The sequence below is a fragment of the Nuphar pumila genome, chromosome 10 (assembly GCF_984573655.1).
Source record: "Nuphar pumila chromosome 10, dmNupPumi1.hap1.1, whole genome shotgun sequence".
Lineage (NCBI taxonomy): Eukaryota > Viridiplantae > Streptophyta > Magnoliopsida > Nymphaeales > Nymphaeaceae > Nuphar > Nuphar pumila.
This window is the reverse complement of record NC_143258.1, coordinates 100018767-100090855: the sequence shown is the minus strand read 5'-3', so window position 1 is coordinate 100090855 and position 72089 is coordinate 100018767. Positions and strand designations below refer to the sequence as shown.

Below are 72089 nucleotides of genomic sequence, written 5' to 3'. Positions count from 1 at the left end.
GGTGACTTGTGGATGTCACCAAGTTGAAAGGGATGTACCAACGGGGGCTCTGCTTGTCTGGTAGGAGCAGCTAGCGCACGTCACCTTGTGTTGTTGGAACGGCGAAAGTTCGAATCCCAATGGTATTGTTGTATAACTGGTAGGGGTCTGCCTAACCCCAACTTGCCTTTCAAACAACAAAAGTTGAGGGGATTTAAGGTTTTTTAGATTAATGATTTCGCGAGTGAGGTAATTGGCACTAGGGGTGACAATCGGGTCGGGTTGGCGTGTCAGCATACCTCAACCCGAACCCGACCCGTTTAATAAACGGGTAACCCAACACGACCTGCCAACCCATTTAATAAATGGGTTGGGTCGGGTAAACGGGTTTTCAGGTTGGCGGGTCGAGTTGGCGGGTTGACGGGTCGGGTTGATGGGTCGGGCAGACGGGTTGGCGGGTTGACCCACCCGCCTAACCCGTTTATTAAACGGGTCAGCCGGGTTGGCGGATTGGCATACCCCCAAACTGAACCCGACCTGTTTAATAAACGGGTTACGCGGGTCGACCCGTTTATTAAACGGATTGGCTTAAGCCCAACCCGAACCCGCCTAAGAGGCGGGTTGGCGAGTCGGGTTGGGGGGTCGTGTCAGAAATTGCCACCCCTAATTGGCACTTTAATTTATTTGAGTGAAATCGATTTTTTTAATTTACATAATTGTTTTCCTTTTGCAATTCATGTCGCCACATTTGACACTTTGTTTCTTTGTGCTTGTTTTGGGCATGAGAGAGAGAGAGAGAGCAATGTTGTCGATTCAGGTGTATCGGCCGATACCGATATTCAAGTGTATCGTTCTGAATCGGTCATAAATAATTAAACAATTTTTCATGTCAATAAAAAATGTGGCACCTGTTAAAACCTTTTAAATAATATTAAAAATTAATTTTAAGCTATTTTTTATATTTATTAAAAATAACCAATTCAGGTCAGTATCATATTGATTTTCTAGCAATATAATACATATCGGCCGATACACACCTATACTGACAACATTGAGAGAAGGGAATTTCAAGACTTGATGGTATTCCTGTTGTTTGCCCGGGGCCATTCCATTAAACTAGATGGTCCACTGTACTAGAGGCTGGAAAGGAACAACCCTTCTTTGTTAATTAAGGCAACAAAACGACCTCGCCCTGGTCATGTTGGATTTCTAATTTGATGTGGGACATGATAGGTTCGGGATGTAAACAGATCGAATATGGTTGGATATCCGATTCCAGTCAGACATATATATAGACCTTTTAAGATAGATCTGAATGTACATTCTGATCAGATTCGGATCTGTTCAATCACATTTACTTTCGGATTCGAATCAGCATTTTAAGTCAGGTCTAGAATTAATTCTATTCAAAATCTGACCCATTACATTTTTTTACATGTAAATAGTTTGTTTTTGTTTATCTTTTCTAGATCTAGTATTAGGACATATATTTTGGATTCGGATTAAGTGTCACCTAAGCACATGCCTATTTCATATCACATGATGTTCCATATAACCAAATGAAAAATACATGGGAAGGAAAACTTTGCTCAAGTTCATAACGTTATGAGGCTGGTCGAGATTTCATGGAAGGTGTTTTTAGCCTAGAGGAAGTTAAGATTGTGGTTTGGTCTCTACCTCAAGGCAAGACACCCGGTTTGGATGGGTTCCCTATCGAGTTTCTTAAGAAAATTGGGAGTGTGTTAAGGAAAAGTTAATTTCACTAATGAAGTAATTTTATGTGAATGTCAAGATTCATCCATTAAAGGAAGATCGACTCTCATTCTTATTCTTAAGAAAGACAATACATAGGACATTTCTCACTTTCGGCCCACATCATAGATTAACACATGCTTCAAAATTATTTCTAAGGAAAGGCAAGATAAGGACCTGAACTCAATCTTGTGCCTGTTATCGCAAGAGGGTCGTATCAATTTGGTAAAATTTAGTATATCTATCATGGTTCTTCACTTTATTCAGATCTTTAGAATGCCTAAAAAAGTGAAGAAGATATTGATTAAGATCTTTCAAAACTTCATTTAGAATGAAAAATTAGATGGCAACTCGAGAGCCTTGGTGGGTTGGGAGGTTATTTCAATGCCATTAGAATTTGATGGCTTAGGCATTCGGGATATTCACAAATTTAATTTGGCCCTAATTGCCAAATGGGTGTGACTTATTTGCAAAAAAAAAAAAGGTAATTTTTTCATCATCTTTGTGAAAAAATATGATTTAAAGAAATGACCTTAGAATTGGTTGGAGAGTTGTAAATGGAGAGGTGGTTCAGGAACATGGAAGGGGTGGATTTTGGTCATTCACTACAAGAAAAATGTTAATTAGCGACGGAAATTTGCGATGGATTTTTTCCGTTGCAAATTAACGACAGATTAGCTAGAGAAAACTTTCTTAATGAATTCGTCGCTAAGTAGCGACGGATTAGCGATGAAAGTTGTTTCATCGCTAATCCGTCGCTAATTAGCGACGAATTAATGACAACAATTATTTCGTCGCTAATTCTCAATACAAGAAAAACATTTTAGCGAGAGAATTTTTCCGTCGCTAATTAGCGACGGAAAAATTCTCACGCTAAATCACTCGCTAATTTTCGATTTAAACCGAGCGCGAAATTTTCCCTCTCTCCCCGTTCGAAATTTAAATCGATCGCGCTCGATTTAAACCGAGTGACGTCGGAGAGCGCGTTGGAGAGCATGTACATGAGAGTGGAGGACGGCGACGCCGGAGGACAGTCAGCGATCGTTGGAGGACGTCGGTGCCGGTTCACGGAGGACGACAACACCGATTCACGGAGGACGGCGACGTCGGAGGACAGCGATGCCGGAGGACGGTCGGCGATCGCTGGATGACGTCGGCGCCGGTTCACGGAGGACGACGACGCCGGTCCACGGAGGATGACGGCGACGCCAGTTCACGAAAGATGACGATGCCGGTTCATGGAGGACGGCGACGCCGGAGAGCACCGGTTCATGGAGAGGACGGTGACACCGGTTCACGGAGGACGACGACGCCGGTTCACGGAGGACGGCGATGCCGGAGAGCACCGGTTCATGGAGGAGGATACAAGTCCGGCGATGAGGCAGAGCGATCGTTCTGTGCATGCAATGCCTGTCGGGTGCGGTATAAGTCCGACTTAGTGCTGCCGGAATACCGCCCAACAGGGATCAATTTTTTTTTAAAAATTTAGTGACAGATTAGCGACGGATAATGTTCGTCGCTAATCTGTCGCAAATTAGCGACGGAATTAACGACAGATAAGTTTTTCCGCTAATTAGCGAGCAAAAATTCGCGATGGCCTCTATCCATCGCTAATCCGTCGCTAAGCCGTCACTAAACAGTTTAGCGACGGCTTAGCGACAGATTAGCGATGGATATAGGCCATCGCTAATCCACGGTTTTCTTGTAATGATTGAACTCTTTTGTCAATTTATCAAAATTTGAGTTGGTAATGGTTCTCATACTTTCTTTTTGCAAGATAAGTGGTAGGCTGATCTTTCGCTTTGAGAACAATGTTGCAAATTCAACAAAGTAAAAGATTTTCACACCCATACTTCGCTCAATTGAAATGTGGTATTAAGAAGAATACCCCTCAGAGGTGGAGCTCCAACAATGGTGTAAAATTATAACAGACCTCAATTCATTTTTATTGTCCAATCTTAAGGGTGATATTATATGGACTTTGTCTGGTCAATTTTTGGTTAGTTTCTTCTATACATTTATGGGTACTCCTTTCCCTATTTGGATGCCACGAAGATCTTTATAGAGAGAGGTGGATTATCTTTGCATGGTTCTTTGATAGCTTAGTTAATCTTGCATGGGAAGGTGTTTTTCGAAGAAAAGGTTGCAATGTTAGGAGTTTCATCTAGTCAGCAAAATCTCTTTTGTGATCAGGTCATATAGCTGGTGAGCAGCCACAAGAATCTCGTTTAGCTTAAATGAATCAAATTAACCCCATGACATGGTGTTCAGTTCAGTTTCGCTAGAGTGAGCTTGCATAGATAAAATATTTATATTTTAAATATAATATATAAAAAGAAGAATGCATTATATATATATATATATATTTATATATATACATATATTTGATAAGCAAGCTGGGTTAGGCAGACCCCCACCCGTAGAAAATAGTATCATTGGGTTTTGAACTTGTAATGTCTCCAACACAAGATGACGTGCACAAACTGCTCCTACTACACAAGTGGAGACCCATAAGTAATAATGCATTATATATATATATATATATATATATATATATATATATATATATATATATATATATATATATATATGTGTGTGTGTGCAAAATTGATACTTGGGTTTTTCTGTCTTTTCGATGTTTTTTTCGCAAGTCTGACCCCATAAATGTGTTGAGCATCATGGATTTATGAGGGATTCACACATGAATCATGTGTTTTCAATGAAAAAAAATGATATTTGGAGCCTAAAAATTTTACAAAGATTTTGGACTGATGATTTTTTAAACCTTATAAAAACCCGCCCATGTGTCGGAATCGAACACTTCAAGAGTTTATTCTTGTAAAATCAAGTACATAAATAACATTTGTGCAGTCAGAATTCAAAAATAAAATGAGAAAATCTGAAAAACTCATTTAACACGTATCATTTCACACCTCTCTCTCTCTCTCTCTATATATATATATATATATATATATATATAGAGAGAGAGAGAGAGAGAGAGAGAGAGAGGGAAGTAGGTGTCGACCGCAAGGGAACAAGGGTTTTCAGGGTGCTTTTCATAAATTTAACCCAGCAGATGCTTTTGGCATGATCCATTTGTTAAAAAGCAATACTTGGATCTTGTTTTTTTTATGAAAAATATAAAATTTTCAGCTTCAATATTTTATAAAAAATCATAAACCATTAATTTTAAACTTTATGAAAACCTAACTAAATATTAAAATAAAATGATTCTAGGGACGATTCCTATAAAAGCATGTAAAACACGTTTGTGCAGTCAGAATATATATAATTAATATCAGAATTTTTGGCATGAACTAGCTTGTAATCGGTTCATTACATTCATGGACAAGCCAAGCTCGAGTCGGTTCGGCTATACAAGACTACGAGCTCATTCCAATAGCAAACGAGCCAAACTGGAACATGTCCTTCTCAGTTCGTTAGGCTCTTCCAGCCCTAGCCAGAAAGCAGGTCGGTTTAGTGAATTTGAATCTTCTATCGGGTGAAAACGATCGTGGGCCTAACCCGTTTTAGCGACCACGGAATATTATCGTTAAAAGTGAGCAAACTGATGTAGAAAAAGTATACATTAACAATTAACCAACACAGCTAATCAACAGTCACACTGAAATAAAAAAGAAAATGAGAGAGAGAAAGAGAGATGGGAAGGCAGAGAAAAGCGTGTTTAGGGATGGCAGTGGAAGGGGGGACAAACGGGGCCCCGCCCCGCCCCGCCTCGCCTCATTTGAACCAGGAATAAAGAGCATGAAACGGGAATGGAGGCAGGGATGAAGGTTAAAATCTATCCCCGTCTGTGAAGATGGAGGCGGGGATGGACTTACGCTTTCCCCCACCCCGCCCCGCCCCGTCTCAATCCCCGCCTTGCCCCGTCCCCAATCCTTTAAGGGATGTCTATAGACCAAGGGAAAATGGGGTCCCGCCTCGCTCTCGTTTGGACCGGGGATGGAGGACATGAAACGGGTATAGAGGGGGGGTGGAGGTTAAAATCCATCCCCCTGTGGGGATGGAGGTTTGGATTTTGAAACGGAGTGGGGGTGGAGACCTTGTCCCCTGCCCCGGTCCACTGCCATCCCTAAGCATGTGGTGGGGGAGGAAAAAGAAGAAAGGGATACGGGTTGGACTTTGGTCGGGTTTAGACATTACCAAGTCCGATTTAATCGGGTATGGGCTAATCGGGTTTTGGGTTCAGATGAAATTAGATAAAATCAAACCCGAAACCGACTAGCATAAAACTCAACGTTAAAACTTAAACAGGTTTTGGGTTTGAGTCCTAATGCAAAACTCACTACCAAACCCGAATCTGATTATTAATCGGTTCTACAGTTTCCTACCAAACCCGAGTAAACGGGTTCACTTTGGTTGGGTACCAGAACCAAAACCGTTCGGTTTACATCCCTAGGTGGGGTAAGCCACGATAGGCTTGAAGTGTGGGCTGATTTGCAGAAAGGTATGGCGTCAACGCGCCGATACTGGACCAGGTCCAGTCCAATTCTGTGGGCTCCACCGCAGCCGTTAACATCGGAAAGTAGCCGTTACTTTCCAATCTTATCCTCAAAGATCTTTTTTAAAGTCTGAATAATAAATAAACCTCCTAATTATTGTTTTTTATTGCTGCAAATTAAAAGTAAAATGTCGATTATAGCCTCGCCTGCATAGAATTTTGACTATGGATGTAAACAGTTAGGTATTAGGATTAAGGTTGGACGTTCCCCTGAATCTGAATCCATTTAGTCGGATTTGGTAGCGAAATTAATAGTCGCATTAGTATTCAGTATCAAGTTTAGCAAGGAAAATCTAAATCTGAATACATGTAATTATCGGATTTTAAGCAAGTCGGAGTTGGATTCGTTTTTGGCTGGTTCTTATCTGACTCCGAAGTCTAAATCCGAATCTAATTACGCTAGATTTCGATTAACTTGGACTGGATAATGCTTAGGTCCAAACCGAATTCGAGGTTTACATCTTTAATTTTGTTTGTTCATCTTTAGAACGGTTCCAAGGACAAGAATGCCATCATGTCTTTATGTGTATGAGTTCCAACTTATTTGGTTTTTTCTGATTTTTGTTCATACATAACAAAAGTTTGATTCCTAGTGGGAACAGGAGACTTTGCAAGATCTAAAGGTGTGGCATTTGAAGAACCCATCAATTGGTGGTTACATCAGTCTCCACATTTGACAAGTACTCTATGGTTAAGTGGGACATCCTCATAACCACCACCACCACCACCACCACCACCACCCTCCTTTTTTTTTCTCTTGGGTCTTTTTCTTCGACAGAGAAAGCTGGGTTAGGCAGATCCCTACCAGTTACACAACCATACCATTGGGATTCGAACTTGCAACTTCCCAACATAAGGTGGTGTGCACTAACTGCTCCTGTCCGACAAGTGGAGCCCCGTGGGTCTTTTTCTGTGGATAGTTTATCCGGGTCTAGGCGGACTCTTGTGGGTTCATTAATAAAAGAAAACCCAATTTATAGAATTTTTTTATAAAGAAACTAATTCAAAAAACACAAGACAATTCTTAAGAGAGCTCTCCAAAAACAAAAATCCAAAACCCAAACCAGAAAAATTGTTGGAATTCAAAGATTGAACTGGTTTTTGCACTTGTATTTTCTTGGACTTCTTGCTCAACACTAAGCACCATCAATCCACATAAATTAGCATCTATTGATCAGATTCATAAATTCATGCATTACAAAGATAATGCTAAAATTGATGAACAATATTGATATTACTGTTGGTAACCTGTTTGAGGGAGAACTCAAGTTTGGTTTCGAATCCCCGACTTTAGTTATGGCCGGCTTTGGATCGGTAGCTGGGATGGGAGTTTATGCATTTGAGGAAGTGGTGCAGCTACCACATCCAGTAGGTGTTAGCTGCCAAATCCATCCTTTAACTTAAATACAAAGGAGAAATGACCTCACTTCCCATCCCAAATGCACAAACGCCCATCCTAAAGACAAGATTCCAAACAGAGCCACCATGGGCATTTGACCAAGATTTTGCCTCAGAAACACCAAATGCATAAACGCCCATCCCAGCGCAGAGATTCCAAACAGGCCCTTAGTGATCTTTGTATTGATATATCTCTAACTAAAGATACCTGTTTTTGTGGTGGGATTTTTCTGGTTCAAAACCCAGTGGTATATTGAATAATAACTTGTGGGGTCGGACTAACATCAGCTTGCCTTTAAAAAAAAAAATGTCTCTAACCAAAGACGAGGACTCGAACTCAAACTAGAGTTTTCCTTCAAACACATATTACCAAGAGTAATATCAATATTGTCCAATCAATTTAGCATCAATCAAGGACCATCAAAATCCTTGCATGTGAAATAAGATGAAGAAATAAAAAAAAATATAACCATGATTGGTTTGGTAGGAAAAAGGAAAAACAAAATTTATTGCCTTAGGGACGGGGAACGAATAGACCCAACTCAACCACTGCAAAGAAGGGTAACTTCAGGGTGAGGTTTGGTAAACCCTAATTGGGGTTAAAATTTAGAGAGAGAGAGTTGCTTCTGTGCGTGTGCGTATGTGGGGAGCGGCATAAAAGTAAATAAAGAACCGGTCGTCTCCACCATCTCTGGCGTGTGGACTCTCATTTATGTCGAACGGATGTTGAATGGATATTCGTTGTTTTGCTGCTAGATAGGAGAGAGAGAGAGAGAGAGAGAGAGAGAGAGAGAGAGAGAGATTTCTTTGCTTCCCTGTGAAAAAACTCGGAGGCTTCTTCTTCTTGTTTTTTTTTCTTTTTGCTTTTGTGGGGTGTCTTTGAGAAAGGAGTTTTGGAGAGGAATCGATCGGCGGGAGAGGCGGAGAATCAGGAAGAGGGGTTGGGGGGATGGTGGTGAAGATGATGAAATGGCGGCCATGGCCGCCTCTCATCACGAAGAAATACCAGGCGAGGCTGGTGGTGAGGAAGATCCAGGGGCTGGTTGTGCCGGAGGCGGCGGAAGGCGGGGAAGGGGCGCGGTTCATGGTGGAGATCAAGTGGAAGGGTCAGAAGCCGGCGCTCACTTCCCTCGGGAGGAAGATCGTCAGGAATTTCACGGCGGAGCGCGCGGCTTCAGCAACGAAGGACGGTGGCGGCAACGACGACGGCGGAAGCGGAGGGGTGGCGGTGGAATGGGAGGAGGAGTTCTTAAATCTGTGCAGTTTTTCGGCTTACAAGGAGAACTGCTTGCATCCGTGGGAGGTTGCCTTCACCGTTTTGAATGTGAGATGATTTCCCCCTTCCTCTTTTTCTTCTTTCATCGCCATTTCTTTTTTTCTGTCCGAACAAATGCGATGGTTGTTCCTCCTCTCCTTTTCTCTTTGTAGGTCTCGTGTTTTTTTTTCTGGGATCTGTTTTCTTAGATTTTAATTCCAACGAGAGTTTGAGCTTTTGATTTATTGTGGGTGAATGATTTTCTTCTCCTCCGTTTTTTTCCAATTTTTTGGGCATTTGGCGTGAACAGTTGCTTCTTATGGGAAGGTATTATGAAATATGATAGTGTTTTGAGATGGGTTTTAGATAGAGATTGAGAATCGCTTTGTTGTGGATTAAAGGATTATGGTGTTTCAATATACTGTATTTATCATTTGCTTCTGCCGGGAAAAAATTGACGACCTTTTCTGTTTCTTTTTTTTTTTCCTTTTCCTCCTTTTGAGGTATGTTTTAGATGGTTTTTTGGATTTTGTATTGGATTTGTGAATTTGATGAATTGGGATTTTGTGGGTATAGCTAGGGTGTTGGTATGAAGACTACTAATTCCTTTATCCTTTTATTTTTAAGCAAATTTTGTGCGTTTTTTGGATATTTGATAGCATGCGTTGTGAGAGATCATGGACAAACTTGTTTGGACTTCATTGGTTTACCCATCAATTAGGTTTCGTTCATACAGGTTTTGTATCCTGTCCCTGATTATTGGTTTTCCATTCCTTCAGAAAAGTATATGTATTTTTTCCGGTTTTGGTGTGTCATGTCCTTCTCCATGCACACAGGAGCAGTATTCCATCCATTTCTGCGGAGGGGAAGATATCCAATCTATGAAGCTGATTGGGCATCATGACATTTGACATGCACACGGGAGCGGCATTTATTTGTTTCGGTCGGGGGCAAAAAAAATCCAATTTATAAAACGTATGTTTTCAATAATATCTTGAACATCAGACATCCAGGTTTTTCTTTTCAATAGAGGAGTGATCCTTCCAAAATCCAACTTGTGCATGTTGTCCTACCCCGTATGACAATATTATGGTAATTGAGGCTAACACAATAGGCTCGCTAGGCTTTTCGCATGAGTGAACCTTTTGAGCTTTGGTGATATTCACTTTTATGACTTTATGTTAAGATTTTACAGTTGTTGAAGCTGGATTCCTTTCTTGATGAAGGATTGATTGCCTAGTTTAGGATTTCCTGGTAGGACGCTGCTTGAAGGGTTTTGAGCTTCTACCAAAAGTCTCTTCTGCAGGAAGCCACAGCTGGAATGCTGGCTAAGAATGAAATGTTACACTTTTAGGGAGATTCCGCCAAAAAGACTTGGATAAGACTTGTACATTAGATCATCACAGTTTGAGTTTCTTGAATTGATTTTTCATTTTTAGGACGGAATGTATTGTAGCTTACTAATACTGCTTTACAGAGACAATACGTAATCTTTTGATATATCGCATACGTATTTTTACTGGATGTTGTAATTACTTTGCCTTCTTATTCTGGAGGCTTGCTGCTCAGGCTTTAAGATTTTGTGTGGCTTTCTAAGAATAGGTCTATAGGGTGTGATTTTCTTTTAGAGGTGTATCTCTGCAATACATATTTTTCCCGAAGCTTGTGTTTTCCATATGGAGAAAACTAAAATCTCGTTAGCTCATCTCATGACATTACGATGTAGGTCTCAAACCAAGGAGCAAAAAACAAGATGGCTGTTATTGGGATTGCAACAGTGAACTTGGCAGACTTTGCATCCGCAGCGGAACAGAAGGAAGTTGAATCAACTATTCCTATTTCTTTGTCTGGCAGTGCTGCCCAACCTCAACCAACACTGACTGTAAGCGTCATTTACTTCCTCGTATGAATGTGTTTGATTTCTATCCTTACCATCTATGAAACTTTACTACATCGATACACCCCAAGTAAAAACAAATGAACAGGGAAACTTTTGTTGTGAGAAAGATCATCCTGCATCTATGCATATGCATCTCATGGTTTGATGCATTTGCGAGCTGATTTATGAGTCTAGTCCTTTGGCTTATTATGTTTTCTTTTGTTTACCTGGTTCAGTTTTCTCTTAGCTTATTGGAACTGAGGAATGCTCAAGAATCTTCTGATACTGTTCCAAGATTAGCGGCACCTCTGTCCCCTCAAAATGAAGAAGCTTCAGTTGCTGAGAAGGAAGAGCTTTCAGCCCTTAAAGCTAGCCTGAGGAAAGTCAAAATACTAACTGATTATATGTCTGCTCGACGAACAAAGAAGTCCTGTAGGGAGGATGAGGGCAGCGATGGAAGGTATTCTGGCCCTAGTGATGATGCTGAATGTACATATTCATTTTATACAGACTCCCCTCAGGATGTGGATGGAGGAGTTGATGATGACAAAGAAGATTCTAGCTTTAGGAAATCATTCAGTTATGGGACATTGGCATCAACCAACTACATTGGTGGACCGCATTACTCCGGGATGGGAATTGATGGCGGTGATGAGGATTGGGTTTATTACAGCAACCGCAGATCTGATGTGGGTAGCTTGCCTTCTGAGGAGCCAACATCAGCTTATATAGAACAATCCTTGCAGGCATCAAAGCTAAGCATTCTGTCTTGGAGGAAAAGGAAACTGAGTTTCAGATCACCAAGGTCAAAGGGGGAGACACTCCTAAAGAAAGCGTATGCAGAAGATGGTGGTGATGACATTGATTTTGATCGCCGTCAGCTTAGTTCATCGGATGAGTCATTTGTTCCAGGGGTATGAATTCTCTTTTCTTTAGAGTAGAATTTTACGATGTGTACTTTAAGAAGGCTGATATGATACCCCTCCTGTTTCTGAATCAAGACAAGTAACCTTGTCTTTCTGAAAAGAACGTTTCAAGGCTGATTTCTGCATCTTCCTGTTCAACCATACTTTTAATAGTTTTGCTTCCTCTGTTCAACAAACATTAACTGTAACCTGTGTGCTCTGGCAGTGGCATAAAGGAGAGGAGGGCACAGTTGCAACTCCATCTTCTGTGTCCGATTTTGGAGATGATAGTTTTGCTGTAGGCTTCTGGGAGAGGAAGGAAATAATTAGCCGGGATGGGCACATGAAGCTATGTGCAGATGTTTTCTTTGCTTCCATTGACCAGCGTAGTGAACGAGCAGCTGGTGAGAGTGCTTGCACTGCTCTTGTTGCTGTTATTTCAGATTGGTTGCAGAACAACAGAGACACGATGCCCATCAAGTCACAGTTTGATAGCCTGATCAGAGAAGGCTCACTAGAGTGGAGGAATTTATGCGAGAATGAGCTCTACATGGAACGTTTTCCTGACAAACATTTTGATCTTGAAACAGTTCTTGCGGCAAAGATCCGGCAACTTTCTGTAATACCGGGGAAGTCTTTTGTGGGCTTCTTCCAGCCTGAGGGAATGGATGATGGTTTTGAATTCTTACAAGGTGCAATGTCATTTGACAGCATCTGGGAAGAGATCAGCAATGCTATATTAAATTGCTCAGCTTCTGAGCCTCATGTTTACATTGTAAGCTGGAATGATCACTTTTTCATCCTCAAGGCTGAACCTGATGCATACTACATTGTTGACACACTTGGAGAGAGACTTTTTGAAGGATGCAATCAGGCCTACATACTGAGGTTTAGAAAAGATACCTCGATTTTCAGATTACAAGATGAAACCAATTCAGAGAGCAAGCAAGATAAGCTGGCCATTGATTCCCAGTCAGCAGACGTGGAATCGAAAAACCAACAGCCTGAGGAGAGCACCAGTGAAACTGTGAAGACAGAAGCAACAGAAAATGGTGTAAGCAAGGATGAGCTGGTATGCAGTGGTAAGGAGTCATGCAAGGAGTACATCAAGAGCTTTTTAGCAGCCATTCCTTTGAGGGAATTGCAGGTTGATATCAAGAAGGGCTTGATGGCGACGACTCCTCTGCATCATCGGCTTCAGATCGAGTTCCACTACACCGCACCACCCTCAACTGAATTAGCTGTCGTACAAAGCCCCAAGGATCTGGCCAATGCACAAAGCCCGATGCAGTTGGCTATTGTATAAAGCCCATTTGGAGTCTAAGATTCCAATGCTCACTTTTGCTGGAAGAGGATTTAGCTGCTTCTAACAGTTTTTATGACACAACCTTCCGAGTGTTAACTCCCCCCCCACCCTTTCAACATTCTTGTACATGACTGTCTTAACCCGTGTTCTCTGTTCTTTTTGTGGTTTCCCTGCATGTCACCCTTCAGTTGGGTTCTCTGTTCTCTCCTCTCATATTGGTTAAGGTTATCGTGTGTTTAATATGAAGAAAAATTGGATTTCTTCTGCTTCATGAAAATCTGCACTGCACACTTTTTCTTAAATCATTTTTACTTTCAAAGTCTGTTTCCTTGGTATTGTTCTTCCTAGACAGCACTGAATGTTGCTGCCGAGAGCAGTCTTGTAACTTCTGTTTTGAGATAGATTTTGGTGGTTGGGGGTGGGGGACAGTTCATGGTTGTCATGGCTAACTTTAGTAACAGTCGATTAAGATGCACCCCCAAACCATTCTTCATCTGGTAAGTGGGTCCCATGCAGTGGGAACGCCACCCACCACAAGATCTCCAAGTGTTAATTACTGTTATTATTTTGCACATGGTGATCTCAAACAAATGGGTTTGGTGTCTGCATATACCATCAAAAGTCCTGTGGTGTTGTGTACAGGCTAATAGCAATATACAGCTGGTAGGCTGCTGCTTGGAAATGTCCTCTCAATCTTCTTCATTAGTTAAAAAGGAAGTTGGTTCCAACCCTATATTACACCAGGGCAGCGAAAGGGCATCTTTAGCACAAGGTGTCTCAGAAACAGAGGGCTGACAGGGTTAAGGTATTGCTTGCAACTTCCAAAATGGGGTGTGGCCCTCAAAAGAATGAATGCTCACACGTGCCGTTGTTCTAGGTGGTCTGGCTTGTAAGATGGAGGGAATCATGGTTTTGCACATGCCCCTGCGTGTGGTCCATAGATTTGCTATTTTTGGGGGTCTCTGAGCAAGTGAGCATCTCCTCCCTACTTATCCTTCTTGGCTTGTGGAGTGTGCCAGCCAGCCTATTCTCTCAAGGCAACCTTGGGTGGGAGGGGTTTTAGTTTTCCCAACCCATGGTAGTCTGTTTGTTTTGGAGTCAACCAACGTGATCAAAGGGTGCATGCATCATGTGGGGCTAGGACATGCATACATGTACGCATGCAAGGCATTGAACGTGTGTGATCAATCAATGCCCCCTTGCCCTTGAAGATGACATGGTCAAACCATGGAAAGTCTGAATGTGATGGCGTGCGTTTGTGGGTTAGTGCTTTTGTGTGGGCCAATGGATAGGGGAAGATGTCAACGACTTTTTTTTTTTTGCACCTTTTACTATTTGAAAGCGTAATAACAGGGGAGGAGGTTGCAGAATTTTCAACCAAATGAATAGCTTGCTCAATAATTCCACGTCCCCACCATTGATCTACGTAAGATCAAGCGTGCTCTCTCTCTCTCTCTCTCTCTCTCTCTCTCTCGTGAGATTGGGGACAGCAGCAATGCTGCCTCAGTAACTATTCCAGTTAAAGGATGATGATATCATTAAGTTGGCTTGGTTTTGGCTTAATGGGTGCTGAGTTACATCTTTGGCTCCTCTTCTGCATCCTTCATTGACAAGATCCTTTTGTTTAGCTTGGCAATCATTGTTGAGCATTAGCGCACGGTAGCCCTGCTTCCATCATATAACGCCTTTGTATGGGGGAGAATAATGGTTGTTGAGTTTAGACCACGCCACTTAAAAACATATATAGGCTAGAAAATCAACATCAACAACCATTAGATCATGTGAGATTTGAATCCATGCATAGCAGCTGGTTAACACCACAGACTGTCATAACTCACTTTTCATGTATGAGCTGGGCATAGAACCGAGTTTTATATATTTACACATTAGAAAGTGGAGTAGGGTTTAGCTGCCTACTGCCAAGATTTCGTAATCCAGAGCATATGGAGGAGAAACTTGTTTTCTATTAGCACGGATTCATTCACCAGAAAGAAACTCCACTACCAACATTGTGAAGTTTAATGCCGTCTTTTCTTTGTTGTATTTCCATGTCTAACCATCTTAATAAAATTTAAATTCTCGTTAATGCATAATCTTTTTTAGAAATCTAAAATCCCTTTGCTTCTTTCTCCATTTTCTTACATTTTTATTGTTCTAAACTCATTTCCCTCGTAATTTTGCTGCAACATTAATTTGCCATGCCACATAATTATGCCTTTGATACAATAATAGATGCTCGCCTGTGAAGGGCTATGGGGCCAGTTGCATACCAATCAAAGTGGCATGTTGGAACGCTTTGAATAGACATTCATTCAGCCAAAATATCAGAAAACCAGAGAGAGAGAGAGAGAGAGACCCCAAAGATATGTCAGATTGTGTACATATGTAGTGATAAACTTCTGAAAAAGAGGACACGCCTTTTCCAGGAAAAGATAAAAAGAGAGACATTCATTTAACAGCATCCACTCACGTAAGGGAAAGGACACGCAAATTTGGATAATTCCAATAGAATGTTGCTACTTATGTTATGCATGTATGACTATTTGCAATGGAAAATAAAAGACTGAACAAAGTACACCATAGCAGTTAACTGAGAAATAAATGGGTCAGCTTGGTACCCAACCAAGTTAACACCCATTGAGACAAGTTGAAGTAAACATCTTGACGCCAATGAAAAAGGGTGGAAGAAGGCCAAAAAGTCGCATTCGAAGAGACAAAAATGTAGGTGAACTAAGTAATATGCCTATCAAGTTTGACATCTGGTTTCGGAGATGAATCAAAGCACAAGGGAAATAGGAAAGAAAGTATCATCCAAACCAAGGCCATCAGAATCAAGCTTTTTTACCACCATTAAAAGGGGGCATCCCTTTCAAAGCAATTCATCCTCTTACCAGGAAATGCACAACTCAAACCCCAAAATATCTTCTAGCTCAGAACACTTGCCATACATTTTAAAACAAAATAGAAAGAATATAAATAAGAATTTGAGAAGAACAATAGATTAATCAGTTATCAAAATAAAAGACAAAGTACTGCTAAATAGATATAATTTGAAAAAACACAATGGATCTAGATGTGCCTCAATGACTTCTGTGCGAAATTTCTTGAACACAAAATACAAAAAACTTGTGTTTGCTCTCTCCTAATCTTGATTTTCATTGTGCTTAGCTGAAGAAAGTTCAGTTACAAAATCAACCACTCCCCACATAGAGGCATCATTCTGCATCACAAAATTCCATGAGCAAATAAATCATAAATCAATTAATTTATTAAATAATTCCATGATAAAATACTATGAATATGATGAATTTGGTAGCTGGCATACCAAAAGAACAATGTCAAATGCTTGCCTGTAACCTTCAATTGACTTTTCAACATTGTCATTACTGCAGAAATAATGAATAAGAATGGAAAAACAAACTGAAATTGTAACGATCAAGAAAGGAGGAAATAAACCATAACAAACGAAAATCAGAAGACAGTATTAAACTACACTGTTAGGAATGTCAAAAATAATTGGCATATAGAATGAAGTAGATTCAAGCCAGATATTGAAGCAACAAACCTATACAACTAGATGAAAGACATAGTTGAAACAGTTCATCAACACCCTTGCATACACAAACACTTGAGAGCAAATACTTTATAGGAGACGGGATCAGTAAGCTGTCACTCATACCCTCCTGCCTCCGGGCAACCAGCCACAAAGAATCCCCAGCAAAAGATTTCCTTCCATTTTTCCAGGATAGAAGGGGTCAAAGGTGTTCTTCCTTTATCAACACCATATCATATATAAATTTTACCTTTTCCATTTTCTCACTGTCAATTTTGTCCAGAAGGTTAGGGTTCTGGAGAGAAAGTTAGGGCTTCACACAAAATAAGCTGAGCAGTAAAGCACTAACATGGACATTTTGTTGAATTTTACTTTTACAATGGCTAAAATGTGCAGGGTTCGAATGAGACAGCTGGATGATTAGGTTGAGAGATCATAACTGAGGGTCTTGGGTTCAAAACCCATGGGGGTTATCCCCAGCTTGCCGATCCACAAAGGAAAAGGAGCTAAAATGTGTAAAAAACAAAGAAAATAGATACTCAGGAACTTTATAAGATTACCTGCAGATAACCTACTGGAATTATTGTTATGAGGGCCTTCGTTACAAAGAATGCAAGGGGAATATTTGACAGCTGAAAAAGGAGGAGACTGGGTGGTCAAGGATTAGGCCAAAAGATGTCTTTGCAGTTGGTAAAACCCTTGAAGTCCCTCCTGCCCACTCGGGAGTATGCTCAGCTTCAACCTTAAAGCAAAGGACAACCCCATAGGTTTCAAACCATGGTCATCCCGTGTAACATGACAAACCATGGCCACCCCTAGTCAAGAAGACAGCACTTGTGGGCTTAACTTACTCTCAATTGCAATTAAGAATCATCAAGAATTAATTCCAGATTTTGAGACAAAGAATAGGGGGTTCTATGCCATATCAAGCCTGAACTCCCGAGCAAAGTGGGTGAATGGAGTAATGATGGTATGATGTTGCCAAAGTTGTATTTCTTAAATAACTTTTAACTGAAGGAAAAAGTCCAGGTGAAAAAATAAAACTCCTTAGTCCGGACTTTTGTTTTTTTATAGGTAGCCCAGACTATGTTTATGCAGTTATGACCATCGACTTCTATGACTAAACATAACATAAAAGATACTGATTTTGTTCTAATAATTACACACCACCAGGATTTGGTCCACAAAATCTTACTGCACTTGTAGATGTGAACAATATCATAAAACCATCAACTCATTATACTACAAACCTCAGCTTCTGCTATTTCAACAAGGAGTAATACAAAATTCCATCGCTAAAAAATTGCAAAGCTCGTGTCTGGGGATAGAAACATAACAAAAAAGTGATACGAAAAGAAGATTCGTTCCATGTGAAGTAGGATGATAGGAACGACTGAGAAGCATTTTAGAATCAAAACAGGAACCTTCTTAGATGTTAGAACTAAGAAGAATTAAAATTTCATAGTATTTCATACACAAATAGCATCTAATCCGAGACTAAGTAGTGGAGCGACTACTTAACCCATTTCTGATGGTAAGTATCAAAATAATTGAAAGCGGAACAACAAAGGAATAAATAAAACAACAAGTGACAAATATAACAAATAAACTAATGTACAAAGGACTCATAAATCAAAAAGCCCACCAAGCCCTAGGGATAAATAGGCCAGTCAAGGTAACAAGTTCGTACATGGTTTTAGATGCAAAAAAGAACCTCATTCTCATATTTGAAGTTTTCAGCAGGGTCTGATCAGCTTAATTGACAGCCATGACAGAGGCTGAGTAAGACTACAAGTTATTAGTTAAGCAGTTCTGTGCATGATTTATAAATGATTCATCAGACATGCAAGAAACTATTAGTTATGCATTTGATCATAAGAAACAATATTTCATCAGATGGTAACAATCAATATGAAACTATAGGGTAGTACAAGCATAAAATGCGGTTAGAAGCCAAATACACAGTACATGGAGTTGAGTACGTGAAGAAGTCAACTTACAGGAATCCAACAGATATCCGATTCTCATATTTCAGACCATCTGACATTCCCAAGTCTCCAATATGATCTCCCAGAAGTAACACATTTGTTCTGCACTTTAATGAAGAACAATCATCCTCAACTAAACTTCCTCCTAATTGGTCATGAAGTGGTGCAGCCATGTCAAGTGCATGTTCGTTCTTGTTAAGAACATGGATTGTCTTTCCTGTAAGCAAAATCACTGTGTCCTATCAAGTCCTTCAACATATGAGAATACCTAATTATTCAAAATCAGTGAGCATAACTATTTGTATGTATAATTTATAACCTTGAATTTTTTTAGGATAAACAAGAACTGCAATTGCAACAAAATAACATTACACAGAAAAGTGATAAAAATCCAGAAATATCAGTCACCATTTTGGTTCTCCACATAAATAGCAAAATAGAATGATTATTCTTTTTCTTTACAATCTATAGGTCAGAAGATGCATGTAAGAGTTACAAGAGAAGGCTAGATAAACAGACCTTTGAAGGCTACAAGACGGCCATTATCATCAAATATCATGCGGTTAGATACAATACTGACATTTTTGAAAGATCTGCGAAGTTTCTGCCCCAAAACCTGACCAAGTAACAAAGCAAGACAGAAATGAGCCCAAAAATTATTAGTGAGATTGAAATATACAATTTCTTAATAGAAACAAACTTCATATAGAAATCAACCTCCTCTATAATGTCTGCAAGGCCAGCAGAAAATATTAGAACAGGCACACCTTTTTCCTGTCAATAAAGAAAATTTCAAAATAAAATATGTTCATTTTGCATGGCCCCATTGTAGAAGTTCAAATAGAAAGAGTCAATAGACCAAGATTAATTGGCAAACAAGTGTGTGTGTGCATGTGCATCATCGGTCATCAATTTTTAATATATAGAGGACTAATTCATCACAAGTCCAAGAATGAGAGTTTTGGTCCGAAGTCAGCAACCAATAGCTACACCCCCATTTTCTGATGTAAGTCTAACTTAATCCCATTGATAAACAAGATGTAGCTTGAGGAAAGAAAGATAGAGAGGAGAAGATGGAGCAGCAAGAGGATCATCAAAGTTATCGTTATAATAAGACTTCCTTCAATATTGTGTGCCTCATTTATTATATGATAAATGCATTACAGTTCCCATAGATGCTTCAACCTGAATAGAAATACAATACCATGGACAATTTTTGCTTAAGAAAACCAACTGGAGGGTCACTAGTGCTTTGCTAAAGATATCATCAACTAAAACTATTATTTGGCTTTCAAATTACTTAGTTGCCCTAATTACTTGACCTTCAATTAAAGTAATTGCTTAGTACCATAATAAGATCATGGTATAACTTGATTTTTGTGTGTCTGACATATATATATATATATATATATATATATATATATTGAAAGAGATGGCAGCAGTTCTATCAAACATCCTGTATCATTATTTAAAACAGTATCTTGGATACTACGACTACTGTATATAATTATGTACAAGAAGGGAGATCAACAGTAAGAAAAGAATGACACCAGCCTAAACCAGCTACGATATGCTGCTGCTTTCCAAGATAACAAAGTTTTGGCAAGAGAGTCCAACATATTATTCACTAAAGTATCTCTCATTTTCTAGCAAAGATGCCAAGCAGGACAGAAAGGTCAGATGAATGGACAAATAAAAACTTGGACTCACAAATTTAAGTAAACAGGATAAGTAAAGACCAACCTCCAAGAGCTCAAACAACTCAACTACCCCATCTCTAAACTCTATCACAGAATTAGACACGGACTTCTTTATAGCATCATATGTGAGGCCTCCTTCAACAAGAAGTGCATGGGTCTTCCCCCACCTGAAATTTTGTAAAAGTCAAAGCAGCATTTAATCTCTGTAGCTCATGCTTAGATAACAGATAATTGGAACATGGCTTGTTTCTAAGATAGAGTAGTAGATCATGCCAATATGAAACATGCAGTTTTCAGGTGTAAATGAAGAAAACACAATATCAATTGCAGTAAGGTTCACAAATCAAAATGTGGTTGAAGAGATTAACTAAATAATTATTTTGCTCCGAGGACTTTATTATGCATTTTCCATATGTCAATGCCAAAAATAACATGCATGAACAAGTCACCTAATTTAAAGACTCAGTTCTTGTCAGACTCACTAAAGAACTATAATTCTAAATATTAAAAACTGTCATAAGCTGTTATTCCAGATTTCATCATAGCCAAACTGTCATACAAAACAGCTTTCAGACTTCTAAAATTTAAAAATTCCATATCGCTGTGCAAAATATTCATAAATATGAGACACATCATAATCAACTGTCATAGAAACCAGCTTTAAGAACTATGCTTCCAAGTTCTAAAAAACACAAATTGACATGATTGCACAAAATATCCATTCATTTGGTTGCGAGAAAGCAAGAAATCTTAAAAACCTTGCATCCTTGTTCATGTGTGTTCAAGATGACATGCAAACATTCTACCATCACCTAGTGGGCCACATGAGCTGAGCAAACTGGTGAATGCTGGATGAGCAGGCAATTAGATTATAAGAACAAGAAAATTGCTCTAATAGATCTACCTTTTCATCCGTTCTGAACCTTTTCACCGTCTAAGTCCCATGGAGCTGAAACCTTTTCATGCATATGCAATTTTTATTACTAAGAATAGTTTTCTTTGGACTTTATTTCAAAAGAACAAAGATGCAGAAGAACAGACACCAGGCAAAAACTTGTGGGATTCGAACTGTCAGGGAACACAGTTCAGAAAGTGCTAACCAATTAAGAAATTTTTGACACTGATTTGGTACTTGAAACTATTGTTTGATATTTGGCAGAATTCTTCTCAGATCGTTGGGACCGAAGTTTGGAGGCACGCAACAAAGGCACTGTCTTGAAAGCGACATTTTCCCCACCAGGACTTAGCCCGGGTGCAGTAGGTGTTAGATCTAGGTTTTCTGAGGTTCCTGCAGAAAGAAAGAAGAAAAGAAAAAGGTTTGGGCTGAACTCTCACAATTCCTAATATGGGAAAATCGTGCCTCATTGTAACTATTTGTATTCACTTTACACTAAAATACATCTTTGCTAAAACACCTTTATTAACACAAAATACAAGACTAATAAAGGGCATTTTAGGAACACAATATATAATGAAATACAATAGGAAACTAGGAGGCATGAACAATGACGTGATCAGTAACGTCATGAACGTGATCAGTAACGTCATGAACCATGATGCGAGTGATATGGATTTGGATCAAGATCCAAATCCGACCACCTCAATGAAATGAAGAGGGGCGGAAGCACCAATAACACAAGCCACTCCTTAAGAGTGATCACAAGAGCCAAGAACACAAACACTAAAAGTGTATACAAAAGAACACACTAAAGGAAATATGACATAAAGTCATAAGTTGGATATTAGTGAAGAAAAGAGAGAAGAGGGTAAAAAACCCAATGCAATTACAAGGGAAAGCCTCCTCTATTTATAGAGGAGGAGGCCTTAAGGAAGGGACCACAAGGGGGGCTCCCTTCTAGTCGTTGGGAGCCCCAACGGTCATAAATATGACCGTTGGGGCCCCAACGACAAGAAGGGTGGGCCCCTTGTGGTCTTACAAAAAGTAAAGAAAAAAGAAAAAAAGAAAAAAGAAAAAGTAAAAAGAAAAAGAAAAAGAAGATGGGGGAGATTACATGGGGATTTACCAAAATACCCCTATTAGGTATTTGGAGAAAAAAGAAGAAAAAGAAATATGTATATAATATATATATGTATATATATATACTTATATATACGTATGTATATATATAAGTATATGTATATATATATATTATATATATACATAATTTAACATGCCCCCTCAAACTTTACGGGGAGAAGACCGAAAGTTTGCTAAGAAAAAACATAAATCGTGGAGTTGGGAGCGCTTTGGTGAAGAAGTCAGCCAATTGGTATTCTGAAGTGACATATGGTAATGTGATAGTTCCTCTGAGGTATTCGTCTCGAACATAATGGCAATCCATTTCAATATGCTTGGTTCTCTCGTGAAAAGTATGATTGCTTGCAATGTATATCGCACTTTTGTTATCACAACAGAGTTTAGTTGGAGAGGAGATGAGGACGCCCATGTCACCATGTAGACTTCTGAGCCATACGATTTCCATAATTGTCATTGCCATGACCCGATATTCAGCTTCAGTGGATGATAGTGAGACCTTCTGCTGCTTCTTACATCTCCACAAAATGAGAGATTCACCTAAAAAAATACAAAGACCAGCAGTTGAGATACGATCATTGGGATTTTCTCCCTAGTCAGCATCAGTAAAAGCAGTTAATGTGAAAGTATCTTCAATAAGATACTAATATCAAGACCTTAATATTCTTGATATTAAACCCACCACGAAAGCACAATAAGAACACTTTAGAACACTTGTGCACAAAAAGCACAACCCACAAATAACTCACAAATGCACAAAGGCATAAAAACAATGGAATCGATTTATTGAGAACTTGGGCTTTGACTCAAAGCCATGAAAAATACAAGGGGGTGAAACCCCTATTTATAACAACACAAGAAGAGCCTTGGAGGGGCTCCACTCATAGACGTTGGAGCCCCTCCAACGGTCACAAATGTGACCGTTGGAGAGGGCCCAACGTCTATGCTAGTGGGCCCCCCAAGGTACCTTTTGGTACATTACAAAAAGAAAAAGAAAAATAAAAAAAAATAAAAATAAAAAACAAATTACAATCACATTCATAAAATGAATGTGCGTAAAATAGAGGAAAAGACTATTCTACCCCTACGGCTAAACAAAACAGAAATATATATTTTATATATATATATATATATATATATATATAATAAGTAGATACATATACATATATATTAATATATGTACATGTATTACCTTATATATATAAAATATATATATTACATTTGAATGATTAGGTATATAATTTAACACCCCCCCTCAAACTTAGGGCAGGATGACCGAGAGTTTGCTAAGAAGAAAGTTGAAGCGCGGAGCACACAAGGCTTTAGTGAAGAAGTCCGCCAATTGATATTCGGATGTGACATATGGTAGGTCAATGATTCCTTTAAGGTATGCCTCCCAAACGTAGTGACAATCCATCTCTATGTGTTTGGTCCGCTCATGAAAAGTATGATTTTTAGCAATATAAATTGCACTTTTGTTGTCACAGCAAAGCTTGGTAAGCCCTTCAATAGTGATCCCCATGTCTTCCAACAACTGATGAATCCAGACAATTTTCATGGTAGTAGTCACCATAGCACGATATTCCGCTTCAGTTGATGATAGAGACACCTTTTGCTGCTTCTTACATCTCCATGAGATTAATGAATCTCCTAAGAATACACAAAAATCAGTGGTGGAGTGACGGTTATGGGTCACCTCCCCAATCAGAGTCAGTATATGCAATCAATCTTAACTCAGAAGAAGAAGACAGAAAAACTCCCTTATTAATAGTGTGTTTTAGGTATCTTACGACACATAAGATAGCACCCATGGGAACAGAAGTTGGTGCATGCTGAAATTGACTTGCCGTATGCACCGCATGTGAGATATCTGGTCTGGTGATGCTTAGGTACATCAACGATCCTACTAGTTGCCTGTAGGGAGTAGGATCGGAGAGGGGAACACCATCATCAATCTTTATTTTAGCTCCTACTATAGCAGGAGTTTCACAAACTTTATCATCTGTAATACCTGACCTGTCAATAATCTCAGATGCAAGCTTAGTTTGAGATAGAAAATATCCTCTATGAGAGTAAGCTACCTCAATACCCAAAAAATAAGTTAAGAAGCCTAAGTCAGACATTTCAAACTTATCCTTTAAAATGGATTTTATGCTTTTAATCCCTTTAGAGTCGCTCCCAGTTATAAGCATGTCATCTACATAAAGTAGTAGAATGACAATCCCTGCATTAGATTTTCTAACAAACAAAGCAGTATCAGTAAAGCAGGATGAGAAATCATTTTCTAACATTATGGAGTTAAACCTATCATACCAAGCCTTGGGAGCTTGTTTTAAACCATAAAGTGCTTTCCAAAGACGAAGCACTTTTCCTTTAGGATACTCCATTCCAGGAGGAGCATCCATATATACTTCTTCGTTTAAATCTCCGTTTAAAAACATCGAACGGTGACCATTCGAGCAACGGGGGCAAAAGTCTCCTCATAATCAATCTCATATTTTTGACCATATCCTTTTGCAACTAAGCGGGCCTTATATCTCTCAAGAGACCCATCACTCTTAGTTTTGACTTTAAATACCCATCTACACCCTATTGCTTTCTTGTCTTTAAGAAGGTCTTGAAACTCCCAGGTCTTTGCTTTCTTTAGGGCTTCAAGTTCGTTATTCATAGCAACTATCCATTCCGGGCATTTTCGTGCTTCTTCGAAATCCCTAGGTTCTATGTATGAGTGAATGACGCTTAGACAGGCTCTATATTTTGGTGAAAAAGACTCATATGAGATGAACCTAGAAGGAGGTCTTCTTAATCTTTCGGTCCTATGAAGATTTCCTTCACTTGGAGGGGTAGACTCACTATCATATCTTTCGAGGGCACTTCTAAAAGTACTCCTATCTCTATGAGAGTAAGTTATAGGATCTCTATGTGGTTCTTCATTGATGTGTTGATCAGAATGAGTTTCATCATTTTGATTTGTTTCATCATCACTAGTATCATCATCTTCAGTTAATAAATCAAACAGAAAAGAATAGTCAATATTCTCGTCATTGGTTTCAAGTTTTTCGAAACCGCTAACATTTTTCAAGAAGCTTACATTTCTGGAAACATATAGTTTATCACTCTTAACATCATAACAGCGAAAACCTTTATGAGTTTCAGAATAACCAAGAAAGGCACAAGGAATGGCCTTAGGAGAGAGTTTGTCATTTTTATCAGTAAGGACAAAACATTTACATCCAAAAACCCTTAACCTGCTATAATCAGGTTCTTTTTCATATAATTTTTCAAATGGGGAAATCTTGTTCAAGTTTTTAGATGGAAGTCTATTTATGAGATAGCAGAAGTAAGAGCGGCCTCCGCCCAAAGTTTTTTCGGAATATTTTGGGAAATGAGCAAAGTTCGTGTGGTTTCAATAATATGCCTATGTTTTCGTTCAGCCAACCCATTTTGTTGGGGGGTTTTGGGACAAGACTTTTGATGGAGAATTCCATAGTTTTCAAGATAGCTTTTGAATTCATTGGAAAGGTATTCACCACCCGAATCGGTTCTAAAAATTTTTAAATTTCCATTGAATTGATTTAAAATCATCATATGAAATGTTTTAAATGTTGAAAAAACTTCATGTTTATGTTTAAGAAAATATATCCAATTAAACCTAGTGAAATCGTCCACAAAGATAACATAGTAAGAGAAACCTCCCTTGGATATCACCGGAGCCGGACTCCATACATCGGAGTGAACAATTTCAAAAGGTTTTGTTGTAAACATAGATCTTTGAGGAAAAGGAAGACTTCTCATTTTTCCAAGAATACATTCATTACAAACAAAATTTTCATTACAAAGATGCTTAATAAAAGGCAAATAAGAGATTTTAACAATGTTGGGATGACCCAATCTCTTATGCCATACATGAATATCTTTGTTTTGAGCAACATTACAAAATTGATTCTTGGGAATTTTAAGAAAATCAACATAGTAGAGGTCTCCTCTCCTAGAGCCTTCCCCAATCAATTTCCCGGACTGGCGATTCTGTATCCAACACTTATTAGAAGAGAATTTTATATCGCAACCACAGTCCGAGAGTTGAGAAACGAAAAGTAAATTTAAGTTTAGTTTTGGTATAAGACGAATTTTTGGGATAAAGAAGTCTTGTTTTTCAAAATTGCCCATTCCTTTAATTTCAAGAGGGGTTCCATCCGCCGTTGAGACAAAAGATGGAAGACAATTTTTAGAATAATCAGAAAGAAAACAATGGCTTAGAGTCATATGAAACGAAGCACCGGAATCAAGTAACCAAGATGTCTTACCAAGAGAGGAAGAGGATGACATAGCGGCTCCAGAAATGCCTCCTTTGAGAAGAGGTTGAAGAGCATCAACAATTTGATGAAGCGAAAGAGGTTCATTTGAAGTTGAAGGCCGTTCCTCCGATTGGGATGCTAAAGCCGCGGCAAGAAATTTCTTCCATTTGGGACAATTGGGTTTGATATGTCCCGGTTCTTTACAAAAATGGCAAGTTAATTTGCTATAATCTCTCTTGCCATATCGATCATTTTGTCCTTGATTTTTGAAAAGGGGCGGTTTGTAGGTCTTCAAATTATTTCCGGGTCTAGACACGGCATTAACCACTTCATAGTCACTTTGAGAAGGTGTAGCAAGGATGCTTGGGTTATTTTTACTAATCCCCATACGTGTTTCCTCACCACTTAGCTTGGTGATGACATCTTCAATGGATGGGGAGGTGAAAGCCGATAGAAGAGAGGACCGAATTTGCTCAAATTCGGGTCTAAGACCATTTAGGAAGTTGAAAAATCGATCTTCCTCTAGTTGTTTGTGCCTTAATTCAATAGCTTCTCTGCTCCATTTTGGTTCGAGCATGGCAAGCTCGTCCCAAATAGATGACAATTCGGCAAAATATTCCTGAATAGATAAATCATTTTGTTGAAGAGTCAAGGCTTTCTTTTGGAGATAGTATTTGTGAGACAAGTCCCTTGAAGTATACATTTTTTCAAGGTACAAACAAGCTTCGGAGGCCCTTTTAAACTTAATGATGTTGGCATTGATCTTGGTTTCTACGGACGAAAAAATCCAAGACAATATTTTGAAGTTCTTCATTTCCCACTCATCATGCCTTTTGGAATATTCTTCTAAGGCCTTTTGTCTATCTTCTCCTTCAAGAATCTTAATTTCTCCTTTCTCTATAATAGAAAGCTTGGGTTCGGGTTCCGATATGGAGCCTTGAACGTAACCCCAAAGGCCTTTCCCTTTGATATGGGCTTCCATATTGCCGGCCCAAACATGGTAGTTCGAACCACTAAGTTTAAACCCAAGGGAGAAATGGGAGTCTTTTTCACCCATTAGAGAGAAGAAAAGATGGAAAATAATGCGTACCTTAACGGATTTTCAACCTTTTCTTGACAAAAGTTGCTTCTAAAATATTGCCCGAAGTAAATGCTTCACTCAAAAACTTCACTAGCTTGAGGGCACGTTTTTCAAGGTGCTTCACAAGAGACGAGATGCACGATCCTCTTTCTTCCAACGAGGCTCTGATACCATGTGAAAGTATCTTCAATAAGATACTAATATCAAGACCTTAATATTCTTGATACTAAACCCACCACGAAAGCACAATAAGAACACTTTAGAACACTTGTGCACAAAAAGCACAACCCACAAATAACTCACAAATGCACAAAGGCATAAAAACAATGGAATCGATTTATTGAGAACTTGGGCTTTGACTCAAAGCCATGAAAAATACAAGGGGGTGAAACCCCTATTTATAACAACACAAGAGGAGCCTTGGAGGGGCTCCACTCATAGACGTTGGAGCCCCTCCAACGGTCACAAATGTGACCGTTGGAGAGGGCCCAACGTCTATGCTAGTGGGCCCCCCAAGGTACCTTTTGGTACATTACAAAAAGAAAAATAAAAATAAAGAAAAAGAAAAATAAAAAATAAATTACAATCACATTCATAAAATGAATGTGCGTAAAATAGAGGAAAAGACTATTCTACCCCTACGGCTAAACAAAACAGAAATATATATTTTATATATATAATAAGTAGATACATATACATATATATTAATATATGTATATGTATTACCTTATATATATAAAATATATATATTACATTTGAATGATTAGGTATATAATTTAACAGTTAATTCAAGAGATGAGGAAGAGGATAAGAAGAGTCTCTTGGAAATGGTATTTTTGATGTATCGCACAATTCTCATTACGGCCGCCATATGAACTGTAGTAGGTGCATGCTGAAACTGGCTTGCAGCATGAACTGCATGAGCTATATCTGGACGGGTGATGGATAAATAGGTGAGAGATCCAATTAATTGACGGTAGGGAGTTGGATCCTCAAGAAGAACACCATCCTCAAGTCTTAGTTTTGCATTGATAACTTCAGGAGTCTCAACTTTCTTTTCATCGGATATTCCTGACTTGGTACAAATGTCTGCAGCTAATTTCATTTGAGATAGGATGTATCCTCGCGAGGAGTAAGCCACTTCAATTCCTAAAAAATATCTCAAAAATCCAAGGCCAGACATATCAAAAGTCTCTTTTAACATAGACTTCACATCATTTACCCCCTTTTTGTCACTCCCAGTAATGATCATATCATCAACATATAACAGAAGAATAACGATGAAGTCACCTGTCTTCTTAACAAAAAGAGCAGTGTCAGTATAGCAAGAAGTAAATCCCAAATTGATCAAAACATTACTAAACTTATCATACTAAGCTTTAGGAGCTTTCTTAAGTCCATATAAGGCCTTTTTTAATTTTAAAATTTTACCATTTAAATTCATACCCGAAGGTGGTTCCATATAGACTTCTTCATTTAAGTTTCCATTTAAAAAGGCATTTTTGACATCAAGTTGAAAAATTGGTCATTTTTTAATAGAGACTATAGCAATAAAAGCTCGAACACTAGTCATTCGAGCGACTAGGGCAAACGTTTCATCATAATCTACACCATACTCTTGGGCATACCCTTTGGCCACAAGTCGAGCCTTATATTTTTCCAATGAGCTATCACTCTTAGTTTTAACTTTGAAAACCCATCTACATCCAATGGGTTTCTTGCCATTGGGTGGATCAATGATCTCCCAAGTTTGTGCCTTTTTAAGTGCATTAAGTTCTAGTTTCATTGCTTCATTCCAATGAGCATATTGTTTAACATCATTAAAATGAGATGGTTCATGAAATGAGTGAAGAGCTAGAAGACATGCCCGAAAATTTGGAGAAAAAGAATCATAAGATACAAATCTATTTGGTATTTTAAAAATACGGTTTGATCTTCTTAGGGAGGATTCTTCAATTGACTCATTTTGAGAAAATCTTTCAACAAGGTGGATTACTTTCATTCCTTCTAGAATAGACTTGTGTTTGTCTTGGTACATTTTCCTCTAAACTTTGGTCATCATTTGAAGGTTCAAAATGTTCCTCTATGAGAGATTCACTAGATTCAACATGACTATCTATGATGTTTTCTTGAGGTAACAAGTCAAATAAAAAGGAATAATCAATATCTTCATTTGAATTATGCGAAAAACCACTTTCTTCTTCTAAGAATGTGACATCTTTTGAGATATAAAGTTTGTTTTTTAGAATGTCAAAACATCGATAACCCTTTTGTTTTTCGCCATATCCTAAGAAAATATATTCAATTGCCCTAGGAGATAGTTTATCATTTTTGTGAGTTAGAACAAAGCATTTACATCCGAAAATTCTTAGTCTTTTATAATCGGGAGACATATTGTAAAGTTTTTCAAATGGAGAAAGATTTCTCAAAGAAGATAAAGGGATTCTATTGATAAGATATGTGGAGGTTAGAACCGCTTCGGCCCAAAAGGATTTTGAAATATTTTTTGAAATTAATAAAGTTCTTGTGGTTTCTATTATATGTCTATGCTTTCTTTCCGCAAGCCCATTTTGTTGCAGAGTGTTTGGGCAAGAACGTTGATGGCAAATTCCATTTTCTTTCAAATAGGTTTGAAATCATTGGACATGTATTCGCCTCCCGAGTCAGATCTAAGAATTGATAGATTTCCTAAAAATTGATTTTTAACCATTGCATAGAATTCTTTAAAGAAGGAGAAAACTTCGGATTTGCGACTTAAGAAGTAAACCCATGTAAATCGAGTGAAGTCATCAATAAAGACCACATAATACGAAAATCCTCCTTTGGATAAAATAGGGGAAGGTCCCCATACATCGGAATGCACAAGTTCAAAGGGTCGAGTGGTAAAATAATTTCTTTGAGGAAATGGAATAGCTTTAGATTTCCCAAAAATGCAATCTTTACAAGTCATGTGTTGATCTTTACAAGTATTGCTCAAAAAAGGAAAAAGAGACATCTTTACAAAATTTGGATGACCAAGTCTCTCATGCCAAATTCCAATACTTTTGTCCTTTATAAGATTGCAAAATGACTTTGATGGAAGAGTCAAAAAGTCCATGAAATAAAGATCACCCCTTCTATGGCCTTGCCCAATCAGCTTCCCTAACTGGAGATCCTGCACGGTGCAATCTTTAGGTGAGAAGGAGACTTGGCATACATGATCGGTGATTTGGGAAACGGAAAAAAGATTTAGATTGATTTTTGGAACGACTCTTACTTTAGGAACGAAAAAGTTTTGAGAATTTTTAAAATCAAGTGTTCCAATGCTTTCAATTTTTAAAGATGTCACATCGGCCGTAGAAACATAAGAAGATATGGGTTCGGAAAAAACATTAGAAAGAGAGGTTTTATGAGATGTCATATGAAAAGAAGCACCGGAGTCTAGTATCCACATACCTGGAGGTGGTGAAGAGTAGGCGATCGCAGCTCCGGATGTTGAGGAAGAAGAAGACTTGAGAAGATGTTGGAGAACTTCGGAAATATGATTGAGAGTTTCTTTGATATCTCCTTCTTTGGCACTTTCTTCTTCCTTCTTTGAAGAATGTTCTCCAACCGCGGCTACTTTTCCCTTAAGCTTTAAGCAAACCGGTCTAATGTGTCCCGGTTCATTACAATAGTGACAAATTACTCCCTTTCTATTATTTTTGTTGAAGTGGAGAGGTCTATATGCTTTTACATTTGATCCGGGCCTAGTAACGGCCAAAACATCATCACTCTTAATACTTAGGCCAAGTCGAGTTTCTTCTTGGCAAACTTCGGCAAGGGCATCCTCAATGGGTAAGACTTTACTTCTATGGAGAAGGGATGCCCTAACTTGTTCAAATTCCGGTCGAAGACCATGGAGAAATTGGAAGAAATGATCCTTTTCAAATTGTTCTCTTCTTAACTCAATATCTTCCGGAGCCACCCATTTGGGCTCAAGAAGAACAAGCTCATCCCAAAGAGGAGTTAAGGAGCTAAAATAGTCACAGACACTCATATCCGCTTGTCTAGAGGAACGGATTTTTTCTTGACAAAAAAATTGTCTAGCAAGATCCTTTTGGGTATACATACCCTTAAGAAAGAACCATGCCTCATTGGCTCTTCTAAATTTAGCAATATTGGCACATTTTTTTAGGTCCACATTATTCATAAACCATGCCAAAATTTTGGCATGATTACTTTCTCAATCCTCAATTTTGGATTGATGATCATTGATAGCTTTGATGCGCTCATCGCCATCTAAAGCTTTTTCAACCCCATTTTCAATTTTAGTGAGAACAAGAGAGGGTCCGAGAGTAGTTCCCATGACAAAACCCCAAAGTTTCTTACCTCTTAGATGATTTTCCATAGCAGATGCCCACATGAGATAATTAGATCCATTGAGCTTAAAAGAAAGCTCAACTTTAGAATCACGTTCCATAGATACCGAATAGTTCTTCCTTTCTTTAAAAGCCTGAGAGGCACACGTCCCAAGACAAAAAAAAAAGAGAAGCCCGATCACTAACCAAGCTCTGATACCATGAAATGAAGAGGGGCGGAAGCACCAATAACACAAGCCACTCCTTAAGAGTGATCACAAGAGCCAAGAACACAAACACTAAAAGTGTATACAAAAGAACACACTAAAGGAAATATGACATAAAGTCATAAGTTGGATATTAGTGAAGAAAAGAGAGAAGAGGGTAAAAAACCCAATGCAATTACAAGGGAAAGCCTCCTCTATTTATAGAGGAGGAGGCCTTAAGGAAGGGACCACAAGGGGGGCTCCCTTCTAGTCGTTGGGAGCCCCAACGGTCATAAATATGACCGTTGGGGCCCCAACGACAAGAAGGGTGGGCCCCTTGTGGTCTTACAAAAAGTAAAGAAAAAATAAAAAAAGAAAAAAGAAAAAGAAGATGGGGGGAGATTACATGGGGATTTACCAAAATACCCCTATTAGGTATTTGGAGAAAAAAGAAGAAAAAGAAATATGTATATAATATATATATGTATATATATATATTATATATATACATAATTTAACACTCAAATCTCAAGCTCTAATAGCCTCCCTCAAGTTGTACATGGTTAACAACCATGAACAACTTGCTTCTTAAATACCAAAAGTTGTTCTTTGTGAAGCCTTTAGTGAACAAGTTAGCCACTTGGTCTTCAGTTGGAACATAGCTAGTCTCAGTCTCCTGATCCTCCACTTTCTAACGAATAAAATGTTGATCAATTTCGATATGTTTTGTCTTTCTATGTTGAATGAGATTTACTGAAATCTTGATACCTCTTTGATTATCACACAACAAGAGTGACTTGAGGATGACTTCTCTCAAATCATAAAGCATGTGTCTAATCCATGTCATCTCAGTTGTAACTGCAGCCATGGAACGATATTCAGCCTTTGTACCAGACCTCGCAACAACCTTTTGTTTCTTACTACTCCATGCGACCAAATTTCTTTCAAGAAAAAAACAGTATCCAGAAACAGACCTTCTCTCATCAGGCCCCCCTGCCCCAGTAGGCATCTGAATAAGTCGTAACCATTAACATATCTTCATGTGGTGCCCTATTTCTGTAGAGCAAGCCATCTCCAACAATGCCCTTTAAATATCTCAAAATTCTTTTCACACCCTCCATATGTGATGTTCTAGATTGATGCATGAATTGTGACACCTGATTAACAGCAAAAACAATATCTGGACGAGTGAAAGTGAGATATTGCAGCATACAAACTATGCTTCTGAATTGTGGTGGGTCATAAAACAATTCTCCATCATTTGCACCCAATCTCTGATGAATGGGAACTGGGGTTGCAGCAAGTTTACAATCTTTCATGCCCGTTTTATTTAGGAGATTCATCGTGTATTTGTGTTGAGTTAAAATAAGGAAATCAAGTTGCTGACAATACCATAACAAACCAAGATCTTTCATCTTAAAATTTTTGTTCAAGAACCTCTTTACTTCTTCAATATGTTAAGTACAGGTGCCAGTAACAATTATATCATCAACATAAATTAATAACACAGTGATAAAATTATTACCTTTATAAATGAAAAGTGAATGATCTAATGGGGACGAGTAAAACCATAGCCTTGAATTGCAACCGAAAAACTCTCAAACCAAGACCTTCAAACAATCCATAAATAGCTCCTTTCAACCTGCAAACATGAGTTTTGGGATCCTTTTCATTATACCTTTGTGGCTTCTCCATATAAACTTCCTCCTTAAGATGTACATGTAAGAACGCATTCTTTACATCCAATTGACTTAGTTGCCACCCATGATCAACTGCTAGAGAAAGAATCATCCGTATAGTGCCTATTTTGACAACAAGACTAAAGGTCTCATCATAATCATGCCCATACTCCTGAGTGAATCCCTTTTTTATTAGGTGAGCTTTATATTTCTCGATAGTTCTATCGGGTTTATATTTTATTTTATACATCCATTTCAAACCAACTGTATTTTTATCAGACAGTTTTTTTACCATCTCCCATGTTTGACATTCATGCAAGGCCTGCATTTCTTCATTCAAAGCTTCTATCCACCTATTTGACTACACTGCATGCTAAAATGTTTTGGGTTTTTGCTGTTGTCTGATTTGAGTGATTAAGCACTGAAAATCTATGCTAAAATTTTCATAACTCACCCACCCTACTTGATCTTCTTATTGACTGAAGTTGTCTCTCCTGATCTGATGATTGTTGTTGTTCTTGCAGAACCGGTTGGCTTTTTTTGCACCCCTCTTTGAATCTTCCTGATGTACTTTCTATATTGCCTGATTTGGTTTCTGTGTCAGTCTAATTCAACTGGTGGATCTTCTAAGACATCTTTGCTTTGATCAAGAAAAAGATTGGGTTATTGTACCCTATCATTCATGGCTAAAATAGGCTATTATTCAACCAAAGTCTGATATACTTTAATATTATTCTTGTCCTGCAAAACATAATGGTTGCTGATGCAGAGCAAGACCCGATTGGATCCATACCACGTGACCCAGGCGTGGTACGGACGCCCGATCCACCACAGGTGACAAACAATCAGACCCACGTATCCAACCCAATCGCAAGTACGGTGGCGCAACGCAGGGACGTGCCCCTGTGTACCTACTCTCGGCGTGGAACAGTTCAGACGTCATAGATCCAATAGCATACTGAAGCCGACCCAGATCGCGACTCGGGTCCAAGGCTGGACCCGCGACTCAAATCCAACAACAGCCATTAAAAACCCTCTCCTAGGGTTGCGTGGGGCAGAGAGTATTGATTTTTGGCAACAGTCGTATTGTTTTCAGCAGTTCATTTCTTTACCTATTGTTTGTTCCCTTTTTACATTGTTTTATTCAGTTTTTTTTATGATTCAGCCCATTGTTATTTGTTCATTTGAATTCACTATTGCAATAAAAGAAAACAGACCCTATCGATTACCGGTGGGGCATTCTTCTCCATTTCTGCGCATCACACGATCGTAAGGGTCGGGTCACCACATTCAGCCGACAGGTGCTACGCAGCCAGCACTCCCACTGCATCAGTTGCACTAATCATTAGAAAAGTTGCACTAATCAGACATAACATTTCTAGATATTTTAATTCTGCCTGACTTGGAATCATAACACCTGTAACCATTGTAATCATCAACATATCCAACAAAACGACAAACATGGGCTTTATCCTGAAATTTTTTTCTCAGTTGGTTATCCACGTGAATATAACACACACATCCAAATGCCTTTAACTCATTATAATTTGGGTGCTTCCCATATAGCAAAAATAGGGAGAATTGTTCTGCAAAAGTTTTATAGGCAATCTGTTTATGACATACAACTGTATGGAATGCCTCGGTCCATAACTTTATGGGAACTTTACTCTCATGAATCATGGACATCACACTCTTTACAATATGGTGATGCTTCTTTCTGCAATGTCATTTTGTTGAGGTATCCGCGAGCATGAAACACTTTGACCAATTCCATTATTCTGTAAAAATTCAACAAATTCTTTTGATGAGTATTTACCACCACCATTACACTAGAGATTTAGAATATTTGATGAAAATTGAGTACGAACATAGGCCCAAAAGTTTTAAACACACCAAAAACATCAAACTTATGATTTGATATTGATGATGCATGAAATGCACATCATGTTAACAAGTTATTCATACATTTTGTAGTGAGAATAAGGTTTAAAACCCATGTTTAGATGTATTTTGATAGTAAGGGGTTGTGGTTCGAATTTCAGAAAAATCAGAGTTAAAATGAGAGAGTTATGGCTATTTTAGTGTTCGGGCATGGATTTCGAGGAGGATCGGATCCATATCCGACCCAATTAGGCGGTTTTGGACCTTGGATCAACCTTTAGAAAGCCCAAATCCAACCCACACGCATATCCATACCCATTTAGAAAACATTTTGCAGAAAACCCCCCAAAAAGTGGCGCAGGGTAAAAATTTTCATTATAACATTGTTTTTGAAAATACCAAAAAGTATAAATATAATTTTTGGGCAAACCCTAGGCGTCTTTGGCATTGGGATTGACGCCTCCTACTGTGATTCTAACTCCATCCCTTTCCAACCCCTCATTCCATCACATTTTGCATTGAAGATTGGGTTTTTGCTTGAAATCAAGCATTATTCCATCTCCCTTCTCATTTTTATTCATTTCTTTATCCTTCTTGTTGTGCTTAATCACCATTTGCTGTGTTTTTGCAGGTGTAGCAGAGGTGGAGACCATTTATCTTGCTTGGAAGTGCGAAACACCCCAACAAGATGAGCCGGCCCTACCTCCATCCGGTTTTCTGAGCCCTTCGATCGCGAATCGGCACCCATTCCATCTTCGGTGGATCTCCAACGTGTTGCAGCTGTAGATACCCTGCTCGTGGTGATATTCCAGCATTCTCGAACAGTCCGGGACGTCAAGCTAGCGCCATTGTCCGCTCTCTTCTCCCCCACAATCGTCGGATCGCCTTGGAGGTAGGTCTTTTTCTCTCTTTTCTTCTATTTAAAGCCTAAATCGTGTGTGCTTGTGTTTCTTTTGTTATTTTCTGTGTGTTTGCTTTATTTTTATTGTTTCAACCTTAGAATAGCATTCGTGCATAGACCAGCACGGTAGATCTAGGTTTGGCTTCATTGTTTTTGTGTTCGAGTCTTAATTTCTCCTCGTTTTCTCTCAAAACGTGTAAATCGGCTAGATCCCATTCTAGCCGATTTGTTTTTTTTCTGTCCAGCGTGTTTTGTCGTGTTGTTTCTACAGAAAAACCAATTTAAAAAGTTCATTTTGATTTAATTTAGTCGTTGGGTCTGATAGCTTATTGTTTCAATTAAAAAGAAAAGAAAAATTGGCTAGATTAACTCTAGCCGATCTTTGTGTTTCAATAAGTTTAGTTCTGCAATTTTTCTGTGGTTCCCAAGTATAATCTGAGTGTGTTCATCTGTTTCCTGTATGCTCTAGATTCGTTTTAATTGAAAGGTTATGTTGGTTTGATTTTATACATGTTTTGTGAGTTGTTTTGACAAAATCGTTGGATTAGGATTGAATCTAGGTAAGTGTGTGTAATCTCCAACTGCAATCTGGGTGTCTGCATCTATTTTGCTGATTTTCCAGTCCTATTTAGTTTGTATTGGTCGAGTCCAGCATTTTAGGACATTTCTAAATATCATTCATTTGTTTTGGTGTTTGATTTCTATTGAAAATACAAAAAGAATCGAGTTTTACTTCTTTGTTTTAGGTGTTGTCCAGCCGGCTGTAGGACTTTTCAGTTAGTTTCAGTTTATTACATTAGCCTAATTTGTTGATTAATGTTTTAGTTAAGGTAGATGTTCATTTTGTGGTAAATTTTAGTGTTAATTGGTTTCAATTCTTAGTGTTTTAGGTTATGCGTGTAATTAGGTTACTATTCATGTTTTATATAATGTTTATTTCCAGTATGTTATTGAGTTAATGTGGTTTTCAGTAGTATAATTAGTTAATTAAGGTCATTTGTTAATTTAGAATTGTCATTAGCATGGTAATATTTGCGTAGTTTTAAATTTTGTGTTAGTTAGTTAAAAAGTCTATTTTTACATAAGGTAGTCGTCTTCCCCAAGGAGGGGCGTCAGCCATTAGAGCTCCATTAGAGCTCTAGGTTGTTTTAGGTAAGGTTCAATTGAATAGGTAAGTGCATTAGAGTGTCTAGGTTCATTTGAGTGGTTGACTTAGAAAATTGTTTTTGGTAGTTTAATAGGTAGTTTTGAATTATTTAGTAAGATCTTTCTCAAAATCGTGCATGCTATTCTAATTTTAATTTTTTTATTGCATTAGTTACTTAGTCATTAGTTTAGTAATAAAGCATTTTAATTGATTAGATAGGGTGGCGATTTAGCAAAAAGGCAATTTTAGATTCTTGCAAATTCGTGTGGCCTTCTTTAGAAAGTTTGAAGTCTTACTCCAGCCAAGAGAGGTTTTGGAAAGTGTAGTTTGCATATTAGTTAGCAAAGATAGAGTTTTCAAGGTGGGAAAGAAATTTGGATTTCAAAACTATCTAGATAAAAGTGTTATTCAAATTTGTTTTTGGAAATAAAAGAATTCGTGTGGACCCCTCTGTGTGTTGGATGGTTTCTCTTTTAATAACTTCCTAAAGTGTTTTTTCAATTCATTAAGGAGAAATCATTCCCTCTTCCAAACGTTTTTGGAAACCAATCTTGAATTTCAAAAATCTTTTCCTAAAACGTTTTCAAAGATTTAAGAGAGAGAGTTTTGAGATTGTGGTTGCTTTTAAGGAAAGACCAATTCGTGTAGACCCTACTTGGCTGGATGAATTAAATTCTTCAAAGTTTCCAAGTTGGGTTCGGAAGGTTTTAATGAGAATAATATCTATTTGAGTTGGACGAATTTGGAGGTTTTCCAATTGCCAATTTCGGATTTGATAAATTAGTAATTCCCTTGTCTACTTTGTGTTATTGACTTAGATAAATATTAACATTAGGCTTAATTAATTTAGTTAAGTGTATTAACCGTATATTAGTAATTAGGTTAGTAATTAGGAGATTTTAATTTGGTTTTAATTTTTCTTTAGTTCTTAAATTAGGCAGTGTCGAAGTGGGTCGATCCAATTGAACCATCTGTGTGGTGCGTGAACTTAATCCAGTCCAACCTCTAAAACCGCACCCTCTTTGGTCTCTAGTTGTGTACTTAATTTTAGTTTTGATTAATATTAAATATAGCTTAGGTTAGTTGAGTGGTCCTTTGTTCACATTTACTATATTCTAGAAGTAGATGTTTCTTTCATTTATAATTAATTATTGAGTGTTTGTGATTTGTTTTTCATTTAGTTAGTTGTGTTTAGCATTAAACAACTTCATTCTTTAATTCATGTAGTTAGTTTTGTGTTTTTAAGTGCATTAGTAGCATTTGATGTATTAGATTAACTTAGTGTTAGTCGTAAATTGCACATTTCATTCAAATTTCATTACATTTAGTCTAATTGCATTTAGTATCTACATATAGACTGTCATTTAACATCCTTTAGGTCTGCATTGCACTTAGATTGCATTCATAGTGTTTAAAATAGAATCCCAAAGTGAATAGTACATTGAAATCAAAACCCGATTTTTGCCCTGTCGCACCATCATTATTTCATGTGCAAAAATTTTGAGTTTTCCAAAAATTATTTTTCTATTCACTTTATTGGCGTGTTAACTATCTGCAGACCAAATTTCAGCTCGATCCGAGTTGGTTTGGTCTGATTTTTAAGCATTTTATGAAAACTGCTTTTTCGGATTTTAAAATTTCGGGACCTACGATATCCAGATTTTTCCCAGTTTTGAAACGCTTATATCTGGAGTTCCAAATATCATTTTTTAATTCAGTAAAAACTGTCAGATTCTTGAATCTGTTAGTTACAGAATAAAACCAATTTTGTGAAAATCGGACCTTGTTTTCCCTGCCAAACAATCATTTTCCAAAGAGCTGTCAGAAGTCTATTTTGCACTAAGTAGGGGTAGATTTGTAATTTCATTCATTTAGTCATTTTCGGTCTATTTTCATCAGTTTCTGCATTCTAAGTGTTGCATCTGCATTATCCAGTATTGTTAGACTTAGGTTAGTTGATTTTAGAACTAGTTTAATATTTTATTTAATTATTTTATTGTAATTAGGATTTGTTTCATTAAATTCTTGAAAATCAGGTGTAATTTCATTTCTATTTTGCTTTATTGGAATTAGTTACTAACTTTGTATTCTTCTGTGTTTTTAGGTTGAAAAGCATAAGAAATTTCTAAGGATTCTTGTCCAGGTGCGAAAACTTTGAGAAGTGGTGAAAAGACAGAATTATCCTTGGCGTGCAACAGAAGACTGAAGAGCTTTTCTCATTAGTTGTAGTGTTAATTTGTAATTGTTTTAGCATTGTATTTGTAACTAGTGTTTCTTGATTAATAAATTGAATTTTTTAGAAATATTTGAGTAACTCCCATTCCCTGTGGATTCGACCCGTACTTACAACTTTGTGGAAAGTCGGTTATTTACTTTTGGTTGGCGATTTTCCAAAGATTGTATTGAAAAACTATCTTTTAAAAAAAACATTTACAAAAATTCAACCAAATTTTGGCACCATTGCCGGGGAACGGCGAATTACTTATTTTATTTCCTAGAGTTTAATTTATTAATTTGTGTTAGTTAGTTAGTTAATTAGTTGTTTTTAATTTCTAGTTAGTAGGATTAGTAAGTGAATATAGGATTAACATAGTTAGTACATATAGAATTCACGTACTGTTCTTCTAGGATTCACTACATTTTCATTCTGCAAGGAGCGATTAGACAGGTGGGTTTTAGAAAAACTTAGTTTGTGAATTCCTCTATTTTTCATTTTCAGTAAATTAGAGTAGTTTACTTTGTTATTTCATTTATTTGTTCTGACATAGATAGTTTACTTTGTTATTTCGAAAAACCCCACCACAATGACCTAACCTACTATGTCAAACATTTGACTGACTAGACTTTGAAATACTAAAAATACAGGCAGAGGACTCAAGCTTCGAGTGACTATCCAATGTAGCTCGAGCAGTCAAGGGATTTTCTTTGAAGAAGTACATATTGTCTGAACGTCTTCCTCGTTTGAAGATCCTTGACATACACAGAAGATGAAGTAAATTCAACATACGAATTGGTATCATCAACAAGTTTAGAAACATAAACTATATTCTTTTTTATATTAGGAGAACACAGTACATCAAACAACTAGATAGAATGTGATTTAGACAAAGGAAGGACAATATCTCCAGAGTGTGTAATGGGGTGGCGTCTACCATCTCCAATAACAATATTAATTTTACCAGAATAAGGAATCAGTTTAGAGAATTTACCTATCATCTATGACATGGCTGGCAGCTCCTGAATCAATATACCAAACACCCTAATCGTTTTGCTTGAAACTGAGTCAGGTCTAGTTTAACCCTTGTTTTGCCCTTGATCCTTAGGTAAATATTTGCCTTTAGCTTCAGGATTGTACTTCAAATCATCTTTGAACCAACACTTTGTTTTTACATGTCCTTTCTTCTTGCAAATGTAGCATGTATGAATGTTATTATTGAATGCACCTCTTCTTCCTGAAGGGTTGTTGGGAGTAGGAAGAATTCCTCGGCCTCTCTGATTATAACCTTTGCCTCTACCACATCCTCCTCCACATCCACGGCTTGAAAAGGATCTCGTAAACAACGCATCATGGGAATCTACTTCAGTCTTTCTGTATTTGACATCCCCTTCAACAACATGTCATAACTGAGGAGTTTGGCTTTCAAGTCATCAAAAATACAAACGATCCTAGTATGCTGTAAAGTAGCGAATAACACATGGAATTTTGATCCCAAGCCAACTAAAGCTTGTTGAATTTTGTCTTTATCTGATACTTGACATCCAATTAACACTAGTTGATCTGTAATGGACTTGATCTTGTTGAAATATTTCATAATAGACATGGATGCTTCCTTCTTCAACATCTTAAATTCTCTTTTCAAATAAATGATCTTGGCCTCTGAAATCTGTAAGTAGATCTGTTGTAATGTATTCTATAACGTTATCGTAGTGCAATCATCTGGAATTCCCACCAATACCTCCTGAGATAGGGTCGAAGTGATGTAGGCTACTAAGGCTTGATCCAGTTGACAAAATCAAGATTCTTAACGGTTCTTGTTGCAGTTACAGCCCCTTTGTCATCTTTATCTTCCTGTATAAGAAACTCAGATGAAGCAACAACTGATCCATCGAGGTGACCAGCGAGATCCTGACTCCTAATAAAAAGAATAATTTGTCTTTTCCAGATAAGGTAGTTGGAGTTATTCAATTTTTCAAATATTAATTGGCCAAGAAAGTTAGTAGAGATAGATCCTGAAGAGGAACTTTAATCCATGACAGGCTATGTCACATGGGTGCGGGTGCGGGTGCGGGTGCGACACGGGTGCGGCGCAATTCCAAAAAATTTGGACACGGGGACTCGGCTATATATATATATATATTAAAAAATATATATTATAAATATATATATTTTAAATATTATAATTACATATATATAACAATAAATTAACACATAAAGATTGTAAATTTTAAAGCAAAAGAAAAAGCAATTCTTAACAACACAAACTTACCAAAATATAACACATAAAGAAGCTTGTGAGTATGATAAACAACAAAACTTATCATAAATCTGCCTCATCGTCTGAATTAGAAGGAAGAACAAGATCAAGGTAGTCCATGTTGAGAGTATGTAAATTATGTTCTCCCTCCAAGTCAAAATCTTCTGGATTTACATCCCAATTCTTGGATGGTCCACAACTGCATCAAAAAATCACTATATTAGTATCTAACTTAAAACTTTGAATACAAATATTTAAATACAAACTTTGAATACAAAGAAAAAAAAGTACCTATACTCTTCTTTGGTGCGGCGAGAAATTAATCGTAGATTTGAGTGAACATATACCAAATCCTCTGCTCTTTTACTAGTGAGTTTGTTTCTTTTAATGTTGTGAATTTGAGCATATGTACTCCAATTTCTTTCACAACAAGATGATGTAGCAGGTTGGGATAACAACTTCATTGCAAGACGTTGCAGATTTGGTGTCTCTGATCCATATGTTGCCCACCAATTAAGGGGATCTTCCTCGTCCCTTGCCACAAGTGCTGCTAAAGAATCAAATCTCCCAGTAGAAAACTTGCCAAACTCACTATTTACAACCTTAAACATGTGAGGATCATTAAAAAGTCTTCCCAAATATATCATTCTATTTCTTGATATCTCAGGATCTTCATTTGGAGAAACACGACCAACACCTGCTGTCAACCATTTTTTTGCATAGTATTTTGGATTGAGAGAGTGTGCCATGCAATGCAAAGGTGTATTGCTTTTATCCCATCTTCTCACTAAAACTGAATGTACATGATTATAAAATTCTGAATCATCAAGTGCAATATCTTTCTTCTCATGTTTAAAAATGATACTTTGAACTTTTTCAATCATATTGTCCCACATTTCATAAATTCTATGAAGCATGGGTACATCTCTGTCAACTTCTCTCAGCATTTCCCAAATAGGCTCTGTAAATTCAACAAAATATGTAATTTTATCCCACCAAAAATCATCACAGATGCATTTTTTGATAGCTTGAGCCTTGACATCATCTTCAGTACGATAAAAATCCCAATCTTGATCAACCACCATCATCATCAATGCATTCTTGAGTTGCTTAATTCTTTTTATCATAACAATGAGAGAAGCAAAACGAGTTTCAGCAACTTTCAGTAACTTGAGATCAGAATGCCTATTAAATATAGAAAGGGCATGATGATGGTTTACAACAAAATTTCTAATGTTTCGAACATCATGCTCTATTTCCTCAATCCATAAGCACATTTCATGTGCATCATCTTTTGATGGATTGCATATACTCTTAAGTGCCAAATTTAAACTGTGTGCTGCACAAGGAGTCCAAAAAATATGTGAATATGTATCTTCACTTGCCAAATTCATTCCTGCACGACTGCAAACTGGAGCATTGTCAGTAATGATTTGCACCACACTTTCTTCACCCACTTCTTTTATCACTTCAACAAATAATCTCTTTAAATATTCAGCATCTTTATACTCTCCAGATGCATCAACAGTCTTCAAAAAGATTGGCCCATTTAGTGAGTAAGCAATGAAGTTTATCAGTGGTCGCCTTTGTATATCAGTCCACCCATCAGAAACAATCGACACTCCATGTCGTTTCCATGCAAATTTTTTGGTCTCTAGCAAGTCTTCAATTCTATTTTTTTCCTCTGCAAGAATGACTGTTCTTAGTTTTTTTGAACTAGGAGGCACATAACCACTCAAATTGCAATTAGCCAAAGATGTAATCATATCTTTCCAGTATGGACTTCTAGCTACATTAAAAGGAATTGAGCTTGAGTAAAAGAATCGACCAATCTTTTTATCAATTTCTGCTCTTGCCATGTTTTTTAATGACGCTTGTATTGTTTTATTGCTTTCCATCTTTCTTTTCTTTAAAAGCTCTTCTTGTGTATCACTAGCAGTAGGAAAAGACAAATTAATCGAATCGCTTTTCATCTCTGCAATTTTCTTCTTTTCAACTTCCTCTTGTTCTTTTTTTAATTGCTTTAACATGTCTTTGTCAACCCCAGAACATGCCCTAATTCCTTGACCACGAATATGCAAAAGATGTGCTTTCACACGCGTATAAGAACCTGTGAAAACAGTCTTACATAGATTACAATGAAACTGCACATTCCCACCACCACCACTACTAGCTTTTATCCCTTTTGTCACAAGCCTCCAAAGTGGTTGAGAAACATCTAATTCAGGGTTAGAACTTGAACCAAATGTATTGACACTACCGCTAGAACTCGCCATTATATCTGAAAAGTGAACTGAAAAAAAAAATAAGTAAATAAAATAAAGTTAATATTAATAAACACTACCTCTATGAATGGGAAACACAGGGAGGGGCCGAGCCCCTCCTCTGCGAAAACAGGGAATATTGGAGGGGCCGAGCCCCTCTTCTGCGAGCAGAGGGTGCAGGGAGGGGGGCCGAGCCCCTCCTCTATGAGTCGGAAGCACAGGGAGGGGTCGAGCCCCTCCCCTGCGAAAACAAGGAAAAATTGGAGGGGCCGAGCCCCTCTTCTGCGAGCAGAGGGTGCAGGGAGGGGGGCCGAGCCCCTCCTCTATGAGTCGGAAGCACAGGGAGGGGCCGAGCCCCTCCCCTGCGAGCAGAGGGTGCAGGGAGGGGGGTCGAGCCCCTCCTCTATGAGTCGGAAGCACAGGGAGGGGCCGAGCCCCTCCCCTGCGAGCAGAGGGTGCAGGGAGGGGGGCCGAGCCCCTCCTCTATGAGTCAGAAGCACAGGGAGGGGCCGAGCCCCTCCCCTGCGAGCAGAGGGTGCAGGGAGGGGGGCCGAGCCCCTCTTCTGCGTGCAAATGGTGCAAGGAGGGAGGCTACGAGCAGAGGGTGCAGGAGGGTCGACATACCTGACGGAGGGGGAGACGGTGGCTGCCTGTCGCCGGAGTTCGGATCGCTGGCGTGGGTGCAGGAGAAAGCTGCAGGGGTTGAGGGGGAGAGGCAAAATCGAGAGGGTAAGCCCCTCTCCCTGTCGATAAACCCCTTTTAGGGTTCGGCTGCCAAAAAAAATGGATCTGGGTCGGGTTTGGACCCGACCCGACCCGGATCCAAAACTTATTTTAAAACTCGAAATGGACAATTTTAGACGGACTCGGCCTGGACTCGTTGACCGAGTCCGACTCGGCGTTGACCGAGTCCGGGCCGAGTCCGAAGCCGCACCCGTGTCGGGGCGTGTCGACGCGGGTGCGGCAACCCTTTAGCCGAGTCCGTGTTACATAGATGACAGGTGAATAAAGAATTAATGCAAAAGGAACAAAACAGGTCAGCAAATAATTAAAGAAGAAAATAAGATAATCAATAGCCAAGATGCATAAAATTAGCGACAGTAATTGGCAGCAATAACAGTCACGTCCTCTCTTTTTTTGCAGAAAGGAACATGAATAGTAAATTAGATATGCCGCTGCAAATAGAATATTTTAATGAAATCACGCATCAAGATCAACTTGGAATTCTTTTTTTTTGTTGAATGACACAAAAATAGGAATCGCTGACCTTGGGTGATGTCAATCTGTATTTTAGATCTGATATATTTTTCAGATCTGATAAATCTGGTTCGGCCAAAAAGATGCGACCCAAAACACAAATGAGCCAAAATTTATAAAAGAGATTTTAAATCCAAGATCTTAGGGAGAAAAGAAAGAGTCAAGAAATGCACAGATCTGATTTGAAGGAGAAGAAATAATGAGAAAATGAAGATTAAGAGAGATTAGAGAATCAAGAAATACGCAAATATGATTTAATAATCAAGAACCAAGAGAAGAGACACAAATTTAAGAGAAAAGGAAAGAAAAGAGAGGAAGAGGGAAAAGAATAGAAGCCTCCACTATTACCTGGAAAAAAAAAAGATTGAATCTTGAAGGTCACCAAGATTTTCTAGCCTCACTCTGAATCATGGCTCTAATACCATATTAGATTTAGGTTTTTTGAGGTTCCTGCAGAGAGAAAGAAGACAAGAGAAAGGTTTGGGCTGAACTCTCACAATTCCCAATATGGGAAAATCGTGCCTCATTGTGACTATTTATATTCATTTTATACTAAAATACATCTTTATTAAAATTCCCTTATTAACACAAAATACAAGAAGACTAATAAAAGGTATTTTAGGAACACAATATATAATGAAATACAATAGGGAACTAGGAGACGCGAACAGTAATGTCATTAACAGTAACGTCATGAATAGTGACGCGAGTGATATGGATCTAGATCAAGATCCAAATCCTACTACTTCAAACCTCACGCTCTAATAGTAGGGCTAAACACAACCTCGCTTTCGGGATACAACCAAGTTTGCACCTCTCGTGCAATACTAACCTCCCCTGGCACTAGGTAGGAGAGTCACCACGACATAGTTACCCTTAACAGCTTCACAAGTAGTGAGAAGAGAGAGAGAGACTCTGGAATAATCAAAAGCTAGAAGAAGTTAACTCGTTTTTTTAAATCTTTTTCCATATAAAGCAGTTGGGGTATACCAAACCAAATGGTGCAACCATGCAAGGTAACTCGCTCATCCTGGGTAGCCACCGACCCGACATGGGCGCCAGGTGTTACTAGCATCCCATCATGGGCGGTCATTGTCCCAACATGGAGGACATGTGTCACTAGCATCCTATCATGAGCAACCACCATCCTAACATGAACGCTGACAAGCCCAAGATCTAATGCCCTTGAGAGCCTTGCCCTCTAAGGCAACCCTCATTATAAACTTATAAAGTTTTACAATAATGATCAATACGGGATAAAACATTTTTCATAAAATGAGTTTTTCCCTCTAAAAGACTTTCTTAAACAAATAGTAATAAGAAATGGTTATTTTGCCAAAAAAAATCTTACTTTCAAAGGGTTATATTTTGAGCCAAATAACAACAATTATTACTCCTTTGCTCTTCAAATTGTTCAAAACACCACAAAAAAATTATGATTGCACAAAGCTAGAAATGTCTATAAAGAAAGCTTGATAAGCTTTCTGGTTAAAGAAAGCAAGAAAAGTTAAGATAGAAATTGGGTTCACATGCAATGAGATATCTAGAAAAGCTGTCTACAAGCAGTCTTGACTCCTTGATATGAATGCTTGAGATGACTGAATTCTCAGTGAGATCCTATTGCAATTTCTACATTGAGCATGACTTTTCGTCAGTGCATGGACAGAATGCAAGTCCTCCAAAAGGAGAAAATGAGAGTACTAGCATAGGTTTGGTGCAAAAGAGAAACCAAGTTGGCAAGGAGATGCATACTGAGGAGGTGGATGCTAAAATTTTCTCAGAACCATTTGCATATGATTATACCACTTTTCAGCCTAAACTATGCAGATAATGTCAGTACATTCAAATGCTACTAGCTCAATTTGCAATAGCAGCGATACAAGAAAAATTAAAGTAGGTGATGCTTTTCAGACATAGCAAGATAGCAGTAACTTGTGGAAAAAAAAGGAATAACATAAATCACTTCTGATTCCCTCTTTTCATTCCACATACAACTTACCTCTTTGGTGACCAATCTTCACTAGGCATACATTGAGAGGTGGATCACATCAATAATTGCTTACAACTGTTAAACTAGACATCTAGGCATATGACCGTATGAAATGGAATATTGTAATGCATGTATGAAAAGGGATACTTCTGTAAATTAGTATTGTGACTTATTAACATAAGGAACACCTAACCCAAAGAAATCACTGGGCATTCCCTTTATATGCTCTCCTCTTCTTTTATGCAAGGCACAAACCTGGAGACAAATTTTACATGATATGAAAGTGGAGGAAGAGGTAAGACCCCAACTAAATCTAAGCTGGTCTTTCTTTTTCTTATTCTAAATTTCTCATCATTTATCTTCTTCCTCCCTTGTTACTCCTATTTGTTTGATTTTCAATATTCAAGTCCTTCCACGCATGAGAGCTGAGAAACAGAGAGAGAGAGAGAAAGGGAGAGAGAAACTGCAGAGAAAAACCGATACCCTCAAATCATAGGGTCGGCTGCTGTATAAACTCATTTATAATAACATACTATTACAAAGATTAGGGTACTAAAGTACCCTTATTACAATAAAGTAAATTATACAGTGCCATTAATGAGAAGTTAATGATCACGGGTCTGGATCTCCAGACCCGTGACCCGTAACAAGGGGAATACACTTCTTTTCACCCTCCCTCAAGCTATGTCACAGGGATTCGGCTAGCAGGGTGCCGCACCCGCGTTGACGCGACTCGACGCGGATGCGGGTGCGGGTGCGGCACCGGGTGCGGTCAACCCAATCCTGGGTGCGTTGACCGCACCCAGGATCATTTCGGTCCATTTTTGTTTGGATTTTTTTTTTTTAAAAAAAAATTTGCCCTACGAAATGGGCTGCGAAATTTTTTTTTAAAAAAAATTCTGCTAGCAGCTGCCTTTTCAATTTCGTAAAAGATTTTCTCTCTCCACAATAAATGACAGCAGCTGCTGCTCCTGCTTTTTCAATTTCGTAAAGGATTTTCTCTCTCCACAATAAATGACAGCAGCTGCTGCTCCTACCTTTTCAATTTCGTAAAGGATTTTCTCTCTCCACAATAAATGACAGCTGACAGCAGCTGCCTTTTCAATCCTTTTTCGTAAAGGATTTTCTCTCTCCATAATAAATGATAATGATGGTTCTTTTTAGTAAAGGATTTCCACTGTTCTCCTGACGAAATGGGTGTGTGCAGCTGTATATAAAATGAAATTTGAAAAAACCCACGTCGCATATATATATATATATATATATATATATATATATATATATATATATATATATATATATATATATATATATTTTTTTTTTTTTTTTTGCCCCTGTCGCACCCCCGCACCCGGGTTTTTTGGAAGTGCCGAATCCCCGCACCCGCACCCGCACCCGCACCCGCACCCATGTGACATAGCCCTCAAGTTGTGCATGATCTTGAACCATGAACAACTTGCCTTTTTAACATCCAAAATTTGTCTTTTGTAAATCCTTTTGTAAATATATCTGCCACTTGATCTGTAGTTCGTACAAATTCAGGCTCAATCTCTTTCTCTTCTACTTTTTGTCTCACAAAATGCTGATCTATTTCAATATGTTTGGCACGACTGTGATGGATTGGATTAAAGGACATACTAATGGCACTCTGGTTGTCACACAAAAGAAGTGATCGAGAGATCAATTCTCCTACTTTTGTCAGTAAGTGTCTAATCCAAGTAGCTTCAGCAGTGGCGGCTGCCATTGACCTGTATTCAGCCTCTGTACTGGATCTGGCAACAGCCTTTTGTTTCTTACTACTCCAAGAAACCAAATTCATCCCAACAAACACACAATAGCCGGATACTGATCTGCGTTCATCTAGGTCTCCTGCCCAGTCCGCATCAGAATAAACAGTGATCTCATGTGCATTTTGCCCATTTGTCTTTCTCTTATATATGACGCCATCCCCAGCCGTTCCCTTCAGGTATCGAAGTATCCGTTTAACTGCTTCCATATGCCCTTCACATGGTGCATGCATAAACTGAGAAACTTGATTCACCGAGTAGACTATATCATGGCGAGTAAAAGTGAGGTATTGTAACATACCCACTATGCTACGGTACTGTGTGGGATTATCAAATGGATCCCCATCTTGAGAGCTAAGCTTTTGATGAAGAACGCTAGGAGTGCCCAAGGGCTTGCAGTCTTTCATACCCGCTTTATTGAGAACATCAATGATATACTTATGTTGAGTGAGAGTCATCTCTTCAGAAGTACTGTCGACTTCAACTCCAAGAAAGTATCGTAGTTTGCCAAGGTCCTTCATTTTGAACCTCTGATTCAAGAGATGTTTGACTTCTTCAATGTGCTCATTGGAATTACCAGTGATGATGATATCATCTACATATATCAACAACAGAGTAATTGTGTCTTGGTTCTTAAATAAAAATAAGGAGTGGTCAAGAAGAGATTTCTTAAAACCATATTTTTGTATTTCAAGAGAAAAACTGTCGAACCAAGATCGAGATGCCTGCTTCAATCCATATATCGCCCTTTTTAGTCTGCATACATATTTTGTAGGATTGCCTTCTGCGTAACCAATGGGTTGTTCCATGTATACTTCTTCTCTCAAATTTCCATGAAGAAAAGCATTCTTCACATCAAGTTGGCTAATAGTCCATTGATGTTCAATAGCTAAATAAAGTATAACTCTGATTGTCCCCATCTTCACCACTGGACTAAAGGTTTCATCATAATCCTGTCCTTACTCCTGTGTAAAACCTTTGGCTACAAGTCTCGCCTTGTATCGCTCTATAGTCCCATCTGGTTTATACTTTATTTTGTACACCCATTTCGAACCAACAACATTTCTGTCATGTGGTCTTGATACGACATCCCACGTACCATATTCATGTAGAGCTTCCATCTCCTCATTCATTGCTTCAATCCATCTTCTGGAATTTGATGCTTGAGAGAACGTTGTGGGTTCATCTTCTTTATTCAAGGCTGTTAGAAAGAGTTGAAAATCTAATGAGAAATTTTCATAATTGACCCACCTTTCAATTGGATGGCGAGAACGTGTGGATTTTCTAGTATCAACGATGTTGGATGTAGAGGATGTGTCCATGTCTGAATTAACTATGGTGGGCGGCTCTCTTTGTCGTCGAGTGTAGACAAGGCCTTTATACCTTTCTTGATTCAAATTTGTGTATATATTTTCATGGGCAATCATTTCATCAGTAGACACAGATTTCTTATCCTTTTGAGTGCAATTTAAGCAAACATCACTAGCTCCTGAGAGAAGTTCATAATTCAACCAAGGATAATAAGCCTCAATTTTAGGTTTTGATTCTGAAGAACTAGTACATCGACAATCAAAATTCAATTCATCGAAGATGACATTTCTTGATATTTTGATGCGCTTGCTCACCGGATGTACCCTTTATAGTCATCAGCATAACCCACAAACCTGCACTTCAGGGCCTTCTCCTGAAACTTATGTCTCATTGAACTATCAACATGAACATAACATAAACAACCAAACACATGTAAATCATGGTAGTTGTGATGTACTCCAAAAAGAGACAAGTAAGGAGACTTGTTTTCCAAAATAGTCTTGGGCAATCGATTTATCACATGAACTGCAGAATGAAAGGCCTATATCCATAAAGTAATAGAAAGACTACTATCATGCATCATGCTCATCGCACTCTCAACAATATGGCGATGCTTCCTTTCAGCAATCCCATTATGCTGAGGTGTGTGTGGGCAAGACACATTTTTTCTTATCCCGTTACTTTGAAGAAAGTTAGTAAAGTCAATGGAAGAAAATTCACCTCCTCCGTCACATTGGAAACTTAGGATGTTTTCAGAAAATTGGTTTTTGACAAAGGAATGGAAGTTTTGGAACAACTTGAAAGTCTCAGATTTGTGTTTCATGAAAAATATCCAAGAATAACGAGAATAACTGTCAACAAATAAAAGATAATATCTAGTTCCAGATATGGAAGCAACTGGGGCAGGCCCCCAAACATCAGAATAGATAGTCTCAAAAGGTCTTAAAGCTCTTTTATTGATAGAATGAAATGGTAAGACATGACTCTTACATAAGAGACAACTAGAACATTTGTTGTCATTGACATTTATTCCTAAACTTGACTTGGGAATTAGGTTATTTGAAACAAGCTTTTCAATGAAACTACTACTGCAATGACCTAGACGACCATGCCAAAGATTTGGCTTATTGATTTCAGAGACACTGAAAACACAGGTAGAATTTTCAGAAGGCAACGATGATTGGAGCTTCAAGTTTGGGTCTGCAGAGCGAATATGTGTTGAAGGATCTTCTTGAAAGACATACATATTGCCTTGTCGTTTTCCTCTAGCGAACGTCTCCTTCGTGCAGAGATCCTTGACAAGAACAGAAGAGGGAGTAAATTCAACTGAGGCTTTGATATCATCAACAAGTTTAGAAACTGAAACGATGTTTTTCTTGATATTAGAAGCATAAAGAACTTTTGAAAGGTTGATAGAAGATTCGGACAAGGGTATAATGGAGTTTCCAATATGAGAGACAGAGTGGTGTGATCCATCTCCAGTAACTATACTACTTCTACCAATGTAAGGAACAAGTTTTAGGAGCTTACCGGCATCACCAGTAATGTGAGTCGCTGCACCAGAGTCCACGTACCAAGTACCCTCAATTTTGCTAAAGCTAACAGCAATAACTCTTTTACTTCTCTGTTGGTCCTTGTACTGTCTGTGCCTCTTTTTGCTTCAGTTTGTATTGATTTTCCTTTATTTAGGGGATTGAACCGGCAGTTAGCTTTGATATGCCTCTTTTTATTACACAGAAAGCAGGTAGGAATTGCCCTCTGTCTTTGTGGATTGGTATATGTGTTGGGTGTAGGCAATAATCCACGACCTCCTTGACCACTTCTCCCTTGTCCTCCTTTTCCCTTGATATCATAGCTTCCTCGTCCTCGTGCATAAGTAACCCCTGTAGCAAGAACTTCTTGTGCACCAGTATGCATAGATGATTCTTCAGAAAATCCCTTTAGGTTCATCTCATATTGTAATAATTTTGCACGTAGATCTTCAAAGTTGGGCAGCTCAGGTAAACATAACAAGGAAGTAACAATCATATGATAGTCGTGTCCCAATCCACTGAGAGTTTGTTGTACCAAATCTGTATTTGTTACTGTACTTCCAACAACTGCTAGTTGATCTGTGATAACCTTCATTTTGTTCAAGTATTCCATGATGGTCATGGAATCCTTTCTTAACATTTGAAATTCTCTTTTAAGAAACATAATCCTGGCCTGAGAAACCTGTGAGTATGTCTGAACAAGTCTGTTCCAAAGTTGCATGGCAGTGCAGTCATCTGGAATGGCTACAAGTACCTCTTGTGACAGTGTAGATGTAATATAAGCAACTAGCGCTTGGTCTCTTTTCATCCAAGCTACAAATTCAGGATTTCTAACATATACTGTAGTAGATTCCCCTTTGTTGTCCCTTTCTTCTCGTGATATGAACTCAGGAGGAATTGGAATAGATCCATCCAGATGTCCAGAAAGATCCTGACTCCTAATGAAAGATATGATTTGCCTCTTCCAAGTCAAGAAGTTACCATTGTTTAATTTTTCAGACACGAGTTGACTGAGGAAACTTGAAGAAAGCACCGACTCACTAGGAAGTGAATCCATGTTTCACAGTATTAAGAGTGTGTTCAGCACAATCTGTCTACAGTTTCTGTAACCTTTTTTTTTTGCAGAAACTAATTCAGATCAATGGCTGAATTTGAAACAAAAATTGAATATCTATCATATTTCCGATTTGCATAAGAAATTGAATATTGGATATGAAAACCACAAAAAAATATGTGAATATGAATTCACACTCAGTATTGACGCAATGCTTTCAAGCTAAAAGAGATAAAATGGTAGAAATGAGGGTAACATCAGATCGGCTTGGTCAGATCTGATCAAGGGTGTAGCTGGATCAAAATAGGACCCCGATTGCGTGATTAGATCACGCTGTGATCAAAACGATGAACAAGGTATATTGACAGAATGAATAATGAAAAAATGTATATTCAACAAAGGGTTTGGGATCGAAAACCTGGGCTGAGTTACCCAGTCCTCTCTGGTTTAACTCAGATTAGGTAGAGAAGAGAGTTTGATTAGATCTGATTAACGTCATATCTGATCGAGGTCAAGAGACAAAAAAAAATAGACAGATCTGATTATCGTCAGATCTGAATAATGTCAGATCTGATCGAGAGGAAAAAAAAAGAGGAATTGGGTAAACAGGGACAAAAAGATTCAGACGAGATTGGGGAAACAGATTTTTTTTTCTTGACTTAGAAGAAAAAATCGAGAAGAGACAAATCATTCAGATGTACCTTTGAGATCGATTCCAGTTTCAGCTGAAGCGTGGCTCTGATACCATGTTTGATTTTCAATATTCAAGTCCTTCCACGCGTGAGAGCTGAGAAACAGAGAGAGAGAGAGAGAAAGGGAGAGAGAAACTGCAGAGAAAAACCGATACCCTCAAATCATAGGGTCGGCTGCTGTATAAACTCATTTATAATAACATACTATTACAAAGATTAGGGTACTAAAGTACCCTTATTACAATAAAATAAATTACACAGTGCCATTAATGAGAAGTTAATGATCACGGGTCTGGATCTCCAGACCCGTGACCCGTAACAAGGGGAATACACTTCTTTTCACTATTTTCCTCTCATTTTTATTTCTTTTCTTTTCTTCTCTTTTCTTTAGCACATCTCATTTTTTCTTCCCCTTTCCTTGTTTAATCATTACTCATTCCCATTTCTTTTCTGATCAGTAAGTAATTTGTTCTCTCTCTCTCTCTCTCTCTCTCTATATATATATATATATATATATATATATATTGGCTACTCATGAAAGTACAAAACTAATGAGCTAGAAATCATAAGTGCAAGTTGTATCGACTCAATCTAACCACATAGATGTGTTCAGCATGGTTTGTTTGCTAAGGATCAAGCCTTGGATCATGCTTTTCTGATGTAAAAATGTGATCTTTTGCGTTATAAATTTTTGGCACATTGCGGGCCGTTGATTTTTGTACCCCTTTAAAAACCGAATTACTCGTCATAATTACATGATTCAAAACAAGTTTCCTACTTAACAAACCATATAGATCACATCTATAGCATTTGATCTACAAAAAAAATGGAATTTTTGAAGAAAAGAGCGATTTCTACTCATTAGTTCTGTACCTTCATTAGTAGCCAATATTAACCCTATATATATATATATATATATATAGAGAGAGAGAGAGAGAGAGAGAGCTATCCTGGACCCAAAAAAAGAAAAAAGGAAGAGGGTGCATTTAGATAATATCTTTTAGGTATGAAGTATGATGCCATATTTAATTGTAATGCCAAAGCTAAATCAATCAGGTCAGCATGCATCTCAGAAGGGGGAAGGGACGGATATGAGAAGTAGATCTAGAGTATAGTTTATTTCCTAGTAAGAAGGTTGTTCTTATGAGCTTGATTTTCTTAATAAAAGGTAATCCCATAGTTATAATCAGTTACTAACTCAAACACACTGCTTTAATTAGCTTGACCCAAGTAGATAATATCTTTAAGGTATGAAGTATGATGCCATATTTAATTGTAATGTCAAAGCTAAATCAATCAGGTCAGCATGCATCTCAGAGGGGGGAAGAGAGGGATATGAGAAGTAGATCTAGAGTATAGTTTATTTCCTAGTAAGAAGGTTGTTCTTATGAGCTTGATTTTCTTAATAAAAGGTAATCCCATAGTTATAATCAGTTACTAACTCAAACATACTGCTTTAATTTGCTTGACCCAAGTAGAAATTTCTTGCAACCCATCTTTGGAATAAAGAGAATATGGTAAGCTAACATAAGGTTGCAACTTTAAAACTTAAAAAGTCACCCTACTCTCTGGATCATCTGGGTACTTCACTGATGGTATGTGCTATATCAAGTTTCTAAAAGAATGGACTTATAATGCTAATCACATGCACTATGTGACAAGAAAAATAAAAGGTAAATCCTATAGTTATAATCAGTTACTAACTCATAGAACATACTGCTTTAATTTTCTTGATCCAAGTAGAAATTGCTAGCATCCATCTTTGGAATAAAGAGAATATGGTAAGCTAACATAAGGTTGCAACTTTAAAACCCAAAAAGTAGCCTTACTCTCTGGATCATCTGATTATTTCACTGATGGTATATGCTATGCCAAGTTTCTAAAAGAATGGACTTATAATGCTAATCGCATGCATTATGTGACAAGAAAACCACAATGTTCTCATTTATATGGATATGCCATAGGCAGGAAGTTACAAAAATTTTGTAGGAGGCATAGGAGTAACTTCTGAACAAAAAAACATTACTTAAATAACAAACCAAAAGAGGCAAACGAAGATACCACTCCTCCATGAGCTTTGTTTTCTCCTCTATGGGAATTGTTGGTGAGAACTCCAACGGATGATAATAGTCAAATAGTTCTTGCCTCTTGATATCGTATTCAGGATTTCCTTGCTGCAATAGACCATGGGTGCCTATTGTGCTGTCAGAACATAGAAATCTTCCACCTTTTCAGCAAATAGACAAGAAACAAACTGAAATGTATTCAGAAGCTTACTCTGCCCACGACATCCATTGACCCAGTATTTTGTTAGTGTTGCATCAAAATCTGCAATAACCTACAAAATTAACATAAATGTATAACACAAGTAAATCAAGCATGCAAAATGTTTTCCTCGCCTATGCATCATATGTTTGGAGTCAACTACACACAAAACAAGTCAAATATCAAAGCTACATGCTACTTATAATATAATAACTCTTAACAAGATACCACAGTGCACAAAAACTCTAGTTCAACTCATAGACCCAATAAGATTACTCAAACAAAACAAAAGAAATTCAATTATAAAGAAATAAAGGACAAGTACACAAGAAACTGCTGATAAGAACAGACACTTGAATGCTGCATCATGCATCCCCTGAACATACAAGCCAATATGGTAACCAACACTTTAAAATGAAAATTAAACAACATTTCTGGAATCTATGCAGGAAATTCTTTTATTTTTTCATTTATTTTGTCTTGTGTTGAGAAAAGATATTTACCTGAGAATGTTACACTTTGGTATCTTGGATCCTCTGTTGACAAAATTTGGGAGATTTTGAAGAACTTAAGTATGGTATAACATTCCAGGACAAGAAATATGGCACAGTTTCCAAGATATTTTTTAGCAAGTCAAATCTTAATATAATTGTTATTCAGTAAATGTTTGTAACAAAGCTAATAACGCGCACCAGCGACTATAAATAATGTTATTTTCAATGTATTTTCAAAGACATTATAAGGGGATGGTAGTATGCAGTGCACCCACCAATCCAAAAACAACAGGACAAGCTGGCAAACAGCAGGCAGGATTGCAGTTTAATATCTCAACTTTTCTCAGTTCTCTTGGCCAGGGGACATAAATAACACTGCTTATGGCCATTTTGCAGACAATGTAAGGGAATGCTAGGATGCACCCACCATTCCAAAAACAACAGAACAAGCTGGCAAACAGCAGACTATCCCAACTTTTCTCAGTTCTGTCTGCCAGGGGGGCATAAATAAGACTGTACACCCATTTCACAGACATTGTAAGGGAACGCTAGGATGAACCCACCATTACAAAAACAACCAGACAAGCTGTCAAACATCAGACAGGATTGCATTTTAATATCCCAACTTTTCTCAATTCTCTCCGCCAGGGGGAGTGAATAAGCAACCCTTAAAGAGCAACAGGATCCTGAAGTCACTCTCCAAAAATGTAGATATGCTTGAATAAAATGTAATATGATGGAATGCGATCATTAAAATTTTTTTACATAACCACCACTAGACTGAAATACCAATATTTGATGAATACTAAAAGAACTATTCTAAAATTCCCAAATTTTCAGAAATCAATAATCTTTTAGTTTTGTTGAATGTATGAGTTGGGCATCATTGTAGTTTCCTTCCAAGCTTTGTTTCAGAAGACAAACAGCCATCTATGTCAAATGGGTACTCCATTTTGACTGCTGTTTCGGATCCCTATATATACAAGTCATATTGGAAATTTCATAAAAATGGTTGTATCCCCATATCCGCAGCCGTATCCATGTGACATAGACAGCCATCTATGAGACAGGTCCAGCAACCTTGCCTGACCTTGGAGTATTTTGTGTTAGAATTGTATTTGTATCGGATATGGATCCGATATTGGATCCATATCCGAGCGTATGCTTTCCCCATGCTTGGGCGGTGGCATACTTGTAATCCTGTATATTTTTCATGTATTTTGTTCAGTAGTGTTAGATCCTATATATATCTTATTAAGAGAGGGTCACGATACTTTTAACGTGCCCTACTTTCCATTTGGCATCCTCCTCTTCTCCCCCTCTCCTCTCTTCTCTTTATTTTGTATTTTCAGATTGAAGGCTATTCTCCAAAGCTTGAAGGCGCACTATCTTGAAGCCCTATTCAGATTCTTTCATCTTGAAGCCCTATTCAGATTCTTTCATGGTATCAGAGCCACCCACGATCGACGCCTGTTTCTCCACCCACGATCGACGCCTGTTTCTCCAGCCACGAGCGAGTCTTCTCCAGCCACGATCGACGAACTACTGAGTTACGTCTGCCTTCTTCATCACGCCTGTCAACCAGGCCACGATCTGCTGAGTTTGATCTTCATTCTTCAGCCGAGTGCCTGATCCTCATCCTTCAGCCGAGTGCCTGATCCTCATCCTTCAGCCGAGTGCCTGATCCTTCAGCCGAGTACCTTTGGAAACGCAAATATTATATTAGCATAATCATGTCCACCCTCTCTTCGAGTTTTCTCTCCCAACTCATCTCCCAAAAGTTAACCCATTCCAACTATTTGACGTGGAAACGTCAGATAGTCCCTTTCATTAAGAGCCATTGTCTATATGGTCATATTGATGGCTCTACTCCAACCCCGCCTGAATTGATTTTGGGTGAAACAAAGGATGCTACTAGTTCGGTGACTGCTACAGATAATATCCCTAATCCAGCATATGCCGTATGGATGGCACATGATCAGGCTTTAGTTGCTTATATTACTTTTACCCTCTCTGAAGAAGTGCTTGCAGGTATAGATGATGATATCTCAGCTTTTCAACTATGGAATACGCTTGCAAATACATACTCTCAAGTTTCAGAAGCTAGATATCTTCAATTGAAGCGTCAATTTCAAAGCATAAATAGAGGCTCCAGATCTGTACTTGAGTATCTCTATGAGATTAAAAATGTAAGCGATCAACTTGCTGTTATTGGCCATCCTATTTCAGACAAGGATAAAGTTCAGCAGGCTCTTAGTGGTCTAGGGTCAGAGTTTGATATATTTTGCATTGCTCTGGAGGTTCTCCCTGTCTTACCCTCTTTTGAAGACTTAAAGGCAAAATTGATCCAGCATGAGGCTAGTAGAGTTCACAGGCATGATGCTTCCATTTCTACTTCGCCCAGTATTTTAGTTACTTCTACACATGGTGTGTCAGGACAGCGTGCACATACTTGGGCTCATACATCCGGACAAGGAAAGGGTATTCTTCCTACTCCTCAGGGCAGCACTCTTGTTAACATGCCAAAGCGTATCCCTACATGTTTCTATTGCAACAAGAGAGGACATGTTAAATCTGAATGTTGGCACAATCCTCAGAACAAAGCTAAGGGAGGTCGACGTGATCACAGGCCAACCCCCTCTATCATTTCTAGAGCGTCTTCCTCCTCATTCACGCCCGATGCACAACAACTCTTAATGACAGCTATTTCTAATCTGAATCTCAAGCAAAATGATGATGGTGTCTGGTATGTGGATTCTGGTGCTGCCGCCCATGTGACTGATGATGCAGGTAAACTCTCTAGTGCATCTCCATATTTAGCAAAAGGTTCTGTAGTTACAGGTGATGGCACTCACCACAAAATTACTCACATTGGTAATGCATATGTTTCTTTGCCGCATACTTCTCTTCCTTTACACAATGTTTTAGTCGTCCCTAATGTCAAGAAAAACATTATTTCAGTATCTAAACTCATTGATGACTCTTCCACATCAGTTGAATTCACTCCTTCCTCTGTTTTTGTCAAGGATTCTCTCACCAAGACGATATTCGCTGAAGGAATTCGTGAAGGCAACATGTACGCCCTCAAAGAAGCTCCTCCAGTGTCCAAGTCCAGTTCATCTGTTTCTTTTCCTATCAGTCCGAATGAAGTCAATTTGACTCAAATTGATATGCCGTCCATTTGGCATAATCGATTAGGCCATTGTAGTCATTCTTTTATTTCTAGCCTTGTTAATAATGGATTGTTGCACAAATCCAGTCTGAGACCTGTTAGTGAGTCAGGCATGTGCTCAAGCTGTCAACTTTGTAAGAGTCATGCCCTTCCTTTTAATTCCATCAATAAAAGAGCTTCTAAATTGTTTGAAACGATTTACTCTGATGTTTGGGGACCAGCTCCTGTCTCATCTCCTTCCGGCAGTAGATACTATGTCATTTTTGTTGATTCTTTTTCTCGCTATACATGGATACACTTCATAAAACACAAATCTGAAGTGTTCCGTTTGTTTAGCCAATTTCATGCCCTCATCCAAAATAAATTTTCATCCAACATAGTGCATTTTCAATGTGATGGTGGTGGTGAATATTTATCATCTGAATTTACTGAATACTTGCTAAATCATGGCATCACTAGACAGATATCTTGTCCACACACACCACAGCAAAATGGCATTGCAGAACGCAAGCATCGACACATTGTAGAGACTGCCTTAAGCATGTTCCATGACACTGATCTCCCTATGACTCTATGGACTGAGGCATTTCACACGGCCGTTTATGTTATAAATCGATTGCCTTTAGCTCTTCTCGCAGGGAAATCTCCTTTCTTTCTTTTGAATCATGAGCATCCTAAGTATGATGAGCTTCGGGTTTTTGGATGCATTTGCTATGTTCATGTTGATTCCAGCCTCCGGAACAAACTTCAGGCTCGGGCTATAATGTGTCAGTTTGTGGGCTATGCAGACCATTATCGAGGCTATAGGTGCTATAATCCCCTAACAGGCCGTATACATATTTCAAGACATGTTGTTTTTGATGAACTCAGATTGCAGTTTCACACTTCTTCCAAGGCTATTCATGATTCAGCGTCCAGACTATATGATCCATGGTTATGTGCTAATATCTTAGGCGATGGGATTCAACCGACCACTTTTTCAGCCCCTTCTGACAGTACTCACATTGAAGCAGAAATGTCTGATGCCCAGATGGATAGTACTCACATTGAAGCAGACATGTCTGATACTCAGATGGCTGATCCTCCTTTAGACAGATTTTCTGGCTTGGTTTATTCTCGTCGCACTCCTGCCTCTACTACTGATTCTATCATTGTTCCTTCTCATCCACGAAGGTCCACTCGAGCGAGACATCCCGTGGATAGATGGATAAGCTATAACACTTTCACTTTGGATTTTCAGCTTTTTATGACCAGTTTGCATAAACAGACTGAACCAAAGTGTTATTCTCAGGCCTCTCAAAATTCCCGTTGGATTGAAGCCATGAATGAAGAAATGAAAGCCTTGAATGAATGTCAAACATGGGAAGTCGTTCCACGGCCAAGGGATAAGAATGTTGTTGGGTCTAAATGGGTTTATAAAATCAAATATAAACCAGATGGCAGTATTGATAGGTATAAAGCTCGTCTTGTGGCTAGAGGTTTCACTCAACAACATGGGGAAGATTATGATGAGACTTTCAGCCCTGTTGTTAAGATGAGTACCATTCGAGTTATTCTCTCTCTTGTTGTTACTTTTGGATGGTCATTACATCAACTTGATGTCAAAAATGCTTTTCTTCATGGTTTCCTCAAAGAGGACGTCTACATGGAACAGCCACCAGGATATGCTACTAATGATTCTAATCTATGGGTATGCAAGTTGCACAAGTCATTATATGGGTTAAAACAAGCTTCTCGTTCATGGTTTGAAAGGTTCTCCCTTCACATTCAAGAAGCTGGTTTTCAGAAGAGTGCTCTTGATCATTCTCTTTTTATCTATCACAAAGGAGGGATCACTACTTGGTTATTGATATATGTGGATGACATTGTTCTCACGGGAAATACTTCCTCTCATATCGTCCAAATCAAAGAAGTGTTAGAACAACACTTCAAAATGAAAGATCTCGGGGACCTCAGATATTTTTTGGGTGTTGAATTAGACAGGACTGAGGATTCCCTCACTCTTTCTCAACACAAGTATGCCCTTGATATTCTCACATCCTATGGTATGTCTGATTGTAAGCCCATTAACACGCCCAGCGTTTTGCATGCAAAGTTGAACGTTTCAGATGGCAGTCCTGCATATCCTGTTCCAACCCTTTACCGCAGTATTGTTGGGAAACTTCAATATTTGACATTCACTCAGCCCGACATTGTATATGCTGTCAATCAAGTTTCCCAGTTTATGCATGCTCCCACAGACAATCATATGGAAGCTGTCAAGCGTATCTTACGTTATCTCAAGGGGACTATTGGCGATGGACTTACTTATAAACGCATGTCTCCTACTGTGGATGGTCATATTATCTCTACTTACACTGATGCTGATTGGGGAAGCGATCTTGATGAACGCCGATCTGTTTCTGGCTATTGTGTCTTTCTCAATTCTAATCTTGTCTGTTGGAGTAGTCGCAGACAACGCGCCATTGCAAAATCCAGCACAGAAGCTGAATATAGGGCCATGGCTGCTGGCACTGCCGATGCTACTTGGCTTCGTCACCTCCTTGGGGAATTATCTCTTCCTATTGCTCAATCTTCCATGCTGGTTGACAATCAAAGTGCCATTAAAATTTCATTCAATCCCATACTTCACAGTCGTACCAAGCACATTGAGATTGATCAACATTTCATTCGTCAGAAAATAGAAGATGAGGAAATCTCCCCTGCATATATACATACTTCTGAACAAGTTGCTGATCTTTTCACCAAAGGACTCACTGGATCACAGTTTTGGCATTTGAAGAACAAGTTGGGCATGATGAAAACTCATGCACAACTTGAGGGGGGATGTTAGAATTGTATTTGTATCGGATATGGATCCGATATTGGATCCATATCCGAGCGTATGCTTTCCCCATGCTTGGGCGGTGGCATACTTGTAATCCTGTATATTTTTCATGTATTTTGTTCAGTAGTGTTAGATCCTATATATATCTTATTAAGAGAGGGTCACGATACTTTTAACGTGCCCTACTTTCCATTTGGCATCCTCCTCTTCTCCCCCTCTCCTCTCTTCTCTTTATTTTGTATTTTCAGATTGAAGGCTATTCTCCAAAGCTTGAAGGCGCACTATCTTGAAGCCCTATTCAGATTCTTTCATCTTGAAGCCCTATTCAGATTCTTTCATTTTGATCCAAGCCAAACATGTTAAAAAGAACCCATTTGGTTTAATTGACAAAATAAGTGGGGCTCTTCGGGGTGGAAATGTCTCAAAGCCTGTGTTTCATTGAAGTGGGGATCAGATGGAAGGTTGGCTCAGGGATATAGAATTTGGTTTGATCCTTGCAGGTCTATTTTTTTTTAGTGTCCCGTTTTAAGAGTAGGACAGTTAAGGGCATGTACAGAGGACTTAGATTCATCACAATGGTGAAATGTTGGATAGGTCATCTGGTCATAAGTGTGTTCTTGCTAGCCTTTTTAAAAGGCACTTGAGGAAGTCAATCATCTTATAACCAGCCTGCATAGAGACATATCCAAGCAGGATGAGCTAGTGTGGTGTTGATCAAAAGAATTTTCTACCAGATCTAAATGGAAGATGGTGTACCAACCTACTGGAAATTATCCCATAAACAAGCTGATTTGGGTTAAAAGCCATGTGCCTAGGGTCGCGCTAACTGTTAGATTTGCACTATCCTATAAACCGCTAACACTTTATCATCTTCAACAGATGGGCTTGTCCATGGACAATCGATGTGCTTTATGCACAAGAGTTAAAGAAGCATTGATCATGTCTTCATACAATATAAAGTGCTTCAGCTGTTTGAAACGTGTTGTTTGATTATTTGAGAAGAAGTGAATTCCAATATTTGACATAGTGCAGGAATTGGAAGGATGGGGGAGTAGAATTTCCAAATAAGAAGATATATAGTGGCTGGAAGGTCTCTTTCCAAGTCACAGTGAGGTGCTCATAGGAAACCAAGAACAAAGTGATCCTCCAAAATGAATGCAAGTCAGAAAAGGTAACTATAGTGGAGATTTGAATGGTGTGGTGCAGTCAAATCTTATTAACTGGATTCATGATGGAATGTAGGTCACTCCTCCATTAATTGGTCATTTCTGCTGGGTGTTTAGCCCATCACAAAATCAGTGGATCTCGCTGATGTGGTTGGTGGGAGGAGATACTGTAATATATTACAGGCCGCACCAGTAATCATCTAAGTCACACGGATTCGGCAAAGCAGGTGCCGCACCGGCGTCGACACGATGCGGATGTGCATGTGGGTGCGGCACCCGGTGCGGTCAACACGACCCTGGGTGCATTGACCGCACCCAGGGTTATTTTCGTCCAATTTTCGAACATAAAAAAATTTTTTTTGCCCGATCAAAAGGGCTGTGAAAGAGGATTAGGGCAAATTTTTGCCCTAATCCTCTTTCGCAGCTCTCCTCTCCCATGCAGCTCTGCTCTCTCGCTCGCCTCCTCTCCTCCCGACGTCTTGCAGGGGAGCTCGACGCCACCTCTCCCTCGTTGCAGACCTCCGGCGATCGCCGACGTCAACCCCACCCGCAACCCCGACGACGCTCAGAGCTACCTCCTTCTCTCCTTTCAGGTAACCTCTCCCTTGTCCCCTTCCTTATTCTATCTTTTACCAACCCTTCCCCCCGTCGCTCTCTATCGCTCTCTTGTTGGGTCGGCGGGGGAGGGGTCAAACCCCCCCTGCTCCCTCTGATCTCAGGGGAGGGGACGAGCCCCCTTCCCTGCTCCCTCTGATTTCAGGGGAGGGGCCGAGCCCCTTCCTAACTCCCTATTTTCGGCAGGGGAGGGGCCGAGCCCCTCCCTGCTTTCCTGTTTTTGGCAGGGGAGGGGGGGTGAGCTCCTCCCTGTTTTTTCGACAGTCAGGGGTGGGGCGAGGCCTCAACCCTTCTCCTCCTCCTCCTCGTTTTCCCTGGACGGACCGGGAGCTGAGCTCAACCTGACAGACCGAGCCTACCCCTCAACCCTCCTTTGTGAGCCGGGAGCTAGACTCGATATTATAAATCTTGATTGTCTGCATAATTAATTTTAATATAATTTTTTTTTGTGTTTTCAGGCCAAAAATGATGGATAAAAGGAAAGGACTTACGTCATCCTCATCCCCACATGTGACTTCTACTGCTAGTTTTGTTAATAGTTGTAGTAGGAGTGATAATGCGGGGCCATTATTGGTATATGTAGATAAGCTTGCAAAAACTGAAGAAGGAGGTGGTGGAAACAAGAGATTTTGATGCAAGCTCTGTGAAAGAGATTTTGTTGGGTCTTACACAAGAGTGAAGGCTCATTTGTTGAAGATACCAGGACATGTCATTTCAGGATGCAGAAAAGTTAATGAGGCAATGCAAAGACAATACAAGAAAATATAAGAAGAATATAAGAAGAGAAAGACAATGAGTGATTCTTGTGCAATTAGTGTGTCATTTGGAAGTCACCAAGAAGATGCTGAAAACAAAAAGAAAAGTCAATGTAGGAGGTAGAAGAACGATACAAGCAACATTCAATATATATGGAAGAGAGGATATGGATAAAAAAGTAGGGAAGTATTTTTATTCTAGTTCACTCCCATTTAATGCAGCTAGAAATCCTTATTGGAAGGATTTAGTAACATCTTTGGCAAATTGTAATTTGATTGGTTATATGCCTCCAAGTTCAGAGAAACTATGAACCATACTTTTTGCAGAAGAGAGGGCAAATGTGGAGAGGTTGTTGGAGATAAAAAAATATTCATGAGAGCAAAATGGAGTTTTTATTGTTTCTGATGGATGGACAGATATTCAAAGGCGTCAACTGATCAATTTCATTGCTTGTTCGTTTAGTGGCCCAATATTCTTGAAAATAGTTGATGCATCTAGGGAATATAAAAATGCAGAGTATTTGAAGGGGTTGTTTATAGAAGTCATAAAAGTAGTGGGTGATCAGAAAGTAGTACAAATTATTACAGACAACACTCCAGTTTGTAAAAGTACAACATTGAGTTTAGAGAGTGAGTACTCTCATATTTTTTGGACTCCCTGTATAGCACACAGCTTAAATCTGGCCCTAAAGAGCATCTGCAACCCTAAAGAAGAAGAAAATTCACAAGCATATGTTTTATGTTCATGAATTGTTGATTTAGAAAGAAATGTCAAAAGCATTAGAAATTTTGTTGTTAACCATCATCGTGCTAATGCTATATTTAATAAGCATTCTGACCTGAAATTGTTCAAGGTCGCTGAAACACGTTTTGCGTCCATCATTGTGATGATGAAGAGGATTAAAAAAGTGAAAAATGTTTTGGTTAGCATGATGACTGATGAAAATTGGACATTTTATCGTGTTGATGATGATGTCAAAACTCAAGAAATTAAGAAATTCATTATTGATGATGAGTTTTGGGATAGAATGGTATATTTCCTTCAATTTATGCAACCTATTTAGGAAATATTAAGAGAAGTTGATAAGGATGAGTCCATGCTTTATAAAGTTTATGAAATGTGAGATAATATGATTGAAAAAATACAAGTTGTAGTTTTCAAGCATGAAGAAAAAAATTCTGCATTGGATGATTCCGAAATTTTTAACCATATTCATTCAATTTTAGTCAAAAGATGGGATAAGAGCAGCACTCATTTGCATTGCATGACACATTCTCTTAATCCAAATATTATGCAAATAAGTGGCAGGCAAGTGGTATTGGTCGTGTCCCTCCAAATTTAGACTCAAAACTGTAAAGACATAGAAATGTGTATGATAAGACTTTGTCCAAAAGCATATCTTTTAAATCAAGTCACATAAGAGTTTGAAAAATTTTCATCTTCGAGATTATATGGACCGGCATTATTCACGAGAGAGGAGGATAATATAGATCCTATCATTTGGATCAGAAACACCTCTTCTACAACGGCTTGCATTAAGATTGCTATCGCAGCCTGCTAGTTCATCTTGTTGTTAAAGAAATTGGAGCACATATTCTGAAATCCACAACATGAAGAGAAACAAACTCACCAACAAGCATGCAGAGGATTTAGTATATGTTTATTCAAATCTTCAATTACTTTCGCAAACCAATGATGAATACATGTATTAATTTGCTCTCTTAGTTATTTGATTATTTCTTAGTTTTTCATTTAAATATACTTGTATTGTATTTAACATTTTCAAATTGGGTTTGTAGCGCAGACAAGGAACATCCAAATTTTGGGATGTAAACCCAAAAAAGTGTGACTTCGAGGGAGAGCATGATTTCAACATGACAAACATAGATTTATCTGAGCCCAGTATTTCTTATAATGATGCATTTGATGATGATGGAGAAAATTATTAAGATCCATTACTTCATCGTCGTATACATTGTAGGATATACTTGATATACTTTTGGTATGTAATTTAGTTCTTTTCTGCTTTACTTATTTGATTGATATTTAGGTTGATTTATGTAATTGCTTTACTTATTTGATTGATATTTAGGTTGATATATTGCATGCGTGATGAATGATATTATGACAATGTTAATTATTACATTTTTGCCCTGCCGCACCCCGCACCCAAGGTTTTTTAAAGTGTTGCACCCCCGCACCCGCACCCATGTGACATAGGTAATCATCGATTGCATTATGTGAACATTATTGTGGAAAGGAGAGAGAGAGAGAGAGATTCAATCCCTTGAGGAAGTTACATAAGATTGAAATGATAAACGTGCATGGGCTCATAAGATTAAACCAAGGTGCATTAAGTGTTGATTGTGTCCCGAAAGTCACGCCACCTGAGTGGTTTTCAGATCTCATGAACATGTAAGATAAGACCTTTCTTTTTACGCTCGCCTATCCCGCGAAAAAACAAAGGTTTGCAGATTGGGAAGAAAAATATAGCACTTCTATCCTCCTCAATCCGGATCTATTCTAATTGGTTTTCAATGCAAAAAACAAGAAAAGCACCACAAATTTGATGTCAGCAAAAGCAAACCTTCCTAGTCGCGATTACCAATTGAGAGGCTTTACTGGGGGATGGTTCAGATCATCGCATACTTTTTAGAATAGGTGTATTCTTGCTTGCAATCACCAATATACGCATTCATTCATAGCATTGCTGCATCAGATTTAGAATGGTAAAGCAAAAATACATAAACCTCATTGGACTACAAGCACGCAAGCACCACCGTTGCTGAATACCGCCCATATATCCCTCCAAGCGGGAATAATCACATCCAGCAACAAAATGGGGATTGAAAGTTACCGCAAAAGAAACATAACCAATTGATAACCCTGTCAATAAAAACATCCACTGATCCACACACACACACACATATATTTGAATACCTGCAACTTGGCAAGGCCAGCATTCCTGATGGCGGCCTTCTTCTTTTCCAGAGCAGCGGGATTCGCGACGACCACGCCTTCCGCGATCACCATCTCGCGAACGGGGAGAGCACTCCGATAAGAAGCCCTGCTGTGCGGTATGAGACGATTATTACTATTGATTATTATGAAGCGTGCGAGAGGTAGTCGGGATTAAGGGGAGACCTGATGATGGTGGAAGGCAAAGGTGGAAGAGCTCGTGTCAAGGCGTTCCGCAGCATTAAAAACTCAGACAACCGAATGAGCGAGTGGGAATGCTGTTGTGCTGCCTTCAAGTACAGTACAAGCAACAACAGCACTCATCTGTAATGCTGCTTTATGAGTATTAGTAGTGCTGACTGCTAACTCAGTAAAAGTAATATTAACAACCATATAATAACGCCCATCATTCTTATTCGTGCTGCTAAATAATATTCTAAGGAATGTTGTTAAAATCGGTTGATTAGGTGAATCGGTTTCTTTAAAAAAACAAAGAATCGAATTGAATCAGGTTAATCGGAAGATTTTTTATTCAAAAATTCAAAAAGTAAAAGAAAATCAGAAAAATAATAAAACAATTGACTTTGGCCAATTATGAACCGATTTTACTTCACATCGACTGATTTTGGTCGATTCAGACGATTCCAGCCAAAATCAATCTATTTGGGGGGGGGGGGGGTTCAAATCAGCCCCTGTTTTAAGCCGATTCATATTATTTGACAACATTGATTCCATGGCAACGTTTGATTGCTCCTTTATTCAGAATCACATGGGTGAAAATGTGATTCTGAATCTCACACAAATTAAAAAGTGACTCTCATTTGCAAACGCAAATTTCACACAAATTAGAAAGTGACCCTCATTTGCAAAGGCAAATAAGATTCAGTTTCTCACAGGTTACTTTTTTATGTTTGGTTGAGACCAGAGGCCCCGGGGGGAGGGGGTAAAAAAAAAATTAAAAGCCCAGTCCTAGCCCAGCCGTGATTCCATATGAAATAGATTTTTATCCATTTTTTTAGCCCAGTCCTAGCCCAGCCCAGCTCAGCCCTGACTGCAGCAAATAGTTTGATTTGTCCACGTGAAATAGTTTTTTATTAATAATTGTAGCCATTTTTTATTTTATCTCAAAAAAAAAATTGGGGCGCTACCCCCGAACCCCAGCTATCACACCAAATTTTTTTTTTTGCTACACCCCTGTTTGCCCCCCCCCCCCCCCCCCCTCCCCCCTCACATCAATCCTAGCTACCCCACTGGTTGAGACCCTATGTGATTCTTCTTAAAGGAGCAACCAAACGTGCCCAAGTGTTTACATAAGTTGTGTGGCGGGCATGCAACAATCTGCCTCACTGCCATTCATCAAGATGGGTGTGATTTTATCTTGAGAAATGTTGAGATAGATGGTCAGCAGTAGGGGGGAGCTGCTGCATAAAATATGACCCCATATGTTAATGGTTTGTAAGGTACGACCATCCAAATCATAGGAATATAAGGATCCAGGATAAGGGGACAAGCAATGTTGCAAGCGGATTTCTCTGATATGGTAAATCTCAAGAAAAAAAAATACTTTAAATAACTGATCATAGGTTTGATTTGTCAGATTTGGTGCAGGGGGATTTGAAATACTGGATCTTATATCCCAATTTTCAGTTTTTTTTTAATATAAAACATGTGTAACTCATGAACCTAAAGGTACATGTTCCTGAGATCCACGATTCCTCTTTTTTTTAATCATTGAAAGCATTCAAATACACCTTGAGAACTAGAGATGAGAAGGGACATGAAATTTAATGATAGTTTAATTAATACCACCTATTCCCACAGGTGTTTGGGAACCTTAGAATGGCGTTGAAAGTGGACAAGAGGGTGGAGAAGCATCATTTTCAACTACATCATCACAAAGGATGTAGTTGACAACTCTAGCTTCGTCTCTCATTTTCTTCTCTGTTCCCATCACGCCTCTCATTTCCTCTCCAACACCTGCTCTCAAAAAGAGCCTAAAATTAGTTTGAGGATTTAGTTTTAAGGACTGATGCATTTTGCATAACCTTAAGAAAAAAGAAAACATACAAACTTAAGGTAAATGAAAATGCAAAGAACTATTGAAAAAATGCACTGGAATCATTACATTGTTTGGGATGCTATTATTTCTTGATTTTCATCACAATAAAATACATTGCTTACTAACGATAAAGTCACATATTGATATAGAGTCTTATTGATGGTAACCCTCCAAACCTAACTAAGGGGCTGCGTGAACGCAAGCACAAGCATATATTAACCCACTAGAACTAAGTTCACAAACGAATGATCAAGGACAATAGCCCAACAACAACTTATGCATACCCCAAATATGGCTGTGATGCGATACCCGTGGGGCACTTGCCCCCACCATCTCTCTCTTTTGTTGCCATGTGGATGATAATTCATCCTTTGGCTTTTCCTCCCTCAAAGATATACATTTTTTATTGATATCTTAATTAACCCTCTTTTTTCTCTTACATGTTTCTTTTCTCTAAGCCTCTCTCTTACTCGATCATTCACTCCCTCAACCGTGCACTCCCACCCTCCTGCGTACTCTCTCTCCCTCACAATGCTATCTCCTTCGTGTTTGGGCAGTATAGAGAAGGCTGCAACGTGTAGATTGAAAGTTTGGTGGTAAAATTTTGTCCAAGTTAGGTGTTTTTTTTATTTTCTAGGAGCTTTCACAGTTCGGGACATGCATTGAATGACATTCTTTGTATTTCCTTCATTGTTGGGCATTTTTTGGCGGCTTTGGAGATTTGGGGCAGATTTTGGACCTGTGCAAACTGTGAATCTTATTGTTTTGGGCGATTTATCAAGGCATGGTCCCCAATCTTCACGGTTTGCTAGTTAGTATGATGCATATGTTGATTGAGCTCATGATTGTTTGTTTCAGGTATGGATTAGGCTTGTGGGAGATTCATACCTGAAAGTGTCCTTGTTCTTCTATAAAACAAGGTCATTTCTAACACAAGTAAGCTATATAAATTTTAGTCTAAGGGTTGACAGAGGAACCCACTTTTCCCATAAAGATGGAGGGTTCACTCATGTTTCTGCTTTCAGTTGGTGGTCATGAGCATTGTTGTTTGTGGTCTTCATTTTTGGAAGATAGATCATGCTTAAAAATTTCATATATACATGGAGGAACATGTGCGAATTGCTCTAAATCTTGGATTATGTACTGTTAGCTTAAAATTTTGGTTTTTTTTTTGCTATTAAAATATATTCTAAGAAGTGATTCTTTAAAGACATGTTTGAAAAATGGGTTGATTTTAGAAGATGTGATTTTCAAAGGACTTAGAGATGAGGTTTTGTCTTGTTAAAAATCCATGTTTGTTTTAATGGAGAGTGGATCTTCTTTGTATTTTTTGTTTTAATCCCTAAGATCAGCATTCCAAAGAAAACGAGTTTGGATGCTTCAGAAGTCAACTTCTGCAATACAAAAATTTACTTGTGTCTGCTGGATTCTATTTGGAAGCCTCGAGAGTCAATTCCTACAATGCAAGAGTTGACTCATGTTTGTGCAATTTATATCATGTTACCTAAAGAGTCAACTCCTGCAATGTAGGAGTTGACTTTTGTGTGTAATGTTTGCATTTTGTCACCTCAAGGGTCGACTCTTGAGTATGCTATTTCATGTTGCCTCTAGGGCCAACTCCTGCTTGCTCTGTT

The 72089-nt window shown here is 38.5% G+C and overlaps 3 protein-coding genes across 3 annotated transcripts; 1 reads left to right on the top strand and 2 right to left on the bottom strand.

Annotated features, from left to right (window-relative positions):
• Window positions 1-8391: 8391 nt before the first annotated feature.
• On the top strand, window positions 8392-13273 carry LOC149827568 (uncharacterized). The gene is made up of 4 exons (XM_090019498.1): window positions 8392-8975; window positions 10633-10788; window positions 11022-11699; window positions 11917-13273. Exons 1-4 carry the CDS (start codon window positions 8601-8603, stop codon window positions 12994-12996), a joined length of 2289 nt encoding a protein of 762 aa, XP_089875624.1. The 5' UTR covers window positions 8392-8600; the 3' UTR covers window positions 12997-13273.
• A 2142-nt stretch (window positions 13274-15415) lies between these two features.
• LOC149827566 (5'-nucleotidase / magnesium ion binding protein) lies at window positions 15416-68687 on the bottom strand. Its single transcript, XM_090018165.1, has 10 exons — window positions 68583-68687; window positions 68379-68505; window positions 56421-56481; window positions 56205-56337; window positions 20281-20404; window positions 19255-19311; window positions 19057-19153; window positions 18550-18754; window positions 16322-16382; window positions 15416-16216 (listed from the first exon to the last, which is right to left on the bottom strand). Exons 1-10 carry the CDS (start codon window positions 68636-68638, stop codon window positions 16139-16141), a joined length of 999 nt encoding a protein of 332 aa, XP_089874291.1. The 5' UTR covers window positions 68639-68687; the 3' UTR covers window positions 15416-16138.
• LOC149827567 (uncharacterized) lies at window positions 42310-43533 on the bottom strand. The gene is made up of 2 exons (XM_090019891.1): window positions 42548-43533; window positions 42310-42455 (listed from the first exon to the last, which is right to left on the bottom strand). Exons 1-2 carry the CDS (start codon window positions 43531-43533, stop codon window positions 42320-42322), a joined length of 1122 nt encoding a protein of 373 aa, XP_089876017.1. The 3' UTR covers window positions 42310-42319.
• Window positions 68688-72089: the final 3402 nt, after the last annotated feature.

Coding starts and splice junctions, on each gene's coding strand:
- LOC149827567 (XM_090019891.1), bottom strand. CDS start 43,533: ATGTGCTTATGGATTGAGGAAATAGAGCATGATGTTCGAAACATTAGA. Junction 42,456..42,547: donor CGCACCAAAGAAGAGTATAG/GTACTTTTTTTT, acceptor TTTTTGATGCAG/TTGTGGACCATCCAAGAATT.
- LOC149827568 (XM_090019498.1), top strand. CDS start 8,601: ATGGTGGTGAAGATGATGAAATGGCGGCCATGGCCGCCTCTCATCACG. Junction 8,976..10,632: donor TTGCCTTCACCGTTTTGAAT/GTGAGATGATTT, acceptor ATTACGATGTAG/GTCTCAAACCAAGGAGCAAA. Junction 10,789..11,021: donor AACCTCAACCAACACTGACT/GTAAGCGTCATT, acceptor TACCTGGTTCAG/TTTTCTCTTAGCTTATTGGA.
- LOC149827566 (XM_090018165.1), bottom strand. CDS start 68,638: ATGCTGCGGAACGCCTTGACACGAGCTCTTCCACCTTTGCCTTCCACC. Junction 19,154..19,254: donor TTGCAGACATTATAGAGGAG/GTTGATTTCTAT, acceptor TTACTTGGTCAG/GTTTTGGGGCAGAAACTTCG. Junction 18,755..19,056: donor CCGTCTTGTAGCCTTCAAAG/GTCTGTTTATCT, acceptor TTTTGCTTACAG/GAAAGACAATCCATGTTCTT.